At 45.9% G+C, this 72089-nt stretch overlaps 3 protein-coding genes across 4 annotated transcripts; 1 reads left to right on the forward strand and 2 right to left on the reverse strand.

The window, feature by feature from the left end:
- Positions 1-10020: 10020 nt before the first annotated feature.
- LOC123449871 lies at positions 10021-12348 on the reverse strand. Of its 2 annotated transcripts, XM_045127229.1 has the most exons (3): positions 11864-12348; positions 11476-11759; positions 10021-10373 (listed from the first exon to the last, which is right to left on the reverse strand). In XM_045127229.1, exons 1-3 carry the CDS (start codon positions 12165-12167, stop codon positions 10320-10322), a joined length of 642 nt encoding a protein of 213 aa, XP_044983164.1. In that variant the 5' UTR covers positions 12168-12348; the 3' UTR covers positions 10021-10319. The 2 variants fall into 2 exon arrangements, with proteins under 2 accessions (XP_044983164.1, XP_044983163.1); XM_045127228.1 differs by having other exon boundaries at positions 10021-11759.
- Positions 12349-40710: 28362 nt separating this feature from the next.
- Positions 40711-44859, forward strand: LOC123449874. The gene is made up of 8 exons (XM_045127231.1): positions 40711-40966; positions 41061-41082; positions 42636-42692; positions 42789-42870; positions 43721-43816; positions 43902-44026; positions 44110-44128; positions 44220-44859. The coding sequence occupies exons 1-8, from the start codon at positions 40864-40866 to the stop codon at positions 44544-44546; spliced, it is 831 nt and encodes a 276-aa protein (XP_044983166.1). The 5' UTR covers positions 40711-40863; the 3' UTR covers positions 44547-44859.
- A 576-nt stretch (positions 44860-45435) lies between these two features.
- On the reverse strand, positions 45436-50580 carry LOC123449873 (homeobox protein knotted-1-like 3). The gene is made up of 6 exons (XM_045127230.1): positions 49928-50580; positions 49687-49807; positions 46856-47055; positions 46328-46459; positions 45860-45993; positions 45436-45707 (listed from the first exon to the last, which is right to left on the reverse strand). Exons 1-6 carry the CDS (start codon positions 50282-50284, stop codon positions 45704-45706), a joined length of 948 nt encoding a protein of 315 aa, XP_044983165.1. The 5' UTR covers positions 50285-50580; the 3' UTR covers positions 45436-45703.
- Positions 50581-72089: the final 21509 nt, after the last annotated feature.

Consider the following 72089-nt stretch of genomic DNA (forward strand, 5'->3'; position numbering starts at 1 on the left):
ACATATTTGTAATTCGTGAATAGAATTTTAAAATTGTGACTGGTTTTCTGAAAATGAGGGCATTTTTTGAAAACACAAACATCTTTTAAATTTCAAAAATAAAATTTGAAAATGGGCACGATTTTCATATCGGTGAACAAATTTTGAAAAACTAGAACATTTTTCGAAAATCTAGAATACATTTGGGCTTCTTTTCTATTCTGAAAGAGAAGTTGCTAAGTTCGCCTCACCTACTCCTCGAGTACCGCTTAAGAAAAAAAAAACTCCTCCTCGGGGTTTTCCTTCCCACGCATCATCTCTGTTTGATTTTTCTTATATTTTTTTGATAGTGTCAACTGATGCGTGATACGTTCATTTTGCATCCTGCTTTCATGTTGATATTTATTAATTTATGGGCTGTTATATTACTTTGTGCTACCATATTTATGCATTTTCTCTCTTATTTTGCAAGGTTTATTTGAAGAGGGAGAATTCAGTCAGCTGGAATTCTTGACTGGAAAAGGAGCAAATCTTAGTCCACTATTCTGCACATCTTCAAATGCCCTAAAAATTTACGTGGAATTTTTTGGGATTATATAAAAAATACTGGGCGAAAGAAGTACCGGAGTGGGGCTGCCAGGGCACCACAAGCCCTACCACCGCCACCCCCTGGTGGCGGAGTGGGGGCTTGTGGGCTCCCTGACGGCCCACTAGCCCCCCTCTTTTGCTATATGAAGGGTTTCGTTCCAAAAAAATCAATCGGAAGCTTTTCCGTGGTTTCGCCGCCACCATGAGGCGGAACTTGAGCAGATCCAATCTAGAGCTCCGGCATGACGATCCTGCAGGGGAAACTTCCATCCTAGAGGGGGAAATCGTCGTCATCGTCATCACCAACACTCCTCTCGTCGGAGGGGAGGCATCTTCATCAACATCTTCATCAACACCATCTCCTCTGTGTTGGAAATATGCCCTAGAGGCAATAATAAATTAGTTATTATTATATTTCTTTGTTCATGATAATCGTTTATTATCCATGCTATAATTGTATTGATTGGAAACACAATACTTGTGTGGATACATAGACAAAACACTGTCCCTAGTAAGCCTCTAGTTGACTAGCTCGTTGATCAAAGATGGTCAAGGTTTCCTGACCATAGGCAAGTGTTGTCACTTGATAACGGGATCACATCATTAGGAGAATCATGTGATGGACTAGACCCAAACTAATAGACGTAGCATTTGTGGAAATTGTTTCGCAGTTCATGCCACCTGAAACACCATAGTGTGATGATGTATCTGAACGTCATAGCCACGCCCTATTTGATATGGTGCATACTATGATGTCTCTTATCGAATTACCACTATCGATTATGGGTTATGCATTAGAGACAACCGCATTCACTTTGAATAGGGCACTGCGTATCTCGTTGAGATGACACAGTATAGACTGAGGTTTAGAGAAATCTAAGCTGTCGTTTCTTGAAAGTTTGGGGCTGCGATGCTTTTGTGCAAAAAGGTTTCAGTCTGATAAGCTCGAACCCAAAGCGGATGAAAGCATCTTCATAGGATATCCAAAACGGTTGGATACATCTCCTATCTCAGATCCGGAAGCAAAGTGTTTGTTTCTAGAAACGGATCCTTTCTCGAGGAAAGGTTTCTCTCGAAAGAATTGAGTGGGAGGGTGGTAGAACTTGATGAGGTTATTGAACCATCACTTCAACCAGTGTGTAGCAGGGCGCGGGAAGTTGTTCCTGTGGCGCCTACACCAATTAAAGTGAAAGCTGATGATGGTGATCATCGAGCATCACATCAAGTTACTACAAACCTCGTAGGTTGACAAGGTCGCGTACTACTGCAGAGTGGTACGGTAACCCTGTCTTGGAGGTCATGTTGTTGAGAAACAGTGAACCTACAAGTTATGGAGAAGCAATGGTGGGCCCAGGTTTCGACAAATGGCTGGAGGCCATGAAATCCGAGAAAGGATCCATATATAAAACAAAGTGTAGACTTTGGAGGAACTACTTGATGGTAGTAAGACTATTGAGTAAATATGGATCTTTGTAAGGAAGACAGACGATGATGGTGATAAGTCACTATTAAGAAAAGCTCGACTTGTCGCAAAGATGTTTCCGACAAGATCAAATAGTTGACTATGATGAGACTTTCTCACTCATAGCGATGCTAAAAGTCTGTTGGAATTATGTTAGTAGTTGCTGCATTATTTGTGAAATATTGCACATAGGAAGACAAAACATTGTTTCCTCGACAGTTTCCTTGAGCAAACATTGTATGTGATACAACTAGGAGGTTTTGTCGATCCTAAAGATACTAACAAGTATGCAAGCTCCAGTGATCCTTCATTGGACTAGTGCAAGCATCTCGGAGTTGGAATATACACTTTGATGAGATGATCAAAGATTTTGGGTTTGTATAAGGTTTATGAGAAACTTGTATTTCCAAAGAAGTGAGTGGGAGCGCTATAGAATTTCTGATAAGTATATGTGGATGACATATTGTGGATCAGAAGTAATGTAGAATTTGTGTAAAGCATAAAAGGTTGTTTGAAAGGAGTTTTTTCAAAGGAATACCTGGATTGAGCTACTTGAACGTTGAGCATCAAGATCTATGGAGATAGATCGAAACGCTTGATAAAAGTTTCAACAAGATGCATGCCTTGACAAATCTTTGAAGGAGTTCAAAATAGATCATTAAAGAAGGAGTTCTTGGTTGTGTTGTAAGGTGTGAATTTGAGTAAGACTCAAAACTTGACCCCGGCAGAATAAAGAGAATAGACGAAGGTCGTCTTCTATGCCTTGGCCGTAGAATCTGAAGTATGCCATGCTGAGTACCGCACCTGATGTGTGCCTTGACTCAAAGTCTGTTGCGAGGTACAGAGAGTGATCCATGATTGAATCACTAGCAGCGGTCAAAGTTATCCTTAGTGACTAATGGACTAAGGAAATTTTCTCGATTATGGAGGTGGTTAACGAGTTCGTCGTAAAGGGTTACGTCGATGCAAGCTTTGACACTAATCCGAATAACTATGAGTAGTGAAACGGATTCGTATAGTAGAATAGATATTTGGAGTATTTCCGAATAGCACATAGTAGCAGCATCTATAAGATGACATAAAGATTTGTAAAGAACACACGGATCTGAAAGTTTTCAGAACCGCTGACTAAAACCTCTCTCACGAGCAAGACCTGATCATACCCCAAAACTATATGGGTGTTGGATTCGTTAGAATCACATGGTGATGTGAACTAGATTATTGACTCTAGTGCAAGTGGGAGACTGTTGGAAATATGCCCTAGAGGCAATAATAAATTAGTTATTATTATATTTCTTTGTTCATGATAATCGTTTATTATCCATGTTATAATCGTATTGATTGGAAACAGAATACTTGTGTGGATACATAGACAAAACACTGTCCCTAGTAAGCCTCTAGTTGACTAGCTCGTTGATCAAAGATGGTCAAGGTTTCCTGACCATAGGCAAGTGTTGTCACTTGATAACGGGATCACATCATTAGGAGAATCATGTGATGGACTAGACCCAAACTAATAGACGTAGCATGTTGATCATGTCATTTTGTTGCTATTGTTTTCTGCGTGTCAAGTATTTGTTCCTATGACCATGAGATCATATAACTCACTCACACCAGAGGATTGCTTTGTGTGTATCAAACGTCACAACGTAACTGGGTGGCTATAAAGATACTCTACAGGTATCTCCGAAGGTGTTCGTTGAGTTAGTATGGATCAAGACTGGGATTTGTCACTCCGTGTGACGGAGAGGTATCTCGGGGCCCACTCGGTAATACAACATCACACACAAGCCTTGCAAGCAATGTGACTTAGTGTAAGTCACGGGATCTTGTATTACGGAACGAGTAAAGAGACTTGCCGGTAAACGAGATTGAAATAGGTATGCGGATACTGACGATCGAATCTCGGGCAAGTAACATACCGAAGGACAAAGGGAATGACATACGGGATTATATGAATCCTTGGCACTGAGCTTCAAATGATAAGATCTTCGTAGAATATATAGGATCCAATATGGGCATCCAGGTCCTGCTATTGGATATTGATCGAGGAGTCCCTCGGGTCATGTCTACATAGTTCTTGAACCCGCAGGGTCTGCACACTTAAGGTTCGACGTTGTTTTATGCATATTTGAGTTATATGGTTGGTTACCGAATGTTGTTCGGAGTCCCGGATAAGATCACGGACGTCATGAGGGTTTCCGGAATGGTCCGGAAACGAAGATTGATATATAGGATGACCTCATTTGATTACCGGAAGGTTTTCGGAGTTACCGGGAATGTACCGGGAATGACGAATGGGTTCTGGATGTTCACCGGGGGAGCAGCCCACCCTGGGGAAGCCCATAGGCCTTGGGGGTGGAGCACCAGCCCTTGGTGGGCTGGTGGGACAGCCCAAGAAGGCGCTATGCGCCATAGATAGAAAATCAAAGAGAAAAAAAAGAGGTGGGAAGGAAGAGAATGACTCCACCTTCCAATCCTAGTTGGACTAGGATTGGAGGAGGACTCCTCCTCCCCTTGGTGCGCAGCCCTTGGGGCTCCTTGAGCCTCAAGGCAAGCCTCCCCTCCCTCCTCCTATATATATGGAGCTATTAGGGCTGATTTGAGACAACTTTTTCAAGGCAGCCCGACCACATACCTCCACGGTTTTACCTCTAGATCGCGTTTCTGCGGAGCTCGGGCGGAGCCCTGCTGAGATTAGATCACCACCAACCTCCGGAGCGCCGTCACGTTGCTGGAGAACTCATCTACCTCTCCGTCTCTCTTGCTGGATCAAGAAGGCCGAGATCATCGTCGAGCTGTACGTGTGCTGAACGCGGAGGTGCCGTCCGTTCGGCACTAGATCGTGGGACGGATCGCGGGACGGTTCGCGGGGCGGATCGAGGGACGTGAGGACGTTCCACTACATCAACCGCGTTTCTTAACGCTTCTGCTGTGCGATCTACAAGGGTACGTAGATCGAAAATCCCCTCTCGTAGATGGACATCACCATGATAGGTCTCCGTGCGCGTAGGAAATTTTTTGTTTCCCATGCGACGTTCCCCAACACTCTCCAATCCCTAGTTCATCTCTTGTAACCAATCTCCGTCTCACGACTACGATTGGTACTTGTAAGGTCACTAGTAGTGTTGATTACTCTTTGTAGTTGATGCTAGTTGGATTACTTGGTGAAAGAGTTTATGTTCAGATCCTTGATACTATTCATTACACCTCTGATCATGATTATGATTATGCTTTGTGAGTAGTTACTTTTATTCCCGAGGACATGGGATAAGTCATGCTGATAATAGTCATGTGAATTTGATATTCGTTCGGTATTTTAATATGTTGTATGTTGTTTTTCCTCTAGTGGTGTTATGTGAACGTCGACTACATAACACTTCACCATATTTGGGCCTAGAGGAAGGCATTGGGGAGTAGTAAGTAGATGATGGGTTGCTGGAGTGACAGAAGTTTAAACCCCAGTCTATGCGTTGCTTCGTGAGGGGCTGATTTGGATCCACTAGTTTAATGTTATGGTTAGACGTTGTCTTAATTCTTCTTTTGTAGTTGCGGATGCTTGCGAGAGAGGTTAATCATAAGTGGGATGCTTGTCCAACTAAGGGCAGTACCCAAGCGCCGGTCCACCCACATATCAAACTATCAAATTTTTCCTCCTATAAGACTTTGTTCAGGCTTGTCCCTTGGTACAAAAGGGATTGGGCCACTTGCTGCACCGTTGCTACTACTTGTTACTTGTTACTTTTTGCTTGCTACGTTTCACCTGCTACACCATCACTTGTTACCGCTACTTTCAGTGCTTGCAGTTATTACCTTGCTGAAATCCGTTTATCAGAGCCTTCTGCTCCTCGTTGGGTTCGACACTCTTACTTATCGAAAGGACTACGATTGATCCCCTATACTTGTGGGTCATCAATGGCAAATGAAAACCAATCTATATATAGCAAGATGAATAATTTGAACCGGGTCGATACTTTTCTTTTCCTTTCTCCTACTCATCCCCTTAAAACAAAAAATAACATCAACTTATTTATTAAAAAAATCATCTAGCGTTGGACGGAAGGATGGCGTTAGTTATGGAGAGCACCATTGTTTTCCGACTTTTACAATAGCATGCACAGGGCGGTTAAATACCTCAAACGAGAACCACCTTAATTTAGAAAACGTGCCATTTGTGTGAATTCCTTTCCATCATTTTCATATTCTGCCACACAATCTTACCTCGCGACGTTGATGTGGGACAAACCATAGAGAAAAAATGTGCTTACGTTGGGACACTCATAGTTATTTTGAATTACTAAAGGATAATATTCGGATTCATCTCGTTGATATCTTCCTCCCGTGAACCACCTTCTCTTTGTGCCACGTGTCCCAGTAAGGCCCATGCACCGCACCCTTTCCTACCTTATCTCCGGCGCAATCTCCCTTTTCCCCTTCTTCCTTGTTCTTCACGGCTAGAGGGAAAGAGTCACTGCTCCCGTGGCGAGTGCACCACCATGATTTGCTAGGAGCTGTGAGGGGCTGGCACCGATGGTCGCATGATGCCTAGTTTGCCCAGTTGCTCTTGGACCTGCTGCTTCTCTTTTCTTCTAGACGAAAGCACAGCAGCGATGCGATCCAGGATCTCGTCGCCGAGCACGTAAGCTGCAACGTGAGTCCGCCATGGCGGCGGATGTGCAGTGTAGCAAGCTTCACATGACCCGTGGATCCAGAGCCCATCGGTGCTGTGTTGGAGGTCCCAGGGCTACAATGGATCTCGGTTGGAGTTGCCATGGAGCTTCACCGGAGCCATCGACGCTGCGTTGGAGCTCCGTCGGGGCTGCAATGGAGCTCTGCTGGAGTTGCCATGGAGCTTCGTCGGAGCCGTCGACGTTGCGTTGGAACTCCATCAGGGCTTCAATGAAACTCGGTCGGAGTTGCGATGGAGCTTCGTCGGACCTGTCGGTGCTGCAATGGAGCTTGGCTGGAGCGTCGGTGTTGCATTGGAGCTCAAGCGGAGCTGCAATGGAGCTTGTCGAACACCCTCGGTGTTGCGTTGGAACTCTGCCAAGGCTTCAATGGAGATGTGTTGGAGTTGACGTGCTCGTTGCTGCCGTGGAGCTGCTGCGATCCAACGACCACTAGCACGCTGATCCAAAGGCTGAATAGGCGAGAGATATCATCAAGATGATTCGTAGCAGCCCATCATCTATTCTTAAATAGCTAGAACCCACTAGCTAATTTTTCTCTCCATGCAACAATGCCACATCATCAAGTCATTCATGAAGCCATAGGTTACTTTTTCCATTAATCTTTTCATCCAAAACATACCACCTCATGCATTATTATTTTCGTCTATTGTTAAATAGCTACAACCCACTAGCTAATTTTTCTCTCCATGCAACAATGCCAATTCATCAAGTCATCCAGGGAGCCATAAGTTACTTTTTCCATTAATCTTTTCATACAATACATACCACCTCATTGATAGTCAAAGGGTTTTGGGTGTTGTGGGCTTCGACACCTCTTGGGTCGGCCACGACAACATATATATAAGAGGTACCTCAAAGTGTACAATTACAATTATACACGAGTTACAATATGTATATAGACATAACTACAAGTCTAACACCCTCCCTCAATCTTAACCGTGTTCTAAAGAATTCAAAAGATTAAGATTGCGGCGAGAACCCTCAAACTGAGGCAGTGGCAACGGCTTTGTGAAGATGTCAGCAAGTTGATCTTTCGAAGGGGTGAACTTGACCTAAAGCAACTTCTGCGAAACTCGTTCGCTGACAAAGTGATAGTCAACTTTGATGTGTTTCGTTCGGGCGTGAAATACCGGATTTCAAGAAAGGTATGTGACACCAATGTTATCTATACCTAATAATAAAGCGGCTATTGCTTCCGTCGGAAAACCCACCACGGTATTTTTATAAAAATACCCTATAATTTTTGTTATTCAACCCGCCTCCATCATTTACCTGCAACGCAAAAGGAAAAAACGATTTGCTTCAAAAATTATACCCGTACGCATCGCCTCCTCCCGTCGACCCTGGGCCACCCTGGCATGTGCCCAGGCCGCCGCCACACAACTCGCCGCCACGGCCGACCTCAACCGCCACAACTGCCGATCTCAACCCACCCGCCTCCGCGGCCGTACCTCTCCCCGATCACTGCCCCCGTTGCGGCGCTCGAGAGCATCGCGTCGACCCTGGTCCACCCTGGCCTGTGCCCAGGCCGCCGCCACACCACTCGCTGCTGTGGCCGACCTCAACCGCCACCGCTGTCGATCTCAACCCACCCGCCTCTGCGGCCGTACCTCTCCCCGCTCACTACCCCCGTTGCGGCGCTCGAGTGCATCGCGTCGACCCTGGTCCACCCTGGCCTGTGCCCAGGCCGCTGCCACACCACTCGCCGACGCGGCCGACCTCAACCACCACTGTTGTCGATCTCAACCCACCCGCCTCCGTGGCCGTACCTCTGCCCGCTTGCTGCCCCTGTTTCGGCGCTCGAGCACAGCTTCTGGATCAAATCAACGCGACAACTACAGTGATTGGGGATGATGCGTTTGCTCGATGCAGAACGGGGGCGGAGCGAAGTACTTGCAGGTGGAGGCGGGCCTCCATGGCTCACACGGGGAACTCCGAGGTTATGGCGCTGCAACGGCGACTCCTTATGGCCAGATAGAGACGCCTAACCCTTGCTCCCCTCATCATATCCCCTCCTCCGACAGGAACTCATCATCTGGTGAGATCCCCTCCCCATGCCTCCAACCGTGTGCCAAGCACTGGTAAGAAATTTTGTTTTGTGGGGATTTGTTTGCTGATGAATGAATGTATTGAATGTAAGATTGTATTGTTGTAGAGACAGAGAATGGAACACCACCTTAAGTTTGTCATATGATCCCACATTCTCTACCCCATGAGTGAAATAAGATAACAGTCCATTGATCAATTCACGTAGCCTCTTTGTTTTGCTTTGCTTGTCCCGCTCAATTTCTCATCATGGTGGAATTAACAGTGGACGGGTTGATTTCTCAACAAAATAGGATAGAACTGACTACATTAGTTAGTTAGCTTATTATTTTAATAAATCAAAATGATTATAAAAAGATTAAAAACGTGTGGTATTTTTTTTCTCCTGTTGCAACGCACGGGCCCTTTTGCTAGTCACACCAAAGAACAGGTGGACGATCCTGAGATACTCCCAACTCTCGAAGCATTATGTATGTAGATTAAGTATTTTGGGTGTTTTGGGCTTCGACACCTCTTGGATGGACAACGACAACATATATATAAGAGGTACCTCAAAGGGTAGAGTTACAATTATACAAGAGTTACAATATGTATATAGACATAACTATAAGTCTAACACTCATGCCTTATTTTTTTCAGAAAATTAAGTCATGTAAGAAAAATTTATATTTGTTTTTACATTAATTTTAATTTTCTATCACTTATCCATACATTTTTTAACAAGGTTCTCGCCGCCGCGTTGCTCGTCTAGTTAGTAAAATATGTTTGCCTCAGTTGCAAAGACGGACAATTAGCTATACTCTAATGCCCCCGAGGAGCACATCATCCAGATCGGTTCCCTAAAGAAAATGAACGTTATCCAGATCATTTTAGCAGCAATCTGCTCGTGATACGCTGGCCTTTCCGAGGCTGAAAAGTATCCCAGATTTCCCGAAGCAACAAATCAAAGACCTCTTCTTTTCTCATTTGTTTTTTCAAAGTCTTCATTTCCCCTTTGTCAAGCAAGGTCTAGATCGTTGGGCAACCGGAAAGCTCCTCGCAAGTTACTTTACCAATTGTTATCCCGTGCGTCATTACTTGACTCCGTTGGTCCGAAGTTTCCACGGCAGGAAAAACGTGTTTGAAACTTGTTCCCGGCGTCCAGATCAATTTTACCAGTCCGCCAAAATTCGTTCGTTTGACGATTCACAGTTCCAGTCCGGTACGGTGACGTCCATTGATTGAAACCAAAACAGAGAGTAGAAGAAGAGTAGATGACAAAACAGCAATCGCATCTGCCGCGCGGCTCATCCTATGTTGCAGGAGGCCGAAGCACAAATGTTCCACCATATTTACAGCTGAGCTCCACACTATGTCCCCTTGGGAGGGAGGGAGAGACGTCGGTGCGGGCGAACATATACACATGGCGTGTGGTGTCCGAGTGTACACAAGCTACTACTACTGCTCGAGCCAAAATTTGGGACCTGAGGAGGAAGCAGAGAGAGAGAGAGAGAGAGAGAGTCGCGCCGCCTCTTCGGAGCCCGTTTCCATCCGTGTAGAGGATGGATCGGGTGTCATACAATGCATTGCTTCAGCGACTTGGGCGTGTGGGTTCCCTTTAGCCTCACCTGCAAGACAAGAACAAACCGAACAGAGTTAAAATTAACCACCCAAAACAAAGGAATATGAACTAGCGGATCGCGGCAGTAATAAAACAGTTGTAACATTTGTGCGCTTTCACGACAGCTAAACAAGATTTGACAAAGTCGAAGAGATTCTTCTTCAGCTAGGAAGATCACGCCAAAACAACCATCGATCGAGCTGTTTTTCCGACGAAAGCAAAGGAGCTTCATCAGGCCACTGCGCGACAGTGACGCATCCCAGTTTTTGTTGCGGTTGTGATGTCATTCTTAGCCCATTGTGCAACAGCAACGGATGGCTGCAGCGACCATCCAGATATCTCTAGAAGTCGGCGTCTACCGTCCTGACGGGTCGACCATGGCACCGTCGACGTGCGGAGAAACTGCGTCTCGCAAGCTGTTGTTGGACCGTGTCTCCGTCCGGGTTTTTCGTGCGGATTTTGAGCAGGGTTGGCGCTGTTTGAATTTGACTCCCTCTCTGTCCTTGGAGCACCCGGAGTCGGCTAGCCAGGAGCAACCAAACTACTCCAGTAATCAAATCAAAAGCTTGATGGCACAGCTAATGTGGTGCAGCACTTACCAGTTGGGTTAATTTAGTGTGCACTGGGTAGCAGACACAAGTAGACTAATTCAGGTTCAGGTCGATGTCTGATAAGTGACGACGGGTTTATGAATTCAGAAAATTGCTGGGTCCTCCTATCCCCCCGTTGCACAAGCTGTGGCGTTGCTTGATACAGTTGTGCCGGCTGGGAACGAGAAGTAGATTCCATGGCGCACCTCGGATTACACTAACGCTGCTGGCGCGTTGCACACAAAATTCGATCAGCTGGGAACGAGAATTATACAATCCCCCCAAAGAAGTGCTACAGAATCTTGAATTCTTTCCTAACTCGAGTTCATCTGAATTTTGGCAACTAATATAACGCGAAATTGGTTGTTGTTTTGTTTGGCGTGTGTGGCGCTGACTGCTAGTGAGAGACAGATTGATCATGGCGATGGTGTTGGATGCGACGCGATGGAGAAATTGGTATGGGCGGCGGAGACGAGAGAGGCATGGAGGAGATGAGGGGCAGGGGGAGCGGGGACTGACCGCTTCGATGTCGATCCTGTAGACGACGTGGAGGCGGCGCTTCTCGCGGCTGCTCGCCCGGTACGCCATGGCGAGGTGCGCGGCGGCGAGCGCGAGCGACATGAGGAACATGGCCTCGACGGCGAGGGCCTGGCCCTTGCCGTGCAGGTCGAGCCCAGCGGCGCCGTCGGCGGCGACGCCGAAGACCGCGACGGCCTTGGCGAGGACGTAGAAGAGGGAGCCGACGCTGCACGCCGCCGCCACCCACAGGTAGGCCGCGCCGCCCCCGCACGCCGTGTACGCGCCTGCACACACATACACAGAGAGAAAAAACGATTAGGAACAAAATCAGAGGTGGATTGGGATGAGGAAATTACTGAGGGCACGGCGGAGGGGAAGGGGCGCTTACAGAGGATGAGGAGGGAGCGGGCGGCCGAGACGGCGGGGAGGTCGAGGAGGGAGGAGCGGAAGTGGAAGGCCCTGGCCTGGTCGAGGAGGGTGTGCGCGGAGGCGGCGGCGTGGCCGGCGCGTAAGAAGCTGGAGAGGAGCGCGGGCGGGAGGAGCAGGTCGAGGAGGACGACGAGGAGCGGCGGCGCGCAGACGAGGAGCAGCGAGGCGAGCATGGAGACGAGGAAGAAGGCCGTCTTGGCCCACCGCCATGGCCGCGCCCACACCCCCTCCCCCCCATGCCCCAGCGCCAGCTTCTTCTCCATGCCTGCACTCCAATCGGTCGGCCACGCGCCGATGCGCTGCTAGCAGTGGGAGATCGAGTGCGGCCGCGCAGTCGACGGCGGCGCGCGTGGCGTGGCGCGGTGGGGTGGAGGATGGCCTGGTGGGTTCGGTCGGAGTCGAGGTTTTAAGCGGGGGGGAGGGGGAGAGATGGACGATGGTTGGAGGCCGGTTTGACCGCGTAGCGCTGGCTCTACTCCTGCTCCACGGCAGCAGCCTGGGGGCCGGGGCGCGCCGGGAGCCGCCACGGGGTGCGATGCGTCAGCGGATGCGTCGGCCTCTCAGCGCGCGTGCAGAAGCTTCCACCCGCCCCCGCCCCCGCCCCTGCCCGGTTAATTACGGCGTGATGAGCGATTCGTGTTTACTCTGGTTTTTGGCAGCACTTTACAATATTATTTTTTAACACAATACTTTATGAATAGACCAATCCGTCACATAAACGCGCATACATTCATCTTTATGAATAGAACGTATATATACATATTCTATCCTTATGAACATTTTTTAAAAACTGAATGAACATATCATCTTAAGATTTATAAATCATCATAGGCTACCGTGATTTATAAAGTCATCGTAGACGATGAGATTTACGGGAACGTTAATTCCCACCGAAAACGTATAACCAAAAATTCAAAAATAATGGTCTCTCCGTTCCAAATTAAATGACTTAACTTTGTGTTAAAACTAATATAAAGTTGAATCATTTATTTTAAAACAGAGTAAGTATAAACACTATAACTTTAACCCTAGTAAGTTGGGAATGTCATCTTCTTTTTAACTATCCAATCATAGATTGGTTTGTACCGTACTCCATGATACTCCTACTTTTTTTTCAAAAGAGAAGAAAACTGGAGTGTCAGATATAGACTCGGGGGTCTGTTTCTCGGCTGAGATTCAAATTGCGAACATCTTGTTGCTCCCGTTCAGTTTCGCTGGTGTTTTAGTCCCGTACGTACGTACGTACGTTGCGGGTTTTGACTGGAACGCCGCGTCATCATCCGTCGTTTAAGTTTCGACTAGAAGCTCTATATCCGGCAGAGAATTCACACCTGTCTGCCCCCCTAACCTACGTCATACTGCCGCTGCCGAACGTCAAATCAACCATAAAGAGACGGACAAGGACACGCTCCGGAGTCCGGACGCGTGGAAGGGAAAAAAACATACGTTTTCGAAAGATAAAAAACGTGAGACGATAGGAACAGTGTCGATCTCTGCTCAGGTGCAGTGCACCACATGGGCGCCTGCATGTGGTACGACATCCCTCGGCCCAACGCCCGAACCCCCATCGAATCCACGTGACCGGAGGCGGCCCGCGCCCGCATATTCGGGCAAATGGACCGGACCCCTCATCACATGCCGTGATCTGCGCTCTCCCTTCCCGCCATGTGGTGCGCGGAGCTGCAGCGGCATGACCAACCGTTAACGGCCGGCCCTGCCTACCAATCATCATAAACAAAAACAAAGCGTGAGTGAGTCAGTGCTGACCGGTCTTCCCTGGCTGCCGAGCGAGATCGGCCGTGGATTATTAAGCGGCGGCAAGCGACCGGCACGACCTCACTGCTACTCCACTTTTCCGTTCACCAGCCTTCGTTTTGAGCCGGGTTTCTGCTTCGATTTGGACGGCCGGCCGGGCGATCCATCGGTTGACCAGAGCACTTCCAGATGAAAATGGTCAAGTTCATCGGCCCGGAGGCGTCACCAGTGGATATATACTCGTACGTGCACACGAGCCTGAGTTCTACGACTAACCTGTCTCCGTGTTGACGAGGGTTTTGAGTTCTAGGAGTTGACCAGAGCATTTGATGAGAAAATCGATCGGCTGGGAAGCATCACAGCCATCTCCAATTCCCGCTCGTCAAAGCATCCCAAAACATCCCAGCAGCACTGCCTATATGGTTTGTACTTATCCAACACCATGCATCAAACCTTCATGGACCGGTCCACGCAGTGGTGTAGCCATACCAATGTGCGAGGGTCGTCCAACACTAAAAATATTTGTATAAACTTATTTATTTTAAAACTAATGTTATTTTATTTTACTACACTATATATACATACTGCGGAGAAAAATTACGATGGTCTATTAGACCATCCTGCCAACCCCTTAGCTACGTCATTAGGTTCACGTATGTGAATTCCTGCAAAGTGGAAAGGTCTAGAAAGCTTGTGTGCGTCTAGATAGACGCCGTGTAGGCTTCCATCATCCCACACATAACCAAAACCGATGCGGAACTCACGCATTTGGGCAATTCAATATTTTTTTGCGTGAAAGCATCCTCTTTCCCCGAAGTCTCTTCTCCCATTGTCGCCGTCACCAACCCCGTTTTCGCCCGATTGAGACGAAGGAGGTGCTGACGGAGAAGTTCTCACAGGTGCATGACCCATCGCTGGTGGCCACCCGCAAGGCCAACACGGCGACATACACCTCCCACCGCTACGAACAGAGGAATATGGTGGTGACTTTGGCGGCTGATGGGCAATTGTCTCCTTCGGTAAAGCATGCGAATAGGTGGGGTGTCGGTTGTGCAATCATGAGCGCAGCTACATCGACCATATTGTTGGAAATATGCCCTAGAGGCAATAATAAAATGGTTATTATCATATTTCCTTGTTCATGATAATCGTCTATTGTTCATGCTATAATTGTATTAACAGGAAACAGTAATACATGTGTGAACAAATAGATCACAATGTGTCCCTAGCAAGCCTCTAGTTGGCTAGCTCGTTAGTCAATAGATGATCATGGTTTCCTGATCATGGGCATTAGATGTCATTGATAACGGGATCACATCATTGGGAGAATGATGTGATGGACAAGACCCAATCCTAAGCATAGCACTAGATCGTATTGTTCGTATGCTAAAGCTTTTCTAATGTCAAGTATCTTTTCCTTCGACCGTGAGACTGTGCAACTCCCGGATAACGTAGGAGTGCTTTGGGTGTATCAAACATCACAACGTAACTGGGTGACTATAAAGGTGCACTGCGGGTACCTCCGAAAGTGTGTGTTGGTTTGGTACGAGTCAAGATCGAGATTTGTCACTCCGTGTGACGGAGAGGTATATCTGGGCCCACTCGGTAGAACATCATCATGAGCTCAATGTGACTAAGGAGTTAGTCACACGATGACGTGCTACGGAACGAGTAAAGAGACTTACCGGTAACGATATTGAACAAGGTATTGGTATACCGACGATCGAATCTTGGGCAAGCTCTATACCAACAGACAAAGGGAATTGTATACGGGATTGATTGAATCCTTGACATCGTGGTTCATCCGATGAGATCATCGTGGATCAAGTGGGAGCCACCATGGGTATCCAGACCCCGCTGATAGTTATTGGCCAGAGAGATGTCTCGGTCATGTATGCATGTCTCCCGAACCCGTAGGGTCTACACACTTAAGGTTCGGTGACGCTAGGGTTATAGGGAATTGTTATACGAGGTTACCGAAAGTTGTTCGGAGTCCCGGATGAGATCCCGGACGTCACGAGGAGCTCAGGAATGGTCCGGAGGTAAAGTTTGATATATATGACGGATGGTTTCGGATACCGGAAGTGTTTCGGGCATCACCGGTAACGTACCAGGACCATCGGAGGTGGCTCCGGGGGTCCACCGAAGGGGGGCAACGACCCCGGGAGGTAAGGTGGGCCAAGTGGAGAAGGGAACCAGCCCCTAGGTGGGCTGGTGCGCCTCCCCACTCAACCCAATGCGTGGGGGAGAGAAAAGGGGGGGGGGCAAACCCTAAGCGAGGTGGACCTAAGGCCCACCAGGGGTGCGCCACACCCCTCCTCCCCCCTTGGCCGCCGCACCAGCCCCATCTTGGGCTGCCCCCCCCCCAGGAGAGGGAAACCCTCAAGGGGGCGCAGCCCCTCCCTCCCCCTATATATAGTGGGCACTTTTGGCCATTGGAGATCAGACTTTTGCCTCTCTCTCGGCGCAGCCCTGCCCCTTCTTCCTCCTCCTCTCTGCCAGTGCTTGGCGAAGCCCTGCCGGGAGACCTCGTCTCTCCATCGACACCACGCCGTCGTGCTGCTGGAGTTCTTCCCCAACCTCTCCCTCCTCCTTGCTGGATCAAGGTGTGGGAGACGTCACCGGGCTGCATGTGTGTTGAACGCGGAGGTGCCGTAGTTCGGCACTAGATCGGAATCGCTGCGAGTATGACTCCATCAACCGCGTTCTAGCAACGCTTCCGCTTGGCGATCTTCAAAGGTATGAAGATGCTCTTACCCCTCTCTCGTTGCTGGTCTCTCCATAGGAAGATCTGAATATGCGTAGGAAAATTTTGAATTTATGCTACGTGACCCAACAGTGGCATCCGAGCCAGGTTTTCTATGCGTAGATTCTATGCACGAGTAGAACACAAAAGTTGTGGGCGATGATTTGTCAATTTGCTTGCCGCTACTAGTCTTATTCTTTTCCGGCGGTATTGTGGGATGAAGCGGCCCGGACCGACTTTACACGTACGCTTACGTTAGACTGGTTCCACCGACAGACATGCACACCGTGCATAAAGGTGGCTATAGCGGGTGGCTGTCTCTCCTACTCTAGTCGGATTGGATTTGATGAAAAGGGTCCTTATGAAGGGTAAATAGCTTTGGCATATCATCGTTGTGGCTGTCACGTAGGTAAGAAGGCGTTCTTGCTAGAAACCCAAATCAGCCACGTAAAACTTGCAACAACAATTAGAGGACGTCTAACTTGTTTTTGCACGGTTTGACATGTGATGTGATATGGCCAAAGTTGTGATGTTGCATGTATGATGTATGAGATGATCATGTTATTGTAATAAGTTTCACGACTTGCATGTCGATGAGTATGACAACCGGCAGGAGCCATAGGAGTTGTCTTAATTTATTGTATGAGATGCAACGCCATGTGCTTACTACTTTTACTTCATTGCTAACGGTTAGCTATAGTAGTAGTGATAGTAGTAGTTGGCGTGACGACTTCACGGAGACACGATGATGGAGATCATGGTGTCACGCCGGTGACGATGATGATCATGCGATGCCTGAAGATGGAGATCGAAAGAGCAAAGATGATAATGGCCATATCATGTCACTATATGATTGCATTGTGATGTTTATCATGTTTTACATCTTATTGCTTAGAACGACGGTAGCATAATAAGAAGATCCCTCTTAAAATTTCGAGAACGTATTCCCCTAAGTGTGCACCATTGCGAAGGTTCGTTGTCTCGAAGCACCACGTGATGATCGGGTGTGATAGATTCTAACATTCGCATACAACGGGTGTAAGCCAGATTTAGACACGCAAAACACCTAGGTTGACTCGACGAGCTTAGCATGTACAGACATGACCTCGAATACAAGAGACCGAAAGGTCGAACATGAGTCGTATGGTTGAATACGATCAGCATGAAGTTGCTCACCATGGTGACTAGTCCGTCTCACGTGATGATCGGACACGGGTTAGTCAACATGGATCATGTATCACTTAGATGACTAGAGGGATGTCGATTTAAGTGGGAGTTCATACTTAATTTGATTAAATGAACTTAATTGTCATGAACTTAGTCTAAAAGTTGTCTTTATAAATATTGTAGATGGCCAACGTCAACCTCAATTTCAACGCATTCCTAGAGAAAAACAAGCTGAAAGATGATGATAGCAACTATGCGGACTGGGTTCGCAACTTGAAGCTCATCCTTGAAGCAGCTAAAAAGGCTTATGTCCTTGATGCGCCGCTAGGTGACCCTCCCGCTCCCGCAGCAGCCCAGGATATTCTGAACGTCTGGCAAACGCGGAGTGATGACTACTCTCTGGTTAGGTGTGGCATGTTATACAGTTTAGAAACGGGGCTCCACAGGCGTTTTGAGCAACACAGAGCATATGAGATGTTCCAGGAGCTGAAGCTAGTTTTTCAAGCTCATGCCCGTGTCGAGAGATATGAAGTCTCCGACAAGTCCTTTAGCTGTAAGATGGAGGAGAACAGTTCTGTCAGTGAGCACATACTCAAAATGTCTGGGTTACACGGTCGTCTGACTTCACTTGGAGTCAAACTTCCGGATGATGCTATAATTGACAGAATCCTCCAGTCTCTCCCACCAAGCTAGAAAGGCTTTGTGCTTAACTACAACATGCAAGGGATGGAAAAGACCATTCCCAAGTTATACTCGATGCTCAAGTCTGCAGAAGTAGAAATCAAGAAAGAGCATCAAGTGTTGATGGTCAACAAGACCACTAGTTTCAAGAAAGACAAGGGTAAGAAGAACTTCAAGAAAGACGGCAAAGTTGTTGTCGCGCCCGGTAAGCCAGATGCCGGGAAGAAGAAAAAGAATGGGCCCAAGCCTGAGACTGAGTGCTTCTATTGCAAGGGAAAGGGTCACTGGAAGCGGAACTGCCCCAAATACTTAGCGGACAAGAAGGCCGGCAACATTAAAGGTATATGTGATATACATGTTATTGATGTGTACCTTACCAGCGCTCGTAGTAGCTCCTGGGTATTTGATACTGGTGTTGTTGCTCACATTTGCAACTCAAAGCAGGAACTGCGGAATAAGCGGAGACTGGCCAAGGACGAGATGACGATGCGCGTCCGGAATGGTTCAAAGGTCGATGTGATCGTCGTCGGCACGCTACCTCTACATCTACCGTCGGGATTAGTCTTAAACCTAAATAATTGTTATTTAGTACCAGCTTTAAGCATGAACATTGTATCAGGGTCTTGCCTAATGCGAGACGACTACTCATTTAAGTCAGAGAATAATGGTTGTTCTATTTATATGAGTGATATGTTTTATGGTCATGCTCCGCTGGTGAATGGTTTATTCTTGATGAATCTCGATCGTGATGTTACACATATTCATAGTGTGAGTACCAAAAGATGTAAAGTTGATAATGATAGTCCCACATACTTGTGGCACTGCCGCCTTGGTCATATCGGCGTTAAGCGCATGAAGAAGCTCCATACTGATGGACTATTAGAGTCTCTTGACTTTAAATTATTTGACACATGCGAACCGTGCCTCATGGGCAAGATGACTAAGACTCCATTCTCAGGAATAATGGAGAGAGCAACCGACTTATTGGAAATAATACATACTGATGTGTGTGGTCCAATGAATGTTGAAGCCCGCGGTGGCTATCGTTATGTTCTCACTCTCACCGATGATTTGAGTAGGTGTGGGTATTGCTACTTGATGAAGCACAAATCTAAGACATTTGAAAAGTTCAAGGAATTTCAGAGTGAAGTCGAGAATCAACGTGACAGAAAAATTAAGTGTCTACGATCTGATCGTGGAGGAGAATATTTGAGTCACGAGTTTGGCACACACCTAAGAAAGTGTGGAATCGTTTCACAACTGACGCCGCCTGGCACACCGCAACGCAACGGAGTGTCTGAACGTCGTAATCGCACTTTTATTAGATATGGTACGATCTATGATGTCTCTTACCGACCTACCGCTATCATTTTGGGGATACGCATTAGAAACTGCAGCATTCACTTTAAATAGGGCACCGTCTAAATCTGTTGAGACGACACCGTATGAACTATGGTTTGGCAAGAAACCTAAGTTGTCGTTTCTTAAAGTTTGGGGCTGCGATGCTTAGGTGCCGTCCGTTCGGTACTAGATCGTGGGACTGATCGCGGGATTGTTCGCGGGGCGGATCGAGGGACGTGAGGACGTTCCACTACATCAACCGCGTTCTCTAAACGCTTCTGCTGTACGATCTACAAGGGTACGTAGATCACTCATCCCCTCTCGTAGATGGACATCACCATGATAGGTCTTCATGCGCGTAGGAAATTTTTTGTTTCCCATGCGACGTTCCCCAACAGTGGCATCATGAGCTAGGTTCATGCGTAGATGTCTTCTCGAGTAGAACACAAAAGGTTTTGTGGGCGGTGATGTGCGTTTTGCTGCCCTCCTTAGTCTTTTCTTGATTCCGCGGTATTGTTGGATTGAAGCGGCTTGGACCGACATTACTCGTACGCTTACGAGAGACTGGTTTCATCGTTACGAGTAACCCCCTTTGCTCAAAGATGACTGGCAAGTGACGGTTTCTCCAACTTTAGTTGAATCGGATTTAACCGAGGAGGTCCTTGGATGAGGTTAAATAGCAACTCATATATCTCCGTTGTGGTGTTTGCGTAAGTAAGATGCGATCCTACTAGATACCCTTGGTCACCACGTAAAACATGCAACAACAAAATTAGAGGACGTCTAACTTGTTTTTGCAGGGTATGATTGTGATGTGATATGGCCAATGATGTGATGTGATATATTGGATGTATGAGATGATCATGTTGTAATAGAAATATCGACTTGCACGTCGATGGTACGGCAACCGGCAGGAGCCATAGGGTTGTCTTTATACTAACATATTTGTGCTTGCAGATGCGTTTACTATTTTGCTAGGATGTAGCCTTAGTAGTAATAGCATAAGTAGCACGACAACCCCGATGGCAACACGTTGATGGATGATGATGGTGTGGCGCCGGTGACAAGAAGATCGTGCCGGTGCTTTGGTGATGGAGATCAAGAAGCACGTGATGATGGCCATATCATGTCACTTATGAATTGCATGTGATGTTAATCCTTTTATGCACCTTATTTTGCTTAGAACGTCGGTAGCATTATAAGGTGATCTCTCACTAAAATTTCAAGACGAAATTGTGTTCTCCCCGACTGTGCACCGTTGCTACAGTTCGTCGTTTCGAGACACCACGTGATGATCGGGTGTGATAGACTCAACGTTCACATACAACGGGTGCAAAACAGTTGCGCACGCGGAACACTCGGGTTAAGCTTGACGAGCCTAGCATGTGCAGACATGGCCTCGGAACACATGAGACCGAAAGGTCGATCATGAATCATATAGCTAATATGATTAGCATAGGGATGCTTACCACTGAAACTACTCTCGACTCACGTGATGATCGGACTTGGGATAGTGTAAGTGGATCATGAACCACTCAAATGACTAGAGAGATGTACTTTTTGAGTGGGAGTTTAGCATATAATTTGATTAAGTTGAACTCTAATTATCTTGAACATAGTCTAAGTCCACTTTGAATGTATTTGTGTTGTAGATCATGGCTCACGCAAGTGTCATCCTGAATTTTAATACGTTCCTAGAGAAAGCTAAGTTGAAAGATGATGGAAGCAACTTTGTAGACTGGGCTCGTAATCTTAAGCTAATCTTACAAGCTGGAAAGAAGGATTATGTCCTTAATGCTGCGCTGGGAGATGAACCACCCGCTACGGCTGATCAGGATGTTAAGAACGCTTGGTTAGCACGTAAGGAGGACTACTCAATAGTTCAATGTGCAGTCTTGTATGGCTTAGAACCGGGACTTCAACGTCGCTTTGAGCGTCATGGAGCATTTGAGATGTTCCAGGAGTTGAAGTTCATCTTTCAGAAGAACGCCCGGATCGAGAGGTATGAGACCTCCGATAAATTCTATGCTTGCAAGATGGAGGAAAACTCGTCTGTCAGTGAACATGTGCTCAAAATGTCTGGGTACTCAAACCGTCTAGCTGAACTGGGGATTGAACTCCCGCAAGAAGCTTAACTGACAGAATCCTTCAATCACTGCCGCCAAGCTATAAAGGCTTTGTGTTGAACTACAACATGCAAGGGATGAACAAGTCTCCCAGCGAGTTGTTTGCGATGCTGAAAGTCGCAGAGTCTGAACTCCGTAAAGAGCATCAAGTGTTGATGGTGAGCAAGACCACTAGTTTCAAGAGAAACGGCAAAGGCAAGAAGGGCAATTCGAAGAAGAGCGGCAAGCCTGTTGCCAATCCGCCGAAGAAACCCAAGGCTGGACCTAAGCCTGAAACAGAGTGCTTCTATTGCAAGGGTATGGGTCACTGGAAGCGCAATTGCCCCAAGTATCTGGCAGATAAGAAGGCGGGCAAAGAAAAATCAGGTATATTTGATATACATGTTATTGATGTGTACTTAACCGGCTCTCGTAGTAGTGCCTGGGTATTCGATACCGGTTCTGTTGCTCACATTTGCAACTCGAAGCAGGAACTGCGGAATAGACGAAGGCTAGCAAAAGACGAAGTGACGATGCGCGTAGGAAACGGTTCCAAGGTTGATGCAATCGCCGTCGGCACAGTGTCACTTCAACTACCATCGGGATTAGTGATGAACTTAAATCATTGTTATTTAGTGCCTGCGTTGAGCATGAACATTATATCTGGATCTTGTTTATTGCGAGACGGTTACTCTTTTAAGTCTGAGAATAATGGTTGTTCTATTTCTATGAGTAACATCTTTTATGGTCATGCACCAAATGTGAGAGGATTGTTCATATTGAATCTTGATAGAGATACGCATATACATAACATTGAGACCAAAAGAGTTAGAGTAAACAATGATAGCGTCATATTTTTGTGGCACTGCCGCTTGGGTCATATTGGTGTAAAGCGCATGAAGAAACTCCATGCTGATGGACTTTTGGAGTCACTTGACTTTGATTCACTTGACACGTGCGAACCATGCCTCATGGGCAAGATGACTAAGACTCCGTTCTCCGGAACAATGGAGCGTGCAAGTGACTTGTTGGAAATCATACATACCGATGTGTGTGGTCCAATGAGCGTGGAGGCACGCGGCGGATATCGTTATTTTCTCACCTTCACTGACGATCTAAGTAGATATGGTTATGTCTACTTGATGAAGCACAAGTCTGAAACATTTGAAAAGTTCAAGCAATTTCAGAGTGAAGTGGAAAATCATCGTAACAAGAAGATCAAGTTCCTACGGTCTGATCGTGGGGGTGAATATCTGAGTTTCGAGTTTGGTACTCACTTAAGACAATGTGGAATTGTTTCGCAGTTAACACCGCCTGGAACACCACAGCGTAATGGTGTGTCCGAACGTCGTAATCGTACTTTATTAGAAATGGTGCGATCTATGATGTCTCTTACTGATTTGCCGTTATCGTTTTGGGGTTATGCATTAGAAACAGCTGCATTCACTTTAAATAGGGCACCATCGAAATCCGTTGAGACGACACCATACGAACTGTGGTATGGCAAAAGGCCAAAGTTGTCGTTTCTTAAAGTTTGGGGATGTGATGCTTATGTCAAAAAGCTTCAGCCTGAAAAGCTGGAACCCAAAGCGGAAAAGTGCGTCTTCATAGGTTACCCAAAAGAGACAGTTGGGTACACCTTCTATCTCAAATCCGAGGGCAAAGTGTTTGTTGCTAAGAACGGAACTTTTCTCGAGAAGGAGTTTCTCTCGAGAGAATTGAGTGGGAGGAAGATAGAACTTGACGAGGTTGTCGAACCTCTCATCCCTCTGGATGGTGGCGCAGGGCAAGGGGAAACCTCTGTCATTGCGACGCCGGTTGAGGAGGAAGTTAATGATGATGATCATGAAACTCCAGTTCAAGTTTCTGTTGAACCACGCAGGTCGACGAGATCACGCGCTGCTCCAGAGTGGTACGGTAACCCCGTCTTATCAATCATGTTGTTAGACAACAATGAACCTGCAAATTATGAAGAAGCAATGGTGGGCCCAGATTCCAACAAATGGCTAGAAGCCATGAAATCCGAGATAGGATCCATGTATGAGAACAAAGTGTGGACTTTGGAGATGCTGCCTGAGGGCCGCAAGGCTATTCAGAACAAATGGATCTTTAAGAAGAAGACGGACGCTGACGGTAATGTGAACGTTTATAAAGCTCGACTTGTGGCAAAGGGTTTTTCACAAGTTCCAGGAATTGACTACGATGAGACTTTCTCTCCCGTAGCGATGCTTAAGTCCGTCAGAATCATGTTAGCAATAGCTGCATTTTTCGATTATGAAATCTGGCAGATGGATGTCAAAACGGCGTTCCTTAACGGTTTCCTTAAGGAAGAGTTGTATATGATGCAACCCGAAGGTTTTGTCGATCCTAAAAATGCTGACAAGGTGTGCAAGCTCCAGCGATCCATTTATGGACTGGTGCAAGCATCTCGGAGTTGGAACAAACGCTTTGATGAGGTGATCAAAGCATTTGGGTTTATACAAGTGGTTGGAGAATCTTGTATTTACAAGAAAGTGAGTGGGAGCTCTGTGGCGTTTCTAATATTATATGTGGATAACATATTACTGATTGGAAACAACGTAGAGCTTTTGGAGAGCATAAAAGGTTACTTAAATAAAAGTTTCTCTATGAAGGACCTAGGAGAAGCTGCCTTACATTCTAGGCATTAAGATCTATAGGGATAGATCAAAACGCCTGATAGGACTTTCACAAAGCACATACCTTGATAAAGTTTTGAAGAGGTTCAAAATGGAACAGTCCAAGAAAGGGTTCTTGCAAGTGTTACAAGGTACGAGATTGAGTAAGACTCAGTGCCCAGCAACTGATGAAGATAGAGAGCATATGCGCTCCGTCCCCTATGCTTCAGCCATAGGCTCTATCATGTATGCAATGCTGTGCAGTAGACCGGATGTTAGCCTGGCCATAAGTATGGCAGGTAGGTTCCAGAGTAATCCAGGAGTGGATCACTGGACGGCGGTCAAGAATATCCTGAAGTACCTGAAAAGGACTAAGGAGATGTTTCTCGTGTATGGAGGTGACGAAGAGCTCGCCGTAAAGGGTTACGTCGATGCAAGCTTTGACACAGATCCGGACGACTCTAAGTCACAAACCGGATACGTATTTATTCTTAATGGGGGTGCAGTAAGCTGGTGCAGTTCCAAGCAAAGCGTCGTAGCAGATTCTACATGTGAAGCGGAGTACATGGCTGCCTCGGAGGCGGCTAAGGAGGGTGTCTGGATGAAGCAGTTCATGACGGATCTTGGAGTGATGCCAAGTGCACTGGATCCAATAACCTTGTTCTGTGACAACACTGGTGCCATTGCCTTAGCAAAGGAACCAAGGTTTCACAAGAAGACCAGACACATCAAACGACGCTTCAACCTCATCCGCGACTACGTCGAGGAGGAGGACGTAAATATATGCAAAGTGCACACGGATCTGAATGTAGCAGACCCGCTGACTAAGCCTCTTCCACGGCCAAAACATGATCGACACCAGAACTGTATGGGTGTTAGATTTATTACAATGTAATTCACATGGTGATGTGAGGGCTAGATTATTGACTCTAGTGCAAGTGGGAGACTGTTGGAATTATGCCCTAGAGGCAATAATAAATGTATAGTTATTATTATAATTCCTGTATCAAGATAATAGTTTATTATCCATGCTATAATTGTATTGAATGAAGACTCATTTACATGTGTGGATACATAGACAAAACACCGTCCCTAGCATGCCTCTAGTTGGCTAGCCAGTTGATCAATGATAGTCAGTGTCTTCTGATTATGAACAAGGTGTTGTTGCTTGATAACTGGATCACGTCATTGGGAGAATCACGTGATGGACTAGACCCAAACTAATAGACGTAGCATGTTGATCGTGTCATTTTGTTGCTACTGTTTTCTGCGTGTCAAGTATTTATTCCTATGACCATGAGATCATATAACTCACTGACACCGGAGGAATGCTTTGTGTGTATCAAACGTCGCAACGTAACTGGGTGACTATAAAGATGCTCTACAGGTATCTCCGAAGGTGTTAGTTGAGTTAGTATGGATCAAGACTGGGATTTGTCACTCCGTGTGACGGAGAGGTATCTCGGGGCCCACTCGGTAATACAACATCACACATAAGCCTTGCAAGCAATGTAACTTAGTGTAAGTTGCGGGATCTTGTATTACGGAACGAGTAAAGAGACTTGCCGGTAAACGAGATTGAAATAGGTATGCGGATACTGACGATCGAATCTCGGGCAAGTAAACATACCGAAGGACAAAGGGAATGACATACGGGATTATACGAATCCTTGGCACTGAGGTTCAAACGATAAGATCTTCGTAGAATATGTAGGATCCAATATGGGCATCCAGGTCCCGCTGTTGGATATTGACCGAGGAGTCTCTCGGGTCATGTCTACATAGTTATCGAACCCGCAGGGTCTGCACACTTAAGGTTCGACGTTGTTTTATGCGTATTTGAGTTATATGGTTGGTTACCGAATGTTGTTCGGAGTCCCGGATGAGATCACGGACGTCACGAGGGTTTCCGGAATGGTCCGGAAACGAAGATTGATATATAGGATGACCTCATTTGATTACCGGAAGGTTTCGGAGTTACCGGGAATGTACCGGGAATGACGAATGGGTTCCGGGAGTTCACCGGAGGGGGGCAACCCACTCCGGGGAAGCCCATAGGCATTTGGGGGGGTCGCACCAGCCCTTAGTGGGCTGGTGGGACAGCCCACCAATCCCCTATGCGCCAAGAGAGAAAAAATCAAAGGAAAGAAAAAAAAGGAAGAAGTGGGAAAGGGGAAGGACTCCCTCCCACCAAACCAAGTAGGACTCGGTTTGGGGGGGGGGGAGAGTCCTCCTCCCTGGCTCGGCCGACCCCTTGGGGATCCCTTGGACCCCAAGGCAAGGTCCCCATCCCTCCTCCTATATATATGGGGCTTTTAGGGCAGATTTGAGACGACTTTCTCACGGCTGCCCGACCACATACCTCCATAGTTTTTCCTCCAGATCGCGTTTCTGCGGAGCTCGGGCGGAACCCTGCTGAGACGAGATCATCACCAACCTCCGGAGCGCCGTCACGCTGCCGGAGAACTCTTCTACCTCTCCGTCTCTCTTGCTGGATCAAGAAGGCCGAGATCATCGTCGAGCTGTACGTGTGCTGAACGCGGAGGTGCCGTCCGTTCGGTACTAGATCGTGGGACTGATCGCGGGATTGTTCGCGGGGCGGATCGAGGGACGTGAGGACGTTCCACTACATCAACCGCGTTCTCTAAACGCTTCTGCTGTACGATCTACAAGGGTACGTAGATCACTCATCCCCTCTCGTAGATGGACATCACCATGATAGGTCTTCGTGCGCGTAGGAATTTTTTTGTTTCCCATGCGACGTTCCCCAACAAGCACAGCGCGGGAAGTTGTTCCTGTGGCGCCTACATCAACTGAAGAGGAAGTTAATGATGATGATCATGAAGCTTCGGATCAAGTTACTACTGAACCACGAAGGTCCACAAGGGCACGCTCCGCACCAGAGTGGTACGGCAACCCTGTGATGGAAATCATGTTGTTAGACAACGGTGAACCTTCGAACTATGAAGAAGCGATGGCGGGCCCGGATTCCAAAAAATGGCTTGAAGCTGTGAAATCCGAGATAGGATCCATGTATGAGAACAAAGTATGGACTTTGGTGGACTTGCCCGATGACCGGCGAGCCATAGAAAATAAATGGATCTTCAAGAAGAAGACTGATGAAAACGGTAATGTAACCGTTTACAAAGCTCGACTTGTCGCAAAGGGTTTTCGACAAATTCAAGGAGTTGACTACGAAGAGACTTTCTCTCCCGTAGCAAAGCTAAAATCAGTCCGAATCATGTTAGCAATTGCCGCCTTTTATGATTATGAAATTTGGCAAATGGACGTCAAAACAGCGTTCCTTAACGGGAACCTTAAGGAAGAGTTGTATATGATGCAACCAGAAGGTTTTGTCGACCCTAAGGGTGTTAACAAAGTGTGCAAGCTCCAGCGCTCCAGCTATGGGCTGGTGCAAGCATCTCGGAGTTGGAACATTCGCTTTAATGAGGTGATTAAAGCGTTTGGGTTTGTACAGGTTTACGGAGAAGCCTGTCTGTACAAGAAAGTGAGTGGGAGCTCTATAGCTTTCCTCATACTGTATGTGGATGACATATTATTGATGGGGAACAATACAGAAATGTTGGAGAGCATAAAGGCCTATTTGAACAAGAGTTTTTCAATGAAGGACCTTGGAGAAGTTGCATACATATTAGGCATCAAGATCTATAGAGATAGATCAAGACGCCTCATAGGTCTTTCGCAAAGTACATACCTTGACAAGATATTGAAGAAGTTCAATATGGAAAACTCAAAGAAAGGGTTCTTGACAGTTTTGCAAGGTATGAGATTGAGTAAGACTCAGTCGCCGACCACGGCAGCAGAAAGAGAGAAGATGAGTTCTGTCCCCTACGCTTCAGCCGTGGGCTCTCTAATGCATGCCATGTTGTGTACCAGACCTGATATAAACCTTGCCATAAGTTTGGTAGGAGGTACCAAAGTGATCCCGGTATGGAACACGTGACATCGGTCAAGAATATCCTTAAGTACATGAAAAGGACTAAGGAAATGTTTCTCGTTTATGGAGGTGACGAAGAGCTCGTCGTAAAGGGTTACGTCGACGCTAGCTTCGACACAGATCCGGATGACTCTAAGTCACAGACCGGATACGTATATGTGTTGAATGGTGGGGCAGTGAGCTGGTGCAGCAGCAAGCAAGAAGTCGTGGCAGCATCTACATGTGAAGCGGAGTACATAGCTGCTTCAGAAGTAGCTCATGAAGGAATTTGGATGAAGGAGCTCATTACCGACCTTGGAGTGGTTCCACGCGCGTCGGGTCCAATGACACTCTTCTGTGATAACACTGGGGCCATTGCCATAGCCAAGGAGCCCAGGTTTCACCGGAAGACGAAGCACATCAAACGCCGCTACAACTCCATCCAGGACCATGTCCAGAGTGGAGTGATAGATATTTGTAAAGTACACATGGATCTGAATGTTGAGGACCCGTTGACTAAACCTCTTCCACGAGCAAAACATGATCAACACCATAATGCTATGGGTGTTCGATACATCACAATGTAACTAGATTATTGACTCTAGTGCAAGTGGGAGACTGTTGGAAATATGCCCTAGAGGCAATAATAAAATGGTTATTATCATATTTCCTTGTTCATGATAATCGTCTATTGTTCATGCTATAATTGTATTAACAGGAAACAGTAATACACGTGTGAAAAAATAGATCACAATGTGTCCCTAGCAAGCCTCTAGTTGGCTAGCTCGTTAGTCAATAGATGATCATGGTTTCCTGATCATGGGCATTAGATGTCATTGATAACGGGATCACATCATTGGGAGAATGATGTGATGGACAAGACCCAATCCTAAGCATAGCACTAGATCGTATTGTTTGTATGCTAAAGCTTTTCTAATGTCAAGTATCTTTTCCTTCGACCGTGAGACTGTGCAACTCCCGGATAACGTAGGAGTGCTTTGGGTGTATCAAACATCACAACGTAACTGGGTGACTATAAAGGTGCACTGCGGGTACCTCCAAAAGTGTGTGTTGGTTTGGTACGAGTCAAGATCGAGATTTGTCACTCCGTGTGACGGAGAGGTATATCTGGGCCCACTCGGTAGAACATCATCATGAGCTCAATGTGACTAAGGAGTTAGTCACACGATGACGTGCTACGGAACGAGTAAAGAGACTTACCGGTAACGATATTGAACAAGGTATTGGTATACCGACGATCGAATCTTGGGCAAGTTCTATACCAACAGACAAAGGGAATTGTATACGGGATTGATTGAATCCTTGACATCGTGGTTCATCCGATGAGATCATCGTGGAGCAAGTGGGAGCCACCATGGGTATCCAGACCCCGCTGATGGTTATTGGCCAGAGAGATGTCTCGGTCATGTATGCATGTCTCCCGAACCCGTAGGGTCTAGACACTTAAGGTTCGGTGAAACTAGGGTTATAGGGAATTGTTATACGAGGTTACCGAAAGTTGTTCGGAGTCCCGGATGAGATCCCAGACGTCACGAGGAGCTCCGGAATGGTCCAGAGGTAAAGATTGATATATAGGACGGATGGTTTCGGATACCGGAAGTGTTTCGGGCATCACCGGTAACGTACCGGGACCACCGGGACCACCGGAGGTGGCCCCGGGGGTCCACCGAAGGGGGGCAACGACCCCGGGAGGTAAGGTGGGCCAAACGGGGAAGGGAACCAGCCCCTAGGTGGGCTGGTGCACCTCCCCACTCAGCCCAATGCGTGGGGGAGAGAAAAGGGGGGCAAACCCTAAGCGAGGTGGGCCTAAGGCCCACCAGGGGTGCGCCACACCCCTCCTCCCCCCTTGGCCGCCGCACCAGCCCCATCTAGGGCTGCCCCCCCCCCCCCCCAGGAGAGGGAAACCCTCAAGGGGGCGCAGCTCCTCCCTCCCCCTATATATAGTGGGCACTTTTGGCCATTGGAGATCAGACTTTTGCCTCTCTCTCGGCGCAGCCCTGCCCTTCTTCCTGCTCCTCTCTGCCGGTGCTTGGCGAAGCCCTGCCGGGAGACCTCGTCTCTCCATCAACACCACGCCGTCGTGCTGCTGGAGTTCTTCCCCAACCTCTCCCTCCTCCTTGCTGGATCAAGGTGCGGGAGACGTCACCGGGCTGCACGTGTGTTGAACGCGGAGGTGCCGTAGTTCGGCACTAGATCGGAATCGCTGCGAGTACGACTCCATCAACCGCGTTCTAGCAACGCTTCCGCTTGTCGATCTTCAAAGGTATGAAGATGCTCTTACCCCTCTCTCGTTGCTGGTCTCTCCATAGAAAGATCTGAATATGCGTAGGAAAATTTTGAATTGATGCTACGTGACCCAACACCTATTACTACACAGTCTTGTGGCTTCGTGTGCAGTAACACTATGCGTTGACAGTCAACGTCGGCCTCAAAAGGAGTACACTTTCACTAAGTCACAGTCGTCGACGCTTGTCCACTCGCGGATGCAGGCTTCCATGTCGGTCGGTGTTTGGCCTCTGATTGCCAGAATGTCTCAATAGGGCACTAATGAGACGGAGGCACTCATGAACAAGATCCACGACACCGACGAGCACTAAGATGGACATGTGGGAGGCGACGAACACCAAACGAACACAAACACACATGTTGGATACCTAGTAGACACGGACCCATCGGTAGGATGATCTGGACGATATGTGGGCGTCGGGTACAAAGCCAATGGAGAAATGGGGGGATTCAGCTTGAGGAAGGATGAATTGTTGTTTCATGCGTGGTTGGCCACAAGCATTGATTCAATTCATAGCACAAAGCAAAGGGGAAAAATCTTTTGGGACAAATGTGTATGATTGATTCCATGAGCACAAACATCATGACCCGTATCACACGGAATTGAGTCGTGAGCGCGACTCAAAGTGGCTCACTAATGAATGATACATCATTCAAGAGGCCACGAGCAACTATTGCGACTATTGCAAGCAACTGCAAGTCTGTCGCACAACACTCCAAGAGATCGTAAGTTTATTGCTGCTCTATGTGTGTTAGTTGGCTGGTTATGCTCTATGTGTTGGTCATTTGACCGAATATGCTCTATGTGTTGGTCTTTTGGCCGGATATGCAACTTGTGTTGGTCATTTGGACGAATATACAACTAGTTTAGCATGTATTTCTCTAGGCTAGTCGTGCTGAAAGGATGTGGATATCACCTAGAGAGGGGTGAATAGGCGTTTTAAAACAATTACGGTTTAGGTTTGAATAAATACGGAATAAAATTAACGTTTAATTTATGAAGCACAAAACTTAAATACACTAGTCTCAGTAAAGTACAACAAGAACTTTTGCTAAGCAAGATAAACAACTAAGTGATAGCAATATATATATATATATAACTTTAAGTGTGGCGGCTATCGCAAGCTAAGTGCATAAGTAAAGAGTTCGAGTGAAAGATAACTCAGGTACACGAAGACGACTATGTATCCCGAAGTTTACATCCTTACTGGAATTCCGTCACGACTGTCACCATGCCCAATGTAGGTGATGATGATACAACAAAATGAGGTCTTGCTTCGGCCAAAAGGATGACTATGAACCAAGGAAGGAATTGAAAGGAGAAAAAAGAGAAACGAGAAGGGGTGGTGTCCAAGATGATGGAGAGATTTGAGGATATCATGACGAAGAAGGAGATATGCGTCAAGCACAATAATGTGAAGGAGGAAAACAAGGATGAGAGGTTTGACAAATTCATCGTGTTGCAAGATAAGATGATCAAGCTTCAAGAAAGGAAGGTTGAGCTCGCGTCCGCTTCAGAAGACACCAAGATTTTTAGCATGAAGATGTCAGGCTTGGATCCCAATGCGGTCAAGATCATGCAATTTTGCCATGATGTGATATTGAAGTGCTTGACGCGCAATTTGGGCCGCACAATAAAAAACTTTGCAAGGCCAAGTAGTCTTGGGCCGCACAATGAAAAACTTTGCAAGGCCAGGTAGTCTTGAGCCGCACAATGAAAGCTTTACAAAGACAACCTTTCTAGGAGGAAAAAAATGTTTCTTTTGCACGGACAACTGGACTCGCAAGTTTTTTTTGAGATTGGTCATATGTAAAAAAATGAACATCGGATGCTTTTTGATTCTGATTGCATATGTTTGTAATTATATTTACATTTGTTAAGTTGCTATTGATTTGCATATAGATGTTAAATTGAGGCGGACGAATCCGGTGCGGACAATTGATGCATAGGGTTGAATGGCTTTCCTCCCACTTGCTGCATGCGGATGTTTTGCATGTCCATTTGAATGGACAGTGTTGGAGATGCCCTCACACGTAAACATATACTCGTATGTACGAGGCAAATCCTACATCCTATGTTATTATAACTAAGTTTATTTTTCTTTGCGAAAAAATATAACTAAGTAATTGATCCCACTAACATATTTATCTCAACATTTTTTCGCGGATGCATATTTATCTCAACATTCAATTATACCACATCAACAAGCAATTATGTATGGGAAAAGGTCATCACATCATGCAACCATGCATTCAAAAAGGCTCAAATGTTTTATTAATATTATTATGCTCCATATATTCTATGAGCGTTTTATGATTATACAACAATCATATGTATATTTTGTTCTTTATAGTTAATCCAAATATTCATATTCATGTCACCGAATACCCCCTCCGTCCGAAAATATTTGTTAGAGGAAATGAATGTATCTTGATGCGTTTTAGTTGTAGACATATTTATTTTTTATGTATTTTTACGATATGTAATTCCGAACTAAGGGAGTGTATCACAAACAATTCCGGCGCCAGGTATCATCAAGTTAAACCAAGAAGTCTACATGCGTGTGCTGCAGGGATTTTATTCCAGGGATAGGTCGAAACGCATGAGCAAGCAGCAACTACGGGTTACTTTCTCACAGTTATTTGCACACACACAAAAAAAAAACTTGCTCACAGTTGCTTGTGACTGCTTTTTCTGCCTCGCAATAATTAACCGGCTTCTTTCCGTTGACCTGACGCCTGATTCGAGAAGATCCGGCTCAGGACGTCACCCCGATCGATCCCCTCCTCCTCCTTTGACCATCTACCACCAGGAAGAAGAAGCGCAGTGCAATAGAAGTTTCCTCGCGACGATCATCATCACGCCAGAGCTCTTGTGTTTCCGTTGTCGTCTCAACGGGCCCCCTTGATCAAGATCAGTCCTCTGTCATCCATCAGTTCGACGTGAGACTTTCCTACGGATTTTAAAAAAAAAACTTTATTAAATAATAAAACTAGTTGCTCTCACTGTAGTTGGCCTTTCCTTCACGCATCGCCTCTCCAATAATTTTCCCGGAGCTGGTCAGGAATTTGAGGCCAGATGAATTCACATGCAACCAGTCGTGTCTTTGAATTTTCAATCAACGATTATGAGACCGTGAACGCATGTGAAACGGATAAAAGGCGCACAGGCAAGTGCTCTCAGGCCGCTGCCGCTGCGGTTGCACATGCTCCATTTGGAGCAGAGTTGGTGGGTGCCGTCCGCTCTACTACTAGATGGATCGCCATGATGCCAAATAAATGCTGCTCCGAATCCCATGGTCCAGCGTGATCTGCTCATGACGCGGGCCTGCAAGTTGGAGAGAGGCCCGTTCGAGCGAACGAAAAGCCCCATGCATCCTCGGCTGCCACGACAGACAAACTCGACATTCCATGTGCACGCCGAGATCGGCCACGCCATGCGTGAACTCAAGTTGTCAAGTCATTTTGCAGGCCAGCTAATCAAGGAGGATGACAGCCGCGGACAGTGGATTTCCTGATGTTGCACCGAACTCGCTTCTTCTTCTTTCCTTTATTCTTGCTCTGGTTTGAAGAAAACTTTGCATTTCCGTTATGCAATAAAAGCTAATCAAGGAGGATATATTGAGAGAGAAAAATAGAATGGGGATTATTACAGCGAGGGTAACGCCACATAGATTAGACGATGTCCCCTCTTTGCGAGGCCAAATGGAGGGCGATGACTGGATAAGACAAAGACCACGTCACACACCCCCACCTGCTGAAAATCCATCATCAGCTATGTATTTTAAGTATCATCATTAGTGCGCCTTGCATCACAGCTTTATTTATATATCAACTGCTTTTCTCTATCCATTTGGAAAGAAATCTGCTCTCTTTTGACGTCCTCACTCCATCTTCCTCTTCTCATGGGCTGCTCCACCGGATATATCAAACCAACATCTCCCCAGCTAAGCTAGCTGCATGAAAGCGTTAAGAAGCTTCTTTTGGGTGTAAAGCGCCTGCTTTTAGCCCTTGTAACTAGACCGTGATTAGGATTGATCTGAATCCGGTTCTTATCCACAGTGTTCTTACCGGATCCGTAGCTGACGAACGAAAGGGGTTCAAGGGGCGGCCGCTTTCCTGCTTTGCGTTGCTCCAACCACCCCACGTGGGCGCCGCCCTACGCGACGGCAAGTCGGCAAAACAGAATTAACGGACACGCATGATATGATTTTGTGATTCATCAACGCACTCCTGTAGCCATGTTCCTCCGTCACATACTTCTTCTGTTCCTAAATAATTATTGTTGCAGAAAAACTAGTTTTTTTTAACAACAACTATTTACTTCTTTTCAACAACAATTATTTAGAAACAAAGGAAGTAGTAGCGAGCATCTAGAGCGGAGAAGCTGACGAACAAGACGAGGACTCTACAGAAAAAGTCTGAAGTGTGGGCTGGAGCCACTACTATGCTTCGAGTTTTTTTGTTTTTTGTTTTGCCTTTAGATGTCTCTAAATTTGGATCATTGTGTGGCAAACTTGTCTCCGGTTAAGCGAGGTCGGCTGAACTGCTAGACAAGCTCGGATGCTAGCCGTTTTATTCTGCTTCTGTAGCTGGAGTGTTGATTGCAAACTCCAGGTAGCAGGTTTCCCTCTGTCTCCAGTTTCAGATATTTTCAGACATTTGTATTCCCGTTAAGAAATCAATGGAAAGGGGAAAAGCCCAGTTGGAAAGAGAAAAAAATGTTCCTCCAACGCGTGGATGGCCATGTCGATCTTGCCAACGTTGATACAGATTGGTATTTGGTAGACACTGCGAGTTTTGCCGAGGAGCTTGTAGTAGCATATGATGAGTGAGTATATGTATTGCAAGCGTGTGAGTGAGTGACATCAGTGTTGATTCAGGGGCGGAGTGGTTTAACGGGCAGCCGTTGGAGGGTTAGGTCAGGATTCAGGAATGACCGATGTATGCCGCCGTACGGATGCCCACACCATTTCCGGGTAAGCCTGACCTCACCGTCGACGGCGACCTCCGCGAAGAAGCTGCACTCAACCGGGATCAGCTCTGACTTTTTTTTTTTTTTTTGAAAAAGGGAGCAGCTCTGACTTTGTGACGGCTAGCGAGCAGAAGAGAATCGTAGAGCGAAGACTCTCGACTTGCTGAGGAAGGAAGGAAGGCAACTTGCTTTCTCCTTGGTGAGTAAGGAAAGCATAAGGCAATCCGTCGCTCCTCCCGCGGGGAATTTTGTAGGTGTAGGCAAAAAGTTTGCGCGTTCGGCGTCTCCTCCCCCCGTGTTGTGGTGGTGGTGTCAACTCGTTCAGCTTGTACGTTCAGTGGGCATGGTCTGGGGTTCTGGGCTGATGAGTTTTGTTCACGCGGTGCGGAACGGGGAGCCGTGCCGTGCCGTGCCGTCCGAGCGACTGTTGAAAAGTTTTCGAGAAAAGGGAAGAAGAGTGGCCGACGAGACGACGCAGCGTCCACAGCGCGTTACGTAGTGCTCCCTCCGTACAAAAAATATAACGGCGTTCAGATCACCACAGACACAGAGGGAGTAGAGTGGTACTCCCGCCTCCCTCCGTTCCAGTACGTTAGGTTGTCCGTCCTCAGTCCTCACGAAAAACACCAGGACGGTCGACGTGTCTCACTGAAACCGGGAGCGCTCAAGCACCAGGTTTTTTTTTTCTCTTTACCACATGAGTTTAGCTATGTGTAAGTTTATATAGCTATGTGTAGGCGGTCTCCCGCGTGCGGCATGGCACCTCGTCGCGTTGGTGGGCGCACCGTCGCGGTGCGCGCGGTCACAGTCGTCGGGCTCGTTCGGTCCTGATCCGATCTGGGACCCGCGGGCGACGGCTAGCGCGAACGGTGCGGACGGTGGTGGGAGGCTTGGCTCCGCTGATGCACGTTCTGGAGGCCTCCTGCAGCGTCTTCTCCCGCCTGTGGCTGTGGTGGTTCGGGCTGGGGTTGCGACTGGTTGGCTGCCTACCAGGATTAGGATTTGCGGGCGGCGCGAGGGGTGGTGGCGGCCGTCGTAGGTCGCTGCAGGGGTCACGGCTCGTGGAGTCGTTGGCTGTTCTGGCGGCCGACGATGGCTGATCCAGTCACTGTCCTCTGACCCCTAATCGGTGTGCTTCTCTCCTGTGGGTTCCTGGCGGTGCCGGCGTGGCCGCGGAAGAAGCTGGTGGAGGAGATTCAGATTGGGGGAAACCCCTTCGTCGGCCCTGGCCGGCCGCGTCGACGACGACGCTCAAGGGCGTCGTTTTTCTTCTTGGAGACGTCGGTCTACATCTGCTCCTCCACTTCCTACCTCACTGTCTCTCGGGTGAAAACCCTAACTCCGATGGGCAGCGGCGGCGTCCTTGACGCCGTGACCTTCCTGAAGGCGTCACCTTGAGGGCCGAGTGGTGGTGGACACTGTGTGGGTCCTTGACGGTTGCTGGTGGTCGGCACTGCTTCGGGGGAAACCCTAAGATCTGGCCTTACAGATCGGACGATGACGATACTGCGGTTCCGTTTCTCTCTTGGGAGCATCGTTTGTGGAGCAGTGTTGGATGACAGAGGATGGAGATGGAGTGGCATCGTCTTGTGCGAAGATTTGGTGGAGTTGTCAAGTCATGCCTGGCCGACAGGTGCTACGCTGAATCATGCCTGGTTAGCAGGTGCTACGCACGACGGTTCTTCAAGAATCTTCGCTTCTGGGCGGATGAGCACAGGGCGGTGGCGTTGTTTGGCGCCGTGGTGGCGTTGACGGGATGTTCGGACTGGCAAAGATGATACAAATCTCTCTCCTGAAGATGGGTCAGTGGACCGATGATGATGGCGGCTTCTAACGTGTGCATGTGGTGCGCGCTTTAAGTCTGCTGCACCAACTGTTGGTACCGATACGTTATGTGGATGGATTGGCGACAACACCGGTTTTAGATATGTGAAGTGAGAGCACTCCACATTATCGAGTCTGTAGGTGTGAATGATGGCTTCGGGTGATGTGATGCATATTTTTGTCACACCATCGTGAAATAATTAATAAAGATGGCTGTATGCATCGATTGATGCAGAGGCCGGGGGTTGAACCTCCTTTTCTAAAAAAATGTGTAAGTTGTCGCTTCAAAATTTATTCCGGGGCAATCGATTTTGTGTCACTCATTTAGACCATCTCTAGCAGACCGATCCGTGAAACTCGTTTGCAATTTTCGAAAAAACGCTTTTGCGGGCCGGTGTGCGCGGCGGCCGACCAGACCTCGCAAAACGGACCCGTATAAAAGTATATTTGCCAATATCCTTTTATGCGGATCCGTTTTGCGGGGTCTGCTCGGCCGCCATCGAGGCCAGCCCGTAAAATATGTTATTTTCATTACAGTTTCAGGCACGAAAACACATTTAGTTGTTTCTTCATTTTTTTCAGAGACATTGGATACATCATAATTCATCAAATCTTTGCTAAAACATCAAGACCAAAGAAAACAAGAACCATAATTAGGCATTTTAGAAGGTATCCAACTTTCATAAGTGCTCCCACTAGTTGGATCAACATCTTCTCCATGCATTCATTGTTGGTCTCGGGGTTCTTCATCTTGCATTCTTCATTCTTCGGCTTTGATTCTAAAGAATTAGACGTTGTTTCCCCTCTAATTTCTTTTCTAATTGCCCATGCAGCTGCATCGGCAAGCCGGCGAGCCGCTGCGCGACCATCGAGCCCGGACGACGGTCGGAAGAGTCCTTGTCAGCAAACCGACGCCGACGACTAGAGGATGAACCAGTACCTGCATGTGGCACGGGCGCTTTTGTCGGGGTTGTGCGGGGTGTTCCTCAACCAATCCATGGCTTTGGCGCAGCCGCCGGTGGCCGGAAAAGCCAAATATGGTGGCCGTGACAAAACACCCGCCGATCTGCAGCTTTCCGCCCAGCCGAGGCACGAGGGTGTGGGGGAGGTCGATCTAGGGCGTGCGGCGGCCGTCGGCGTGGTATGGCCGGAATCGAAGCCGACGCCCGGCGGCGGTGGATGGGGGAAAAGCACGAGCTGAAATGTTCCACCAACAAACCGCTCTAGATATATATAGGGCATCTACGGGGCGGGGGCGGGGGGGGGGGGGGCTACGTTTTCGTGGGTTGGACCAGCTCCTCCTCTTCCTCCTTGAAATCCTCCTTCGAATCCAAAGGTAGACCTGCGACCCTTCGGATCCGGGCATGTTCAAGAAGTCACGCGCATTGCTGGATCGTGTAGCAGTGGCGTTGTGGGGGCATGACTGATGGGCTCGAGTGGCAACGATGGAAGGGAGGAGATGGATGTGCTAGGGCTGGGGGACGCCGGCTGGTCTAAATAGTCGGTATGGTCTTGGGCGGGAGCCGGAGCGGCGCCACGCAGCGTTCACGCCACGGCGACCTGTCCAAGCGTTTGCGACGGCCAGCCCGGGCATTTGAGGTTCGTTTGAGGGGTCCGACTGGGTTGATTTTTATGACAGGTCAGTGACCGGACGGCCTGCCCAACCATTTGAGACACGTATGAGGGGTTCCACTGTAGATGTTCTTTGTATGCGTGTTATCCTCGTTTTGTTTTTGGGTTTGGTTAATTCTAGATCGGACCGAATCCCATTCGAGTGCAACATGGTCTTCTTCATTCTTCCTTTTTTTTCTTGTTTGTTTTTATGCATTTTTGTTTTCGTTCTTCTCTTCATTAGTTTGTTTTTATTTCCATTTTATGGTTTTTTTAGGATGTTGGGTGAGTGTAAATATATTCATACAAAAACTACATAATATGTCATATGTATGAAAATTGATGATTATATGATTATCCTTTGCATGTTAAAAAAAGTGCAATTTGGGTGTAAAGTTGTGTGCAAGTTTTTTTTTCAATTTCATTTATTTTTAAAGGAAATAGCAACACCGCTAACTCATTCTTTTTGTACAAAAATAGATCAATTCTTTGATATTATTTTACTCTTTATTTCATTTTCATTTTCTTGTAAGGGTTATACCAATGCTACAATTCATTCGTTCTTAGTTTTTTTCCTTTTTCGATAAACTCATTTTTATATGCTTGCTTATTTTCCAAAATTACAAGTTCATGTATATTTTGTGAAAAAAAATCACATTTTATTTTTATTTTTTTGTCAATTTCCTTCTTTTTAAATGGTAATACCAATAGCACCAATTCATTCTTTCTTATAAAAAATATATAGTTTGAGTTTTTCTCATTTCCTCTTGTGAAAGGGTAATACCAATGTTAGCATGTCACTAACTTAATACTTATTAGTAAACATTTTTTTTGTAGCATTCCATTATTATATGCTTATTGTTGCATATTATTAAAAAAATTGTGTAAATTTGTGCAAATTTTATCATTGTTTTCTTTTATTGTTTTCACTTTATTTCTACTTAAAGGGTTTCATTCTTTCTTAGAAACTTCATTATTTTGATTTTATCTTATATTTACTTATTTGCTTTCTTCTGAAAGGGTAATATCAATGCCATGAATTCATTCTTCCATTTTAAACTTTACCTTTTTAGTTTTTATTTCACGCTTTTATTTCGTTTCAGTTCTCATTTTCTTCTTTGTAGGGGTAATATCTTTATCACTAATCCTTAATTTTTAGAAAACATTATTTTGCGGAAATCTCAATGTTATATGTTTGGTTTTCCTTAATAACAATACATTTCCGATATATACAGATGTACATGTGCATATATGTATTGTATGCATGTATAAAAATAAATGTACATGTGTGATATTGGACATATAGTCACTGACCGTTGCATATGCAATTATGTGTGAGACTGCTATTTTATCGGTCACCTACAAAGGGTTGATCAACACTATACTAGAGCAGCCCGTAATCAACGTAAAAAAGAAGCCGGCTTGGAAGTACTGGACTGGACTAGCCCATGGTCCATCTCAGTAGCTGAGGCCCTTACGAGCCCGGCCCGTGTGAGTAAGGCCCAACTTTCCGAATCTTTTTTCCTTTTTCTTCCGCGACGCGGTCTTCGGTTCTGAAATCTGAACATCGTACCAACCAGCCTGTCCATTCCAAGCTGCAACCATATAAAAGCCGACTGGGCCCGTTGACTGGGCGGAGAGTCCTGGACGGGCCCGCGGGCCCTGCGGGCGGTGGGCGGGACCCACACCCGCACCAGTTCTTTTTCCTCCGCCCGAGGGAAGGAAATGACGCGGAGCGCACTACTGATTCCCCACCCGCCGTCGACTCCAGCCTAGGCGCAGCCCCCCGTCCGCCGCCAGATCTCCTCCCCGGCCCCCACCGGAGCCCTCCCCCGCCGGCGCCCGCGGGCGGAGGCAAGCAGGCGAGCGCGGCGATGGCGTCGTCGCAGGCGAATCTGGAGAAGATGCAGCTCCGCCAGAGCTACCGCAACCTCTGGCACACCGATCTCCCCAACGCCATTCAGGCCGACTTCCCATGTAAGTCAAAATCTCCGGCGCCGCCGCCACCGTCTCGATTCCTTCTGAGCTGATCCTGTCCCTGACCGGCCTTCCTCTCTCTTCTCCCCTGCAGACTGCTGCCTGTCGCTCTGGTGGTAAGCGATCCTCGACCCCGTGCCCCGTGCTTCCTATTTCAGGGTTTTTGGACCCCCCTTCCCCGCTAGATCCGCGACGAACTGCCCTTGTTTTTTCTTTTTGGCGAATTCGGTTAGGGTTTATGGGGATTTCGAGAGCGCGCGAGCTCTGTTTGTTCCGCATTGGGTTGTTTCGTAGTACGTACTAGCGATCATGGAAATGCCTAGATTCGTAGTACTAGGTATCAGTCATGTGTTATTTCGTAGTCCTAGCGACGGCCTCGGTGTCTGGTGGTAAGCCATCCCTCACCTGGACGCCGTGATTCCCATCCAATGGTTTTTGAACCACCCCTCTCTGCCTCATCCGTGACAAATCGTCCGTGGTTTCGTGAATTGGGCTGGGTTTAAGTGAATTTTGACAGAACATGGGAACTCTGTTTGTTCTCCATTCTGTTGTTGACGTTACTAGCTATCATGAAGATGCCTAGATTCGTACTTACTAGCAGTTACCAGTTGACGGCCAATTGCTTCTCAGAACCAGGCAGGACCAACTATTCTGTGACCGTTTGGCCCCCTGAAATGAAGCCAGATTTCAGGTGCTATGAATAAGCCAAAGCATGCATTTGAAAATCAGCGGTCCTCTTATCATTTCATACTGCCTGTAGTAGTGTGCTCTCAGTTCTTTTGCATTCAGAAGAATCCTAATCATTTGAAACTGCCTGTAGCAGAGTTCATCACTATTCGGAAACTAGTAAGACCTAGAATGTTACATTTGTCATGCTTTGAAACATACACGAGAGTTGCAACACCAAGGAAACTGAAGTAATTCTTGCACAGGGACTAGAGCTGAAGCATGACAGTCAGTTACCATCTCAACTGCATTAATTTTCCTCTGCAGATGCAATGCTATTTAGGGCCTGTTTGGTTTCTGTCAGCAGTGGCCCTGCCAAAGCATTGGTGAAGGCTGCACTCGCTAACAACTCGCCAATCGTTGGCGTAAAAATCAATGCGAGGCTGAACTAGGGGGGCTGGGCAGGTTGGGGCACGCCAAATAGTGCTCCCATCCAAGCACTAGCCCACAGAGTGGTCAATGCCAATAAATTGGTTGGGCGGGTCAGGGTGCCAATCTAAATGGCCCTTTACAATTTGATGGTCAATTCAACTGGATCTGCTAGTTTATGTTCAAATAAGACCCAGTAGCTGCTACTGGTCCACACTACACAAAATGAATTTTGCCTAAGGATATCGATATATGTTATTTTCTGTAGTGTTGGGTTCTTATTTATCTTCATTGTAGGGTATCTAATCAAGCAATCTTATTAGGAAGTTTATCTTCATTGTACTATCGAATCATAAAATCGTATTAGGAAGTTTTATCTTGCGGCGAACCTAGCATTTTGCAAATGCAGTGGGTTCTAATAATGAAATGCTCTAGTAGATTTCTCAATATTTACAGTAGTCCTATAGTATGTGGAACAATATAATGTGGTGGCATTGGGTTCATAGATTTAGCATTTTGGCAGCGTATAGATCTCCCCCACTTGCTAATCTGCTACATTTTTTTTTCTGTTCAGTGGGCCATGCGTGTCATACATGCTTCGCAAAAGAGCTCTCTACAATGACATGTCAAGGTAGTGTTAATTGTATTATGTTCTACTTGACACGGTTGGAGGCGTGACTTTTTTTTACAACCCCCCTGATCCCCTCCGTGTTTCTGTGTGCTTTAGGTATACGTGCTGTGCTGGCTATATGCCATGTAGTGGCAAGTGTGGCGAAAGCAGATGCCCAGAGTTCTGTCTTGCAACTGAGGTACGTGGCCCATTTTGTGTGCTTTTGCCCTGCAATTTCCTCTCAATATACCTCTCTTAGCTAATAATTTTGATGCGGTTGGATCCCATATTGACGTTTCAGTTCCCTCTTACTGTACTGTCCTAGCTGATGATTTTGATGTGGTTGGATTCCATATTGACATATCTAATAGTTTTCATGTGGATCTGCTAATTGATAAATTCTTCCATTGGTTATTTGATTATCAGTATTCTATACCGATTGTGTGGAGCTTTTATTTTTCTAGGCTCAACTAACTTAGTTATTTAGTTGCATGTCTGGTAGTTTCAAACGCCGTGCAGTATGCCTATCTCTCCCGTCTCATTGTATTTCTTTTGGCATGAAAGAACAATGAGTATCAATTGTGCTTGAGATGGGCTAAAAAGCTAGCTTTGATTGATTTGATCAATTAGCTCGAGATGAGCCATAAGCTAGCTTTCGTTTACTTGATCAACCAGACCACTGTTATCGAACAGAACAATAAACATTTGATCTTGAATGATGTGAAGTTCAACTTTGCATGGTTAAACTTCTAATGATGCCCACGTTCTTTGGTCAGTGCTGACTGTCATTATCTCCTGTGCTGGAGTGGTGGTGCCTCCTTTAAAACTTTAGCAGGATAGTTTTTGTTGTAGTGTGTCGCCGGCGATGCTGAACTCGCTGTCCCCTTTCCCGTTTCCTTTGTTCTTGTACTGGGTTGGAACTGATGTATTTCCGTCATGCATTTAGTGGAAAGGGGCGATGCCCTGTTAAAAACAAATCTTCTAATGATGCTGCTGCACTTCCGATTTAGGTTATATTTGGGTTCATTGAATTTATATGATCTTTTCAGGTGTTTCTGTGCTTTGGTAATTCAGTTGCTTCAACCCGCTTCTTGCTTCAAGACGAATTCAACATACAGACAACCAAGTGTGATAACTGCATCATTGTACTGTCACTGCCCTCCTATGTTACAGATTTCTGTCTATGGTTCCTATGTAGAAATCTCTACTAACTACCACTTTTTACTACAGGGTTTCATGTTCTGTCTTCAACAAGTTGCTTGCATCTTCTCAATAGTTGCTGCTATTGTCGGTAGTGAGGAACTTTCAGAGGCTTCCCAGATCCTTTCCTGCCTGTCTGATATGGTGTACTGCTCGTAAGGCTCTTATACCTCTGATCTTTTCTCTTCTCCACAATAAGACTTCAATATTTAATAATCTTTTGCCACCATTCTTGCAGGGTTTGCGCCTGCATGCAGGTAAATATACCTCCATATCTGTTCACAGCCTAATGAATCGCACTGCTTAACCCATATGTATCCATTTTATGACATTGAACTGCAAATGCAGACACAGCACAAGGTTGAAATGGACAAGAGGGATGGCAAGTTTGGGCCACAGCCCATGCAAGTGCCTCCAATGCAGCAGATGTCACGCATCGATCAGCCTGTCCCTCCACCCGCTGGCTATGCACCACAGCCAGCATACGGCCAGCCTTATGGTGCCTACCCACCTCCTCCAGCTCAAGGTTACCCACCGCCGCCAGCTCAAGGCTACCCACCGGCAGGTTACCCGCCAGCAGGTTACCCCCAGGCCCAGGGCAGTTCATACCCTCCACCCGGTGCGTATCCCCCACCTGGTTCCTACCCCCCTCCGCAGGGCTACTACGGAAAGTAAAGTACGTGCAACAATCGGGGTGATATTCCTTGGTGAGGCAACAGAAGTATCGTGAACATGTAAACAGTAGGATTTATTGTAGTGATATATAGGTGATGTTAAGGTACTCGTCGGTATTGGTCCGGGTGCTGAATTGGGAACCGCATTTGGGTCTCCTCTGGGTGGTGAACCGTCTCTGGATTTCTTCTTGGTGGTCATTGGTCAACTATGAACTGCATTACATCTGCAGTTCCTCTGACTGTTAAAACTGAACTATGCTCTTCCATTCCGAGTATGTTGTTCTCTGAATAAATATGAGTGGTGGTGTTACTAAGCTGTGCTCCAGTGTTTGAAGGTTCCATCTAAATTTGATGATGTCGTTGGTGGTGCATATTTTTTTTGTTTGCTTGTTTCTAGTAGGCGGTCAGCAATTCGAGCTTGAACGATTGTGTTACCTGGGCTTTACCCTTTTGGCCTACAGTTTGCATAACTACAATCTGCAAGATAGCTGCTCATAGATGATGAGGACGCACAATATATATGTGTATGTGGTTGAGACCTTACAGAAGGCTTCGTCATTCGCTGGAAAAGTCTTGGGACTTTGTCTTGTGGTGGTGGTTAGAGGCCCAGTTATCCAATTAATTTTCAGTCGTCCAATTCAAGTTTGGTGTACCTAATTTGATATACAACAAGGTCCACACAGCACTAGAGATTCCGTTCCATGCATCAAGACGCGTACGTACACCGTTGAATGTTATCACCGATTATATGCAACATCTTTCGAAACAAATCAGCTACCCATGGACAGCACATACATAGAGAGACTTTGATAAAAGCAGAGGTGCGCATCTCCTTTTCTTTGGTCATTCGAGACTTCGTAGAAGGCATGGATTCTGGAAACATATGTACGTTTCACCAACAACAAAAAACCACAAGATTTTTTTTCCTTTTGAGTATATATATCAGCTCAACAATTGCAACGCATATGCAAAGTGGTCAGACTAGTAGCGTGTACGTATGTCATTAAGGTGTCACCTCTGACTAATAACTAGATATACAATTGAATCGAGATCTTCTTATTTCTCCCTGTGTGGCGTGTCACCGAGATCTTCCGTGTGATTAGGCGTCAGGTATATGCATGTATATATATACTTCGCACTTTTGCAGCTCCCACCTAGCTACCTGCACATACATACCAAAGCCAAAACACAAGAAATTAGAACATGACACGGCAGAGGCCAGAGGTTGCACTCTTAACCGATGGATCAGAAGTTGAGTTGACTGAGAAATCATGGATCCGATTTTAATTCAGATGATGATGTTGGTTGGCTCACCTTTTACGCTTTGATTTGAGGGTGGATGTCTGTGAGTTGTTGTGCCAGTTGCGCTTCCTCTGGTTGATGAACCAGTTGTTGATTTGCTTCAGCTGCAGTCCAGTCTCTTCAACGAGCTTGGCCTTATCATCTTCCTGTGCCAACAAAACAAAACGCATTCCACACAACTATTATTGACTTCCTCAAACACTTATAGAGTACAACATAAAAAAATAGAACAAAGTAGATATCATGCAATTCGGGTATGATAATTTAGACATAACACCAGACTAGGAATGGAATTGTATGAAGCATGGACGCCATGCATCCAAGCTGTCTGATGGAACAAGTTTTGGTGCAAGCTTGATCATCAATCAAACAAGTTGGACAACAGCTAAGGATGCATGGCAACTGCTTAGCTAGCCAGCAGCAGCAGTAGATGGCTGGTTGCATTCTTGCATGCATGCATGATAGGTACGGTGCACTCACCGTGGGGTAGGGCCACTTGGCGTGTTCCTGCCACCATTGCTTCAGTATGGTGGTGGTGTCCCCAGGCAACTTCCCGGCCCTCCTCTTCCGGAGTATCTCTTCCCTCACGTCTCCAATCCTTGACTTGAAACCCTGCAACCACGAAGAGTTTTTACACTGATATGATCAAGCTTTCATGGCACTCCCAATGTTCGATCGACATGGCATCATGATTTAGGTTTTGACATTGTCTCCACTTCATAATTTTGACCCCTTACTTTTTTATGAATGCGTGAGTAATGTTTTAAACGGTGCCCAATATTATGAAAGTATTTTCAAGAAAAAAATGGTGCCGATATCTTCCCTTGAGAAAAAATAATAATCTTCACTTGAGAAATCCAGATATTTTTTTACATATCCAAACATTCGTAAAGGAAAATGATTGCATGCATTTCTACTAAGACATACTTGATCTATTTTTGGATGGTGGTAATAGCATTCAAATTTTGAAGCAAACTCAGTTTCTAGCACATATATAATTCACAATACCTGTTTGAGTTCAATTTTGAGCTCCTGCCTGACCCTCTCCATAAGGGAACGCTCCGTGTCCGTGGGCACCAGAGGGCCAAAGCCCATCATGTCGTGTCCATTCGAGCTCATATCCAGCGGCGCTGCCTCCATGATCATCAGCGGCCCCTCATCCTCGTCCTCGGACATTGTCGCCCCCGTCCCTTCCTCCAAGGACGCACCTGATCCATACATCCACATGGCAAAGGTTAACATTGAAACTCAGATAGGACCGTATGAGTCTACTGATGCAAAGCCCGGAGCATGATCTTCCTTTTAGGAAACACACACACACACACACAATGTAATCGGGATAAACTGACAAGCTATAGCTAATTAATTAAACTTGATGAGAGACCATAGCCAATTAAGTGGACGTCGATGCATCAAATCGTTATCGCGACACATGAACCGAATCAAGCTAGACAACCGTACCAGCCATGAGCATGGGCTACATGGAGCACGAAAGCTAAGTGCCAAATTAAAGGCTTGCTGATTTGACACATGATCTTATACGCGCTTGGAATTTTGCAGATGGTCGCTATGTGCAAACAGTTCAACGTACAACGCTAGGAAGATTGATGAGAAAAAAAATGCAAAATTAATCAAGCGGAGTAGAAACACATGCATGCATGATGCATCATGCATGTGGAGGCACTGCATGCTTCCCATGCAACTTCAGGTTTTACGTGAAGCGCCGGAGATGGAAGAAGCAAGAAAGAGCCGAGCCGACATGAATATATGGTGGCAAAACCTGAGCGTGACTTAAGTTAGAGACAAAATGTAGTACTAGCAACACTTTTGTCAAACCATTAATTATTAAAAGTTTGCATGAATGCTAAGCTATGTGTAACAGCTATCTCAGCGCATATCTTTCTCCATGCTAGCTAGTTAGTTTTTTATATGAGATACCGCACTTGTGATCAAAAGAGCTAGTGCAACGAATATAATTGAAGGGCAATCCACATATTTCTCATAATGACGACGCGACCGCGAAGGGTATGGTCATGTCATGTCATGGGACACCTTTTGTCTTCAGTATCATGTGATACTCAAGTAAGAACCCATTCATAGCCAGCTAGTTAGACAAGAGTCACCTGTTCCATCGACAGTCTTTTGGGCAAAGAGATTACTTCGCTTTTGTGTTTGCTCATAGCAAGGTATCAACTTTTGTTCATTGGGATTGAGACACGGTGCAAAAATGGAGTATACGGTTGAGCTCAATTGGGTGGGAAGTGAACGTACATTTCCACCACCCATAGTTTTTAAGTTCACATTGCTTGAATTTGGGTGTCTACTTCTACCTTGTAAGCTGAATACACAGTTTTTCGTACATGTTACAGTAAAAGCTAGTAATATGGAGTATATGTCATGAAATTGCAATCCTTACACTGAAGGAGTAAAATGGAGGGCCTTGGGATCAGGATTTTCAGTTCCGGTCGGAAAATATGGAAACTGGTCTTTCCGATAGGGAGCAGAAAGAAAATACCAGCCAGAATTTTATGGTTTTGATAAACTTTCCTCAAATGATTTTGGGCGAAAACAACCAATTTTTTTCTGATATTTCCGGATTTTTCATAAACCGATTATTCCAGTCCCTAGCAAAAAAAAAAAAGTACTACAAAAAACCTTGCTTCGGATTATGTCTAAACGTCATGAACAATATTGCCCTTCTTACACACCGAGGAGCTAGCGTGAGCAAGGGTGCGAAGAGAAAATTTGACATTGTTACCTTCCATGTTATAAGTTCAATATTTTTTAACTAGTTACTAGATTTCATTTACCCCATATTAACGTAGATACCGTGACCCTGGTTTTCCTCTTATAGAAAAACTAGCATGTGTAATTTTGCTCCCTGATCATGGAGAACTCACCGTTGGCATGGAAGGAGGAGGAAGGGATTTGAGGGGGGGGGGATGAAACAAAGGATCTTGACGCGTGACTTGCACCCTCAATGCTAATCGGTAGTCGAGTGGGTATCAATACCCCTCGAGGTTAGAATGGACATCTGATCGGGGTTAGGACAAGATCATTGGTGGTTCATGGAGGATAATTTAATGGTCAGATGAGGCATAAGAGATTGAGTGATGGTAGAGGGGGTGCAGAAACGGGATGGCGCGGTGAGGAAGATTAGGCGGGCAGGACCTCAAGATTACGGGTGACCCGGTAGCTTCAGTGATGTCCATCTTGTTAACTTTACCTAGCATGCTTAAACACAAGGCTTGTGCCATTCTATATCTAGAAGAAATTATGCCCAAAGAATAGGAATTCAAAATTTGCTAGGGCGTTAGCCGACCGGGCCACCCGGCTTTTCAACTCGGGCCTTCGTACTAGGGTGCAACCAAGCCCTGGTATACCACGGCCCAAATGTATTCTCCCTCACCTGCAACCTAATTTCATAGTAGTGATACAAAGTATAATAAAGTTTGTTTATGTTTGGTATGTGCCCAACCGACGCACCTGACCGAAGAGGGGAAGTCTTAGAAGGAAAGGCATATAAGAGCTTTGAGATTTTCGACGTGAAGAGGACATGACAACAACTACAGTTTTTTTTCCTTTTACCTTTGAGACATGACAACAACTGCATACTAAATTCACTAACTAACAAGCAAAGGGTGTTCCTTATAAAAAATAATTCAAGCAAAGGGTGTATAAAATTGCACCAAAGCATGACCTGATGATAGCACTTTCTTTTTAGTCCAAAAGTGAAACAAGGATGGAAAGAGAGGAATATTAAATTATTAATACAGTACATGGATATGTGTTGTATAGAAATGAAATTTGCAGGTAGGTAGCTAGAGAATCCTCTTTACCAGTTAGGTCCTGCAGGGACTGCTCGATCTCCCGGCACGCCATGACGGCCTCCACGGCGTGCACCCGGACGTGCTGCTGCAGCTGCTCCCTGAACGAGCACAGCAGCATCAGGTACTGCGCCTGCACACACGTACACAGACACAACACCCAGCGTCAACGACGACGTGCATGCACGCACATGAAGATGAGCACGACGCGATCCATGGAGGAAGAAGTGGTAGGTAGCTAGGTGGCGCGTACGAGGAAGGAGTCGAGCTCCTGCTTGTCGTGCGGGGAGAGGAAGGGGCGGTGGTGGGCGGCGTAGGAGTGGAGGAGGCCGTTGGACTGCGCGAGCTGCGCGTCGATGAGCGGGAGGTGGTCGATGGGGGTGGCCACGCGCAGGCACCCGACGTGCGCCGCCACCAGCTGCTCGCACAGCGGGTGCACCGCCATCTCCCCCTTGAGCAGCTGCCGCTCCTCCGCCTCGGCCGCCGACGCCGCCGCGACTGCCACCGCCGCCGCGGATGACGAGGAGCACTCTCCTCCGCCGCCACCACCGCCCCCGAAGCTCATCTCCATGCCTCCTCCGTGGTCACCGACGCCTTGCATCGATCGCATGCACCGGTCGATCTCCTGTTGGCCGGCCGGCTAGATTAGAGTTAGACAGAGGGTCGCCAGAGAGGAGCTTTTCTTGGTCCGGTAGGTGTATGCGTGCGCGTGTGACGGTGGCGTCGGGTATGTATAGGCAGCTGCTGCAGGTAGCAGAGAGGGAGAGTGAGAGCTAACAAGCGCGCTAATTAAGCTAGCTAGCAGCAGCTGTACACGGATGGAGAGGGAGGAGAGGGGGATTTAATGAGGAGTTGGTTAGCAAGGACACAAATGAGATGGTGAGGGGTCTTTTCGAGGCTTCCTAAGGTGTGGGTAACCGCAAATGAAAGTGAGCCCGCCCGTATCACCTCAACCAAGTACCCCCCCTCCCCCCCTCCTCCTAGCTAAACTAGCATGCAAGGACACCAATAAATTTATACTCTATTTTAGCACGATGAGAGAGAGAGAGAGAGACAGAGAGAGAGAGAGAGTTTGGGGTTTAAGAGAGAGAGAGAGAAGATAGTAGGGGAAAAGGTAAGGTGATGATAAGGCTGGTAAGAGAGATGTGATAGAAGGTGGGGAAGGAGGGTGAGGGTTTGGAATAAAGAAAGGTGCCTACCAAATTGCACCATTGTGGTCTCTCCCTTGTGTTCCAAGGGGGGAGAACCCACACCCAAGAACAACCTCAAGCAGCAACTTAATTGCATCTATTGGTTCGCATGGATCATGTGTCCATTTGTTTTTCAACAGTTTTCCTTGAAGCATACTCCACCAGGGTGTATGTGTACACACCCTAGCTACTTTACTTTAGACTATATATGGAATACAGACAATTACCACTCTAGTACCACCTGCTGATGATGATGTAAACAACATTCTAGAAAACACGCAGTAATTTCATTTTCTAACTTCCCAGGTTAGATATTACAAAATTTGGTGAAACAGTATCAAGAGTACACTCCACTCTTACAGCTTGACTGTGACTTTGAGATGACTTTAAATAGTTAGAAAATATTGACATATTTGACCAAGAATATATCGACCCATTTGAGACTAAAAACTGGATAAAACTTTTAAACTCAATATATTTATAGAAGACATTCCATATTTTCTTAGTTTTACTTGTTTACTACTTCCTTCGTCCCATAATATAAGAGCGTTTTTAACACTATATACTAGTGTAGAAACGCTCTTACATTACGTGAAGGAGGGAATAATATTCATAGTAAATATTATCCAAATTAAATTGCACAATGGAGTACGTGGACATGACGGAATATAGCCTGAAAATGATTAGTTAGCTCAGTATGTACGTAGTGCTTGCTGCGGCACGTGGAGTGTGAATATCTTTTGATTTCCCTATGCAACCATTTGGAGATAGTAGCAAAATTAGAATCAGTTTGGATAACGGTCTAAAAATAGGATTTGCGAGGAATGAATTGTAGCATGTAATCCCTATTGGGGTTGTTGTAACCTCATGTAGTTGTGTCTCCCATTTACTTTATATTTCTCTATTAACTTCACTTCACAATACTATGGCGCTATGTACATCAGCTGATGTAGAGGTTGGGGTTTACTCTCTCATTTTCACGAAAAAAAGGGTTAGCTAATTTATTTTTATCAAATAAAATATCATTTTGACATACACAAAGCCTCTAAGTGTTATATCACAAACCCCTTTTCCCCTAAAGACGAACATTGAAGTAATCTCTTTGTTTGAATATATTAGTTGTACTCCCATAAAAAATCAAAGTAATCTCTGTAGTAGTTGCAATCAAACATAAAATCCATGCACCCATAAAAAATGACGGATCAATTAATGCACCTCAGTTTTACCCTATTATGGCTGTGTGCGTCACTCGACGTAGAGGTCGGAGTTTTCCCTCTCGTTCATGAAATTTTATTTAGCTAATTCCTTTACATAATGTATCATTTTAATTTAGTATAGGCAAAGCATCACACCTGCTGGCCTCCAACCTCCAAGACAACAGAATCCCCTTTTTCCCAGAAGAGGAGTACCAAGCAATCTCTTTGTTAATTTAAACACCAAAATTGAAGTTGCAATCACGCATAGAATCCATGCACCCATCTAAAATAACCTGGTTAATTTGTTAATTGATTAATTAGCCAGTCCCGGTCTCCCTCTAATTTGGTACGTGCATAATTAGGGTTAGGAGTTGGTTTCAAGAGAAAGGAAGGAAATACTTTCGGTAGTGTTTGGGCGTATCGGTTGGCCTCTCTCTCTACCAACCTTGCGGTTGGCGCCGGGAATGGCCGGCCAGCTTCTTCTGCCGGCCGGCTGCTGTTGGCCGTCTCCCCCATTATTGGATTTCCACTGTTGCTTCAGATGGTGCTTAATTAGCGCTTAAGCACCCGCGTTAGCAGCGAGATCAGCGACGCTCATCAAGCAATCGTATAGGGTTTAGCGGCGGGCGGAGGATTAGTCGATGGCATTAGTTAGCCGAGCGTCTGGCAGCTGTTTGTACATGGACTAGACAACACGGTGTGGCCCATGGCTGTTCTCTGTAGCTTTGTCGATCGTCGTCATATCTTAACAGACGGATAATGACGTATATGCTGCCTGCTGTTTAGGGTTTCTGTAATAATTTTAATATGGGGCGTCTGGTACGGCGTAGCTCCGTCTCCTTACGCGTGCTACTGCCATGATTGTCAACTTTCATTTTCTATTGATCCATCGACCAGCTAGCATGGTGGCAGCATTTCAGGGGTGCACTTTTTGTATGATATGGTATTGGTTGGTTTGTGTGCGGGCTGCTCTTTGTGAGGATAGAAGCTAGTGTTATTATTTGATTCTGTGACAATACCGAGCTAATCTATTATCCTCATGAATAAATCGCAAATGAAACAACAATCATCATGTTTGCTTTGAACAACAAAGCGAAGGGGACTATTTTGTTTTTAAAGAGACACTAAAGGTCACCAGATGTCTGTAAGGATTCAAGAGGGCCAACAGATCTGGGGACATAAACTCTTATGGACCCTTTGCAGGCGCTGGATCGACACGCCATCGCTGCCATAGCCTCATCCATATCGTTGGAGAAAAAAAACTTCTTTGATGGACACTGCCCCGCCTCTTCTTCGACAAGAATCAATTTTTTTGTTGACCGGAACAGCAGTAGCTCCGCCTTTTTAATATATTAAAGGGAAAATTGTACAAGACTGCTGGAGATAGCAACCGGAGAAAATAAGTTAAAACACAATAAGAAGAAAAGAAGCTGAAGCCAAGGGGCATTCAGCTTCACACAGAGAAGAACTACTCCCCTGCCTCCCTAATTAAGGAGGCCTATCGCATCTGTAGCAAGAAGCAACACGGTAACATTGGAGTTCGTTGATGCTTTGAAGACTCTATTGTTTCTCTCAATCCAAATGTTCCAAGCAATGCACACTGCCGTCGTGCATTCGTCTGTAGCATTTCCTTTCTTCTTCAGACTACGTATTTTGCTCCATCATGCCGAGATGGAAGCCACTCCCATGGCCGCCTGAGCAGCAGATGGAAAGATGCTGCTGGCCTTGTTCCATACTTCTTTCGCAAAAGAGCAATCAAGGATGAGGTGCTTGGCAGATTCAAAAGTCTGATCACAACCCGACAATAAATAGTCAATCAAGAGATATGCACCAGCAAACAACATTATACTTAAATAGTGTATTAAGCGGCAAATGGCACAGAAGAGTTTAGACGATAGATTCAAAGATCATTGTGATCCCAGTTGCGAGCAAAGAAAATGCAGACATATGAAGAATACTTTCTCCATGCGGGTTTACTTGATCCAAAACTAAGATACAGTTACTATGTTATTTCCTCCTTAATTGTATAAATTTTCCCACTTAAAGTTCCACGTAGAGCTACATTACTCTCTTTCATCATCATACGATGGATTTACAAGGTGAAAATGAATAAATGAAGTCATGGAAGTGCAGAGAATGAGCCCTCTACTTTTGAAAAATGATACTCTCTCTGTAAAGAAATAAAAAAAAAATGTTTAGATCATTATTTTAATAATCTAAATGTTGTTATATTTCTTTACTGATAGAGTATTTTTTAGAGGGGGTCTAATAAACCTGGATAGAGGTATAATCACAACAATCGATGATCATGCTTGATACAAAAAAATGTTAGTGCGGTGGTTATTATGATGATCAGATCGATATTGCGACTCTGCTAGAGTTATGAGGTTGTGGCTCGCGTATGAGCAGAGGTAGCCAGAGCGGCGGCTCTGGACGTGTTGGTGCGGCTGAAGCATTGTGTCCTCTGAACGACAAGGCTTTGACCTCGTTTTCCTTATAAACCAGGCCGCTATGTTTGGTATTCGATCAAATTTCTCTTGTAAACCAGATTAAGTTTTCTTCTAAAATATATTTAGATAGGGAATCTACCCCTTGATCTCTGTTACAAATCAACCGACTGATTTCCACATGAAATCAACCGGGTTGGCAGCCGTACGATCAAACGCTCCCATGACAACACCACACAACGACTCCATGGAAGCGCTGCACAACATCGACCGGCACGACGACAATTCATTGCAACCCCATCGAAGCTTCACTAGCTCTGGCGACGCTTCATTGCAACTCCGACGATGTTTCACTGTAGCATGCAGCCGGTGCGGCTCGCGCAGCTCGCAAGATGGGTTCCATCGCAACACCCCTAGAACCTCCGATGAAGCTTCAGTGTAGCACCACCGTCACGCGTCGGTGCTCCGTCGCTGCAATAACCGCCTCGTCGAAGCTCCATCGCAGCACCCGGGCCGCCGATGAAGCTTCCGTGCATCGCGGCCACCGACGCATGGTGTTGTTGGAAATATGTCCTAGAGTCAATAATAAATTGGTTATTATTATATTTTCTTATTCATGATAATCGTTTATTATCCATGCTGGAATTGTATTGATTGAAAACTCAAATACATGTGTGGATACATAGGCAACACACTGTCCCTAGTGAGCATCTAGTTGACTAGCTCGTTGATCAAAGATGGCCAAGGTTTCCTGACCATAGACAAGTGTTGTCACTTGATAACGGGATCACATCATTAGGAGAATGATGTGATGGACAAGACCCAAACTATAAACGTAGCATATGATCGTGTCAGTTTATTTCTACTGTTTTGTGCATGTCAATGTATCTGTTCCTATGACCATGAGATTATGCAACTTCCGGCACCGGAGGAATACTTGTATCAAACGTCGCAACGTTACTCGGTGACTATAAAAGTGCTCTACAGATATATCCAAAGGTGTCTGTTGGGTTGGCATGGATCAAGACTAGGATTTGTCACTCCATGTGACGGAGAGGTATCTCGGGGCCCACTCGGTAACACAACATCACAACAAGCCTTGCAAGCAATGTGACTAAGGAGTTAGTTATGGGATCTTGTATTACAGAACGAGTAAAGAGACTTGCCGGTAACGGGATTGAACTAGGTATGGAGATACAGACGATCGAATCTCGGGCAAGTAACATACCGAAGGATAAAGGGAACAACATACGGGATTAACTGAATCCTTGACATAAGAGGTTCAACTGATAGAGATCTTCGTAGAATATGTGGGAGCCAATATGGACATCTAGGTCCCGCTATTGGTTATTGAACGGAGAGTGTCTCAGGTCATGTCTGCATAGTTCTCGAACCCGCAGGGTCTGCACACTTAAGGTTCGGTGATGTTTCGGTATAGTTGAGTTATAGGTGTTGGTGACCGAAGGTAGTTCAGAGTCCCGGATGAGATCCCGGACGTCACGAGGAGCTCCGGAATGGTCTGGAGGTAAATATTGATATATAAGAAGTCCTGTTTTGGTCACCGGAAAAGTTCCAGGCTCATAGGTAGTGTACCGGGAGTGCCGGGAGGGGTGCCGGGGACCATCGGGAGGGGTGTCACGCCCCAAGGGGCCTTATGGGCTGTGGGAAGAGATAAACCAGCCCCTAGTGGGCTGGAATAAGTTCCCACTAAGGCCCATAAGGTTTGAGAAGGAAAAAACACAAGGTGGAAAGAGTTTTCAAGTGGGAAGGAGAAATCCTACTCCAAATAGGATTGAAGGACTCCTCCTCCTCTCCTTCTTGCGCAAGGGAAGAAAGGGCTGCCCTAGGGAGCAGCCCTCTCCCTCCTCTCCTCCTATATATACTAAGGATTTTGAGGGTTTTAGAGACAACAGAAAACAACCACGTGCTGCCCTCTCTCTCTAGATCTGTTTCTCCTCTAGTTTCAGCGGTGCTTAGGCGAAGCCCTGCTGGAATAGCACCACCACCACCGCCACCACGCCGCCGTGCTGGAGAACTCATCTACCTCTCCGTCCCTCTTGCTGGATCAAGAAGGTGCAGATCGTCATCGAGCTGTACATGTGCTGAACGCGGAGGTGCCGTCCGTTCGGCACTAGATCTGGAAGGATCGTGATGGGATCGCGGGACGGATCGTGATGAGATCCCAGGACGGGCTGCGATTTGAATCACGAAGATGTTCCACTACATCAACCGCGTTATATACGCTTCCGCTTAGCGGTCTACAAGGGTATGTAGATTCACTCTTCCCTCTCGTAGATGATCATCACCATGGATAGGTATTGCGTGTGCGTAGGAATTTTTTTGTTTCCCATGCAACGTTCACCAACAGGTGCTCCATTGCATCGCGGCGGGGTGCTGCAGCGAAGCACGCGATGGCGGTGTCGAATTATTGTGGAAGCTATTACACGTTGAGCGACTGCACCGAGCTGTACGTGCAGGACCTGTCCAAGAACCGGCTCACCGGCGGCATCCCCGACGAGGTCTTCGAACTCCAGAAGCTCAGCAAGCTGCTCTTGCTCGGCAATCCGCTGTGGGGGTTGCTTCCTCCGAGCGTCGCCGACTGCGTGTCGCTGGTCCGGCTCCGGCTCGGTGAGAACCAGCTCGCCGGCGAGATACCCAGGGAGATTGGCAAGCTGTAGAACCTGGTGTTCCCGGACCTATACTCGAACAGGTTCACCGGACACCTCCCCGCCGAACTCGCCAACATCATGGTGCTGGAGGAGCTCGACGTGCACAACAACAGCTTCACAGTGCCAGTGGCGGACCCAAAAATTGGCAAAGACCGGGGCTAAGTTGTGATGGACAAGAAACTACCAAAAAATTACCTTCTAATCTTCTATTCATATCAGAATATATAAGTCAAACCAAACTAAAATGCATAAATGAACTTTTGACGTGAAAGTATGTCCACTTTTTAACCAAATGACACTAGAAAAGCACAAAAAATATATTGTTTCATAATTGCATAATTAGGACACATTTTAATGCCTACAAAATGAAACTTTTTCTTATCTTTAGCCCACCATTTCATCATCAATCACCGGAGAAGAACCAGAACCTACATCAAAGACAAGAAAATTAACCAAAAAGAAGTAATGGATGAATACATACATTAATTGCATTGCTAAGAAAGTAACATACCACTAGCTCCACGGGGTATTTATCCCCAATGTCATCAATAATAGCTTTGGTGGTAACTTGAGCACACACTTTGCAATCTGTTTTTGTATTTTTGGTGAGATCATTTGTCGGTTTCCAGGAGCATTGTCAAGCAATTTTGCAGCCTTTTCATCCTTCCCTTTATACCATTTCAGCATCTCAAGAAAATTACCTTGATTGTTTGAGCCACGAGACTCATCATGCCCACGAAAAGCAAGAGCTTGCAATAGCAAAAAAATTGCAATGCCTATCATAATTGTAACATGAGCTTTATATTCTTCCTCGTCCTTTTTGGTGACAGTTGCGAACACATAGTCCACACCTTGCCGCTGATTTCTAAAGGCCTCACAATATTTTCTAGCTTTATTGTGAGCACTATTCATATCCTTACCAACATGAAGATCACAAGCTTCAATTCCATTCTTCCAATAGCTAAAACCAACCTTTGTAAATGATTCCATACCAAAATTTTCTGCTCGTGGTTGCTTAAAGAGAAAACAGTGAAAACAAAATGCAGCGTCTTTTGTTACACTATATTCCAACCAATCATACCTTTTAAACCACTTATCCTGAAATCTCCGCATCTGGCTTCCAATTAATTTTGGAGGAAACTTATGACCAATTGGTTGGCATGGACCCATTACCAAATACTCTCTCCTAGCAGCATCTCTGATGTTTACATCTAGTTCCTCAATCGGTTTGCGAAGGCCCGGATCCGCCACGATGTCATCTGGATTAAGCTCAACACTAGCATTCTCTTCATCTATGCTATTGTTATCATGTTCTGGATTAATAACATTGTGAGGATCAGGATTATCTTGCTGTTGATCAGTGGTTGAACTTTGCAGGATTGTACTAGCTTCTCCATGTCCAAAAACTGTCCCACTTTCATCGCCATTTGTATTGGAATTTTCGGCAGCACCCCCACGAGGTTGGTTTGAATTGGCAAGTTGTGACAGTGACAGAAAATAGGCCGACACCGGTGTTGCTGAACATGGCTTTGATCTCTTTGTCCCCTTCATCTTTGTGTAATCAGAACAAATTAAATCAGTAAAAATTCTGAAACAGCTAGCTAACTACATAATTGTAGTCTGTACTCAGTAGTTAGGATCTGATGAACTGAACAAAACAATAAATTACCAATTAAGAAGAGCAATCTGGAGGGCACTTGGAGGCGATGAGCCGACGAAGAGAAAGAAACACAAGCGGCAAGCGCTGGTGCGACGGCGAGCGGGCAGCGTCTCGACATAGTCGAGGCGAGCGTGTCATGGTCGGGTGGCGGCCGTCGTGGGGCGGATCCCGGTAGCGTTGGGCACTCCCGTGCGCTGTGCCACAATGGATGGGCGGCGACGCGGTCTGATAGAACGATGTGCGGCGGTTCCGTCACTTGCGCCGATCGAAAGAGGAACGAGCGTGATCAGGGGCAAACCCTTTTTTCTCGAGCTAGCTAGCTAATCAATTGATCGATCAATCCAGGCTAGCGTTATGTCCCGGCTCCGTCGCTACCTTGTTGGGCTTTCAGCTTTGCATAGCCCGAGCCATTCTTGCCCAAGACACGGGCTAGACTACATGTAGCCTAATATTTCTATGAAAAATACAAAGGATAGCAAGGGACTACACGGGCCAAGACCCGGGCTGTAGCCCGGTCTGCCCTGGACGTAGGTCCGCCCCTGCACGGGGCCCATCCCTCCGCAGTTCCCGCTGTCATCAGGGAAGAAATGTGAGCAGAGGAAGGAGATAAGGTTGGGAGGAAAAGCGATGGATGGACCATGCGAGGTATCGCGTGGAAGAAGAGGCTTACATGAGTTTAAAATCATCCGGTTCATTCTAATGCTTTTCCTTTTAAAAAAGAGTTGCACTAAGGGCCCTCCACCTACACGAAATCCTGAAATCCAGGTCTGCAAGCAAAATCTGGGATCTCTCAATCCTTTCGGGGCCACTACTCGGCTCCGAGCCTCCGGTCCTTTTCTCCGGCGGTGGCTGGTGGCCGGCGGCCGGGCCCCGGTTAACTGGCTAGTTAGCAGCTAATTAATCAGTGGGTTTAGTGTGGTCACCTCTGGAATGGAGCTCGATCAAGTGGACGTGTGGGCACCGGGTTGTACATTTCACATTTGTACGCGTACTTTTGGCCACCTTGGCGATGCCCATTCGATCCGGTCGGCCGCGAGGAGATGGGGCCCGGCCGCGGCCATGGCACCATGCAAGCTGCGACGGTGAGAGGCGGCGAGCGAGGACCACACTATACTGGTCGACCGGCGTACGGTTGCGGTCAAGCGACCTTAATTCAAGTCCCACACGTTTATAATGCCCGCCCGCCCGGCCGGCAGGGACGATGGATGTAGAGTAGGAGTAGATGATTCCATTATTAACCCGGTTGTTGGTCGTGCTGATCGTTAATGCGTGTAGGCCGGTTCTAATTAGCCTCTCGCTGCTGACCGACGGATGCCCTACTCACACGAGCTTTGATAGTAGTACTAGCTGGTTTGACCTACTATTAATTAACTACTTCAAAGTTCAAACTACTGTTTGCTTGACCCGATTAATCAACCGGAATTGACAAAATAGTGCTTGTTCGGTTAATTCCTTCCCCACAGGGATTGGAGAGGATTTACGAAGATTTAATCCAAAATCATTAATTAAGGAGTATTCTTTTTAAAATCACTTTCATCTCCCTAGGTTGCGACAAGTGGTGTATTGCATGCGTGCCACTTGTCACAACTTGAGAGTTTTTTTTTCTTTTTTCGTAGATTCGTATTTTTAGAATGTTTTATCTCCTAAACCGTGCATTCAAATCTCGAACCGTTTTCACCGTTGAGCTCCTCGCGTTGAGATCTTCAAAACTAGATCCCATGTTGATAGGTTTTAATGATTTTCCTTTCACGAAAAAACCGGACAAAAAAACCTTTCCTCTCACGATAGGAAAAATCCAGAAAATGCGTTATTTTCCTTTCCGGCAGGCACGGCCGTGCCTCTCATGAAGGTAAAACCGTGCCTTTCGTGAAAATGAAACCATGCCACTCGCGAAAAAATGTTATTTTCCCTTTTCGAGTGCCTCTCACGAAGGCAAAACTGTGCCTCTCGCAGAAACAAAACCATGTCTCTCATGAAAAAAACCCAGAAGATACGATATTTTTCTCTTTCCGAGAGGCTCGGTCGTAACTCTCGCGAAGGAAAAACCGTGCCTTTCACGGAAGCAAAACCGTGCCTTTCGCGGAAGCAAAACCGTGTCTCTCGCAAAAAAATGCGTTTTTTCATTTCCGAGAGATATGGCCGTGCCTCTCACGAAGGTAAAACCGTGCCTCTTACGGAAGCAAAACCATGACTCTCGAGAAAAAATAGAAAACACATTTTTTGTGACAAAATTTATTTTTTTCCCTAAAAAAACTAAGAAAGACCGTTGAAAACCATAATACCAAAAAAAAAACAAAATAATAATAATAATCTAAAAAGCCGAAAACGCCTGTGAAAAAATAAAAAATGAAATTTGAAGGAAGCGCTCAGAGCGCGACATATAACGGTGGCTGAGAACGCGCCAAGTGGCGGCGTGTGGGAGTGCTCGCTGCGAATCTAGTGAAGAAGTGCTCGCTAACTAGTGACTCCCGATTTAATCCCCTTGAAATTTGTTGACGTGCAACTATTCCTGACTTGATGCCTCGACGGCAACGGAGCCAGAAAAGAGCTGCTCCCAATTGCTCGACAATTAGCAATTGTCTTGCAATGGCCCACCAGCGCGTGGGATCGCGACAGTTTTCGAGGGTAGAGTATTCAACCCAAATTTGTTGGTTCGCATGACGGGAAGTGAAAGAATATTCTCAAGTATTGGCAGCTGAATGTGTCTGATTCAACCACACCTCAAAGATTAGTGTCTGCAAGCAAAGCATCAGTAGCAAAGTAGTATGATAATAACGGTGCCAGAAACGATCTGTTGACAAGACAGACTATTCCTAACTGTTGTATCAATGGCGCCAGTAAGTTGCCCCTGGACGGGAAATATTCTTTCCCGGTCACGGTGCCAGAAAAAGTATTATAGCAGGTAGCAGCAGTGTAACGAGTAACAGCAGTGGCAAGGAACAACAGTACTGACATCAGTAGCAAGTAGCAACAGTAGTGACAACAGCAGCAGGACAAAGCAAGTAACAGTAGCAACAAGTGACAGTAGCAGCAACAGTAGTAACAACAGTAGCAGCAGAGCAAGTAACATCAGCAGTGGGACAAACTCGTAGGCAATGGATCGGTGATTCGTTGGATGACATTCATCATGCAACAGTTATAACACGGAGAGATATGTGGCTAACTCCCATTCTTCAATGTGATGTAGGCATGCATTCCGTGTGTAGTCATACATGCTTAGGGAAAAGAACTTGCATGACATCTATTGTCCATCCCTCCCGTGGCAGCGGGGTCCAAATGGATACTACGGGATATTAAGGTTCTCCTTTTAATAAAGAACCGGACCAACATATTAGCACTTGGTGAACACATGAACTCCTCAAACTATGGTCATCACTGGGAGTGGTTCCGGTTATTGTCACTCCGGGGTTGCCGGATCATAACACATAGTAGGTAACTACAACTTGCAAGATCGGATCTAAAACACACATATATTGGTGACAACATAATAATTTCAGATCTGAAATTATGGCGCTCGGGCCCTAGTGACAAGCATTAAGCATGGCAAAGTAGTAGCAACATCAATCTCAGAACATAGTGGATACTAGGGATCAATCCCCATCAAAACTAACTCGATTACATGATAGATCTCATCCTACTCATCATCGCCCAGCGAGCCTACGAATAGATTACTCACGAACGATGAAGAGCTTCATGGAATTGGAGAGGGAAGAAGGTTGATGATGACGATGGCGACGATCTCCTTGATCCGGAGCCCAAAACGGACTCCAGATCTGCCCTCCAGATGAAGAACAGGATGTGGCGGCGCCTTTGGATCGAAAACGCGATGAAATCTTCTCTCCTGACTTTTTCCGGGACGAAAGGGAATAAATAGCGCTGGAATTGGGGGCGACAGAGCCACGTGGGCCCCACAAGCCCTGACGGCGCGGCCTGGGGGGGTGGCCGCGGCCACAGGGCTTGTGGCCCACTGGCTCACCCCCTCCGGTGGATCTTTGCGCAGGTATTTTTCATATTTTCCAGAAACATTCTCCGTAAATCTTCAGGACGTTCCGAGAACTTTCATTTCTGCACAAAAACAACACCATGACAATTCTGCTGAAAACAGCGTCAGTCTGGGTTAGTTCCATTCAAATCATGCAAATTAGATTCCAAAACAAGGGAAAAGAGTTTGGAAAAGTAGATACGATGGAGACGTATCAACTCCCCCAAGCTTAAAACCTTGTTTGTCCTCAAGCAACTCAGTTGATAAACTGAAAGAGAAAGAAAAACTTTGACAAACTCTGTTTGATCTTGTTGTTGCAACTATGTCTAACTCATAACCAGAATTTCAGCAAGATCACAAGTTAACCACATAAGCAAGTGACACAAAGGTCTCACGGTAAACTAATATCAATGGCATAATCAGCTAACGAGCAAATAATAATGAGTTTCAGATACCACCAATTCAATCAAAGCAAACATGAAGCAATATGAAGAGGTGGTATCTCGCTAGTTCTTTCTGAGACCGCAAAACATAAATGCAGAGCACTTTCAAAGATCAAGGGCTCACTAAACATTGTAATTCATAGCAACGAAGATCCAGTCATAGTCATACTCAATATCAATCAAAAGCAAAGCATAAAAATGACAGAGGTGCTCTCTAATTGGTGCTTATATAAGAAGAGGATGACTCAACAGGAAAATAAATAGACAAGCCCTTCGCAGAGGGAAGCATTGATTTGCAAAGGTGCCAGAGCTCAAGCTTTGAAAACAAAGATAATAATTTTGGGTGGCATGCTTTCATTGTCAACGCAATGACTAAGAATTCTCAATATCTTCCACGCTACTCATGTTATAGGCGGTTCCCAAACAGAAAAGTAAAGTTTTAACTCCCCCACCACCAATCAATCACACTCCACGGCTAGCTGAATCCTCGGGTACCGTCCATACTAACATCAATCCGGGGGGAGTCTTGTTTTACAGTTATATTTCGATTTAAGCGTGGAACTGGGATTCCAATTACCGACCCCTTTCTCATGAATGACAGTGAATAAACACATGTCGAGGATAACACGCCTAACATGGAAGATACCAATAGCCCCTTGTCACCACATGAGCGGTTCAGGCATGCAAAACAGATTATTTCTCGAAGGTTTAGAGAATGGCACATGCAAATTTACTTGGAACGGCAGGTAGATACCGCAAATAGGTAGGTATGGTGGACTCTCATGGAAAAACTTTTGGTTTTATGAAAGTGGATGCGCAAGCAGTATTCCGCTTAGTACAAGTGGAGGCTAGCAAAAGACTGGGAAGCGACCAACTAGAGGGCGACAACAATCATCAAGATGCAATGAATTTGACTAACATTGAGTGCAAGCATGAGCAGAATATAAATCACCATGAACATGAACATCATAGAGGCTATGTTGATTTTGTTTCAACTACATGCATGAACATGCGCCAAGTCAGGCCACTTGAATCATTCAAAGGAGAATACCATCCTATCATACTACATCATAATCATCTCAAAATCTATGTTGGCATTCAAGACAAACCATTATAAGCTCCTAGCTAATTAAGCATGGCATCAGAATCTATGATCTCTAAGTTGCCATTGCAAACATGGTTCTCTCCCAACAAAGCTGAATCTGGGACGACAAGCTAGTCATATTTACAAAAACAAAATAGATAGAGTTCATACCAGCTTTTCCAGTCTCAGTCACTTCATCATATATCATCATTATTGCCTTTCACTTGCACGATCGAACGATGTGAACAATAATAAGCGTGCTCGTGCATTGGACTAAAGCTGGAATCTGCACGCAAACACAAAGGAGAATACAAAGTAATATGTCTCTTTGAAAGCTAAACAGGTATGCATGCAAGAGCCACTAAACATTGTAACCAATATCTTGTACCTTGACTCAAAGAAAAAGAAAACTATTTACACGGGAAAGATCCCAACAAGCAAAAGAAGAAAGGAAAATCTTTTTGTGTTTTCTCAAAAGGACACAAAACAAGAAAACAAGAAAACAAAAATAAACTAGCATGGATAATACAGTGGCAAAGTGTAAACACCGACTAACAAAGTGAAAGCATAAGCAAGAATGTAAAGTTGGTGCAAACACGTACTCCCCCAAGCTTAGGATTTTGGCCTAGCTTGGTCTACTCCCAAGGAGGGACATAACCAGCTCAGGGATACTCCGGAGCGGACTGTGGATGCCACTTCTGTGTGAGCTCCTCTTACTCCCACTGATAAACTGGCGTCTGGTACTCGACTTGCAGCTCGGGCATGGGCACCTGTGGTTGGACCAAGCCCCAATATGCGTAGATGTCCGAGGGCATAATAGTGTACCTGCCTGCATAAAGGTTGAACAAAGAAGGAGCAGGCAGAGTAATAGTCTCTCGAGTACCCTGACTAAATACCAGGTTATAAATCATCCGTCTACTAGCATCTCTATCCAGAAAATCATGGCGAACCATACTGTCATAATCCAGAAATTTCTCGCGAAGAAGCATCTCTCCTTCCTCCCCCAGTCTAACGGGTATCTCAAAGTGTCTGGCAAGACGGGTAGCATAGATACCTCCATAGACGACACCTTTGGAACGGTTTGTGTTCAACCGCTGAACTACTATAGCACCTAGGCTATAAGTCTTATCGTTATAAAGGCCTTCGCACAAAACCGCAAGGTCTGGAGAGCTAAGTGATCCAGCCTCCCCACGGCCAATCAAACATTTTCCCACAAATAATGAGAAGTACCGAAGCACAGGAAAATGTATGCTAGCAATTCTAGCGCGAGACACTCCTCTCTCCTCTCCAACAACAATAGTACCTATGAAAGCCTCTAAGTCCCATGGACGAGGATCATGAATATCCCCAACATAAGGTAATTTGCACACATTGCAAAAATCCTGTAGTGTCATGCACCGGGGGATATCGTGTAACATGAACTCAACCATAGGAGGATTCTTCCTCGGATAAAAGTTGAAGCTTTGAACGAAAATATTGGTGAGGAGGAGGTATTGTGGGCACTTATCTTCAACGAACGCGGTAAGACATGCGTTCTCCACCAAGTAATAAAAGTCTTCATAAAGCCCACGGCGCACAAAAATTCATCACTTGGCCACTTGCACGCTCGAACTTCTGTGACTCGAGGAACCACGTACTTGGGGTGGTTCTTCACATCCTCTTTGGGGTTACGGTTTGAAGAACCTCTCAAGAACTTCCTCATCTTTTCCTTTTCCTAACTCTGAATAATTCTAAAATTTTTAGAGACTTCGAAAGAAAAGTGAGTAAGGATTAACCCAACTCGTAGCAACTACTCCTACTAGTGCCTAGAGACCGTATCACGCGCTAAAACTACTTGGGACCAGCTAAAATCAACATTTCAAGCTCAAGAACAGGGTCACCAAGGTAGCAAGATACGTGAAGGGTAAAGCACTAGAGTAGAAACTAATTGGACCAATGGAGGAGCCACTTACCAAGGAGTAATTTCCCCAAAACGGTTTGGAGAATGGTGCTTTGAGCAAGGAGATCGAAAATCACAGCCAAATGAGCAAGAACATGGGTTTGAGCTACGAAACGATTTTTTCTGGAGGTAGAAGAAGAGGATGGGAGCTGGAATGAGTGGTGGGGGTCCCTGTGGGCCCCACAATCTTGGTGGCCACGACCAGGGGGGAGGCCGCGGCTACAGGGCTTGTGGCCCACTGGTGTGGCCCACATGCCAGCTCTCAGTCCCAATATTTTTCAAAAAATCCAGAAAAAATCATATTTGATTTTCAAGACCATCGGAGAACTTTTATTTTCGGGGTACTTTTCTCCGGGACGCTAAAACAGAAAACAGGAAAAACTAAACTAAATCTATCATTTTTCTTCTAAGCAACATGAAGTGAAAGCTTAAAACAGAGGTATGTGACTCCTTGATTCATCCATTTCATGGTCATCGAAAGAAATCCGTCAATGGGGTTGATCAAATCCTCATGACAAAACTTTTTCGAATCGCAAAAGGAAACGGAGAATTGTCGAGTAGCCACTAAGTCACCTCAATGGGGATATGAATCTCCCCAACAAGCAAATCATACTTCATCTTAACACGAGGAATAGGGCATTCAAAGCTCCAAATAAGAATCGATGAAGTTTTTTCGATAGCATTGATGCAATGTACTTGATATCGTTTCTTTGGAAAGTGCACTGTATGCTCATTACCGTTGACATGGAAAGTGACATTGCCTTTGTTGCAATCTATAACAGCCCCTGCAGTGCTTAAAAAGGGTCTTCCGAGGATGACACCCATGGCATCGTCCTCGGGAATATCCAAGATAACAAAGTCTGTTAAGATAGTTGTGTTAGCAACCACAACAGACACATCCTCGCAAATGCCGATAGGGAAAGCAGTTGATTTGTCGGCCATTTGCAGAGAAATTTCAGTGGGTGTCAACTTATCCAGTTCAAGTCTACGATAAAGAGAGAGAGAGAGAGAGGCATAACACTAACACCGCCTCCAAGGTCACATAAGGCAGTTCTTACGTAGTTTCCTTTAATGTAGCAAGGTATAGTGGGCACTCCGGGATCACGGAGTTTCTTAGGAGTTCCACCTTTGAAAGTGTAATTGGCAAGCATGGTGGAGATCTCAAGATCTGGTATCTTGCGTTTATTAGTCACGATATCTTTCATGTACTTGGCATATGAAGACATTTTGAGCATATCAATTAACCGCATCTGCAGAAAGACGGGTCTCAACATTTCAATAAAGCGCTCAAAATCCTCATCATCCTTTTTCTTGGATGGCTTAGGAGGAAAGGGCATAGGTCTCTGAACCCATGGCTCCCTTTTTTTACCATGCTTCCTAGCAGTGAAGTCATTCTTATTGTATCTCTTAGGTTGTGGGTTATCAGGATTAACCGTAGGTTCAATCTCCACATCCTCACGATTGCTAGGTTGAGCATTATTATGAATATCGATGCCCATATTGTCACCAGGTTCATGTTCATCACCAGATTGTGTTTCTGCATCATACGTAGAAATATCATTTGGTTCTTCAGGTATGATAGTATTTGGTGAACTGACATGTAGGTTTCTATCATCCTTCTTCTTCTTAGGATGACTGGGTGTATCAACATTAATTCCTTGAGAATCTTGATCAATTCTCTTAGGATGGCCTTCAGGATACAAAGGTTCCTGAGTCATTTTGCCTCCTCTAGTAATGACTCTGACAGAGTTGTCATTTAATTCATTGAGCAAGTCATTCTGAGCTTTAAGTACTTGTTCTACCTGAGTAGTAATCGTAGAAGCATGTTTACTCAGAAGTTTCAGATCATTGACATTTTGTGTACACAAGCACTTAAATGACTAAGCATACGAGTACTTTGTTCCAATTGTCTGCTAACATAATCATTGAAACTCTGTTGTTTGGCAACAAAGTTATCAAATTCATCAAAGCATAGGCTAGCAGGTTTATCAAAAGGAATATCACTCTCATCAAACCTACGCAGAGAATTTACTTCTACTACCTGTATCGGGTTATCGAGACCATGGATCTCTTCGATAGGTGGTAGATTTTTGACATCTTCAGATTTAATGCCCTTCTCTCGCATAGATTTCTTGGCTTCTTGCATATCTTTGGGACTGAGGAATAGAATACCTCTTTCCTTAGGAGTTGGCTTAGGAGGTGGTTCGGGAATAGTCCAAGCATTATCGTTGATCAAGATGTTATTTAGTAGAATCTCAGCTTGTTCTATAGTTCGTTCCCTAAAAACACAACCGGCACAACTACCTAGGTGGTCTCTAGAAGCATCGGTAAGTCCGTTATAGAAGATATCAAGTATCTCGTTCTTCTTAAGAGGGTGATCAGGAAAAGCATTCTGTAGCTGGATGAGCCTCCCCCAAGCTTGTGGGAGACTCTCTTCTTTGAGTTGAGCAAAGTTGTATATTTCCTGCAAGACAGCTTGCTTCTTATGGGCAGGGAAATATTTCTCACAGAAGTAATAGACCATATCCTGGGGACTACTCACACATCGAGGAGCAAGAGAAGTGAACCAGGCTTTAGCGTCATCCTTTAGAGAGAAAGGAAACAACTTAAGGATATAGTAGTAGCGGATCTTCTCCTCACTAGTGAAAAGGGTGGCTATATCCTATAGTTTGGTAAGATGGGCTACGTCCGTCTCAGACTTATAACCGTGGAAAGGATCAGATTCGACTAGAGAGATTATCTCAGGGTCGCCAGAGAATTCATAATCCTCATCGGTGATAAAGATAGGTGAAGTGGCAAACTTCGGGTCATATTTCATCCTAGCTTTCAGAGATTTTTCCTTCCACTTGAGAAGTAATTTCTCAGTGTCATAGGCATCCTTACACGCAAGAAAATCCTCAGCTATCTCTCCCTCCATAACATAACCCTCAGGTATATCAGGCAATTCATATCTAGGAGAGCTAGATCTAGCAGGAGCAAAAGCAGGTTCTATGTCAATAGTATCGGCAGTTTCAGAAGCATCACGAGCATTGGCAGTAACTCTAGCAATATGAGCATCAAGGAATACCCCTAGTGGCATATCAGGCAAAGTAGTATCTCTAGCAGTATCAGGCATAGTAGCATCATAAGCATCATCAAGCACAAGCGACATATCAAGATTTCTAGCAGGAGGTGGTGTCGCAAACTTACTCATAACCGAAGGTGAATCAAGTGAAGAGCTAGATGGCAGTTCCTTACCTCCCCTCGTAGTTTAGGGCAAGACTTTGATTCTTGGATATTTCAGATTCTTCATAGTGATCAATAGATATAAATCCCAAGTGACTCAGAGAATATAGCTATCCTTCCCCGGCAACGGCGCCAAAAAATGCTCTTGACGTGCAACTATTCCTGACTTGATGCCTCCCTGACAACGGCGCCAGAAAAATGTTGTTGACGTGCAACTATTCCTGACTTGATGCCTCCACGGCAACGGAGCCAGAAAAGAGCTGCTCCCAGTTGCTCGACGATTAGCAATTGTCTTGCAATGGCCCACTAGTGCGTGGGATCCCGGCAGTTTTCGAGGGTAGAGTATTCAACCCAAATTTGTTGGTTCGCACGACGGGAAGTGAAAGAATATTCTCAAGTATTGGCAGCTGAATGTGTCAGATTCAACCACACATGAAAGATTAGTGTCTGCAAGCAAAGTATCAATAGCAAAGTGGTATGATAACAACGGTGCCAGAAACGATCTGTTGACAAGGTAGACTATTCCTAACTGTTGTATCAATGGCGCCAGTAAGTTGCCCGTGAACGGGAAATATTCTTTCCCGGTCACGGTGCCAGAAAAAGTATTATAGCAGGTAGCAGCAGTGTAACGAGTAACAACAGTGACAAGGAACAGTAGTAGTGACAACAGTAGCAAGTAGCAACAGTAGTGGGAGCAGCAGCAGGACAAAGCAAGTAACAGTAGCAGCAAGTGACAGTAGCAGCAACAGTAGTAACAACAGTAGCAGCAGTAGCAGCACAGCAAGTAACATCAGCAGTGGGACAAACTCGTAGGCAATGGATCGGTGATTCGTTGGATGACATTCATCATGCAACAGTTATAACACAGAGAGATATGTGGCTAGCTCCCGTTCGTCAATGTGATGTAGGCATGCATTCCGTGTGTAGTCATACATGCTTAGGGAAAAGAACTTGCATGACATCTATTGTCCATCGCTCCCGTGGTAGCAGGGTCCAAATGGATACTACGGGATATTAAGGTTCTCCTTTTAATAAAGAACCGGACCAACACATTAGCACTTGGTGAACGCATGAACTCCTCAAACTATGGTCATCACTGGGAGTGGTTCCGGTTATTGTCACTCCAGGGTTGCCGGATTATAACACATAGTAGGTAACTACAACTTGCAAGATCGGATCTAAAACACACATATATTGGTGACAACATAATAATTTCAGATCTGAAATCATGGCACTCGGGCCCTAGTGACAAGCATTAAGCATGGCAAAGTAGTAACAACATCAATCTCAGAACATAGTGGATACTAGGGATCAATCCCCGTCAAAACTAACTCGATTACATGATAGATCTCATCCTACTCATCACCACCCAGCGAGCCTACGAATAGATTACTCACGAATGATGAAGAGCTTCATGGAATTGGAGACGGAAGAAGGTTGATGATGACGATGGTGACGATCTCCTTGATCCGGAGCCCAAAACGGACTCCAGATCTTCCCTCGAGATGAAGAACAAGATGTGGCGGCGCCTCTGGATCGAAAATGCGATGAAATCTTGTCTCCTGATTTTTTCCGGGACGAAAGGGAATAAATAGCGCTGGAATTGGGGGCGACAGAGCCACGTGGGCCCCACAAGCCCTAACGGCGCGGCCTGGGGGGTGGCCGCGGCCACAGGGCTTGTGGACCACTGGCTCACCCCCTCCGGTGGATCTTTGCGCACATATTTTTCATATTTTCCACAAATATTCTTCGTAAATTTTCAGGACGTTCCGAGAACTTTCATTTCTGCACAAAAACAACACCATGGCAATTTTGCTGAAAACAACGTCAGTCCGGGTTAGTTCCATTAAAATTATGCAAATTAGAGTCCAAAACAAGGGCAAAAGAGTTTGGAAAAGTAGATACGATGGAGACGTATCAAAATCCACTTCAACCGAACAAGTCCATAGAGGAGAATGGAGAGGCAGGCCGAGGGTCTCTTTTATACACATATATATTTTCATTTTACTTGTAGGGGGGAGTGTAAAGGGAATTAGGCTACAATACTACATGCAAGTGCAGCTTAGAAATATTAGTGCAATGAAAATTCATTTTTTCTTTATTAGTGCTATCCGGACGGGAAGCCATCCAACGGAGTAAAACGCATGATTACCCCCTGAACTTGCTGGCTAGGTTCAAAATGGTCAGTGTATCAATATTGTCCCAAATACTTGCTAATATGGTGTCAATACGGTCCTCAAACATGTTGCACTGGTCTTGGCATACGGTCACACATACGCTTCACGTATACAACAACGTACTAGGCGTGAAACGTCAACATTTTACGCGGGTGTTACCTGTTGGCGTGAAGGATTATTTTTAAAAACAGATTGTAGAGCGTGGGAGGGGATAGCTCTAGTTCTTCTTCAAACAAAGGTGCAGTCTTTATTATCTATGATTTCAATCCATGTCGTCACCGGCTGGTGTCAACGGACCACCGTCGTCCCGACTATTCTGTGCCACCAGCAAGACAGAGAAAGAACGCATGCATGCACCCTCAAACTGCTCACGGTTACCGTATTGCAAATCTTCACCACGCAT

The sequence above is a fragment of the Hordeum vulgare genome, chromosome 4H (assembly GCF_904849725.1).
Source record: "Hordeum vulgare subsp. vulgare chromosome 4H, MorexV3_pseudomolecules_assembly, whole genome shotgun sequence".
NCBI classification, from domain to species: Eukaryota; Viridiplantae; Streptophyta; class Magnoliopsida; order Poales; family Poaceae; genus Hordeum; species Hordeum vulgare.

Excerpts from the sequence above, each read along its gene's own strand:
- LOC123449871 (XM_045127228.1), bottom strand. The coding sequence starts at position 12,167 with ATGGAGAAGAAGCTGGCGCTGGGGCATGGGGGGGAGGGGGTGTGGGCG. Across the intron at positions 11,760-11,863 it reads CCGCTCCCTCCTCATCCTCT|GCGCGTACACGGCGTGCGGG; the intron begins GTAAGCGCCCCT and ends ATGTGTGTGCAG.
- LOC123449874 (XM_045127231.1), top strand. The coding sequence starts at position 40,864 with ATGGCGTCGTCGCAGGCGAATCTGGAGAAGATGCAGCTCCGCCAGAGC. Across the intron at positions 40,967-41,060 it reads CATTCAGGCCGACTTCCCAT|ACTGCTGCCTGTCGCTCTGG; the intron begins GTAAGTCAAAAT and ends TCTCCCCTGCAG. Across the intron at positions 43,817-43,901 it reads AGTGTGATAACTGCATCATT|GGTTTCATGTTCTGTCTTCA; the intron begins GTACTGTCACTG and ends TTTTTACTACAG.
- LOC123449873 (XM_045127230.1), bottom strand. The coding sequence starts at position 50,284 with ATGCGATCGATGCAAGGCGTCGGTGACCACGGAGGAGGCATGGAGATG. Across the intron at positions 49,808-49,927 it reads AGGAGCTCGACTCCTTCCTC|GCGCAGTACCTGATGCTGCT; the intron begins GTACGCGCCACC and ends ACGTGTGTGCAG. Across the intron at positions 45,994-46,327 it reads CCAAGTGGCCCTACCCCACG|GAAGATGATAAGGCCAAGCT; the intron begins GTGAGTGCACCG and ends TTGTTGGCACAG.